The 72,089-nt window shown below is 39.1% G+C and overlaps 1 protein-coding gene, 1 non-coding gene and 1 pseudogene across 3 annotated transcripts; 1 reads left to right on the top strand and 2 right to left on the bottom strand.

The window, feature by feature from the left end:
• Positions 1-3,043: 3,043 nt before the first annotated feature.
• On the bottom strand, positions 3,044-5,076 carry LOC149002624 (uncharacterized; annotated as a pseudogene). The gene is made up of 4 exons (XR_016170421.1): positions 4,603-5,076; positions 4,009-4,510; positions 3,667-3,868; positions 3,044-3,542 (listed from the first exon to the last, which is right to left on the bottom strand). The product of XR_016170421.1 is annotated as an uncharacterized LOC149002624 (transcript).
• A 45,560-nt stretch (positions 5,077-50,636) lies between these two features.
• LOC149002623 (small nucleolar RNA R71) lies at positions 50,637-50,743 on the top strand. The gene has a single exon (XR_016170537.1). It is a non-coding gene; the product is annotated as a small nucleolar RNA R71 (small nucleolar RNA).
• Positions 50,744-53,613: 2,870 nt separating this feature from the next.
• Positions 53,614-56,405, bottom strand: LOC149002622 (uncharacterized). The gene is made up of 5 exons (XM_089137832.1): positions 55,925-56,405; positions 55,331-55,832; positions 54,989-55,190; positions 54,379-54,864; positions 53,614-54,271 (listed from the first exon to the last, which is right to left on the bottom strand). The coding sequence occupies exons 1-5, from the start codon at positions 56,280-56,282 to the stop codon at positions 53,837-53,839; spliced, it is 1,983 nt and encodes a 660-aa protein (XP_088993958.1). The 5' UTR covers positions 56,283-56,405; the 3' UTR covers positions 53,614-53,836.
• Positions 56,406-72,089: the final 15,684 nt, after the last annotated feature.

The following is a 72,089-nucleotide window of genomic DNA, read 5'->3' as shown; positions in this document are numbered from 1 at the left end:
ACTAGCTAGACCAGGAGATTAAAAAAACTAGAGAACAACAGGAAAAATGAAAATTTAGATCTACATCAATGTTAGATCTCTACAGAAAAAATTTGCCATGATAAGGGACAATCTCCAAAGGTAAGGGAAAATCTACTAGGGTAAGTGACAATCTCCAAAGGTAATATAGATCAAGTTTTGTATAGCTCAAACAACAAATCTACAGCAAGGCTGGATCTCCAAATTGGAAGATTGTCAAAGTAAGGGGCAAATCTCCTAGGCTAATAGAGATAAGGTTCTACGCAAGTTAAAAAAGTCAGATTTATAGCAATGTTATATTTCCCAAGTAGAAGATTGCCAAGGTAAGGGGCAAATTTTTAAGGTAAATGAGATCAAGTTTTGCGCAAATCTGAAAAAGGGCAATCCAATAAGAAGAAAACTAATTGGATCAAAATGAAGCAGAAGCACAATACAACAAATGTAGGAAAAATAATAAATTCTGAAAGATTTATGGAAACCCTAGTTCATCTTCTTCATTGACCTAGCGTCCAATTTTTCAAAGTAGAAACTTAAACTACTCTCAAAATAGCAATCTTAAGAAGGCTCTGAATACCATGTTGGAATTTGTAAAAATTTCAGAAAGTGTACTTCATTCATCAACCCCAATTGGGTGTTTAAAAGTTACAATTTGAGTATATCCTACTCTGAGTAGGAAGAGAAAGACAAGTAAAAAAAACTAGTCCCAGACTTATTACGAAATCAATCTAACACCAAATAGGAAACTAATATAGGTAACATAAGAAAACAAAAGATATCATTAAAAGAGGAGTTTTATTCCAATTAGGAAACCTCAATCATACTTCAAACAATTATCAGTCCCTCACATTCATAAAATCAATTTACTCTATACCCTTGCCAATACGGTTACTTTATTAGATCACCCCACCTGTTAAGCTTGAGGGTCTTTAACACAACAAATCCCTTCTACCTTTTATGCATAAAAGATTAATTCAATGCATTGCATGAGACATAGAATCTCCAAAAAATGTCTAACAAACCGTCCAATCTGTTACACGTTAAATGTAATTTATCATTCTTCAACCCTAAGACTAACATATATTCTCCATTGTCACATGTATAAAAACATACCACGAATTCATGGATGTTTGCCAGAGCGTTCAGACATTAAGAACAAAATTGAAGAAAGCGAACAGTAGAGGATTGTATTGCATAAAAGAGAGAAATCAATAAATTAATTCATGGAGGGATTCATCTACACTCTAGCAATAGAATTTTAGGACATCATAGAAGAAGAAGGATAGAGGAACATCACTCTAGGGTTGGTTTGTAGAAGAAATTCAGCAGCAACTCTCCAAAATCTGCCCAAGACTGCAGCTCCTCTCCTAAACATCTCTAGCAGCTCCTTGCTCTACAAAATTCCTCCCTTCTGGCTGGAGTTTGCTTCCCTTTTATAGAATGATTTCTTCGATTGCATGGGATATGATTACTTGACTCTGACACAGTTTGAAACAAAGTTTCTAGATTCTAATCTAACATAATCAAGAAATTTGCTTGTCTAGGTAGCGTATAAATTGCACTGACTTCGAGAGCTCAAATGCACAATACAACTACTGGATTTGAAGATCAAGAAGTCGTGGAAGCTCCTGTCCAAAAATCAGCTCGATCGGACTCTAGACAACCATCTGATTAAGGACTTGATAGAAATTGGATAGAACACACTCAAGAATGGGATTTTTTCCACTTCCTTCTTTGAGTAGGAATTCTTTTTCTCTTTTCCCTTCTTTGATCAAACTTTAATTGAAGGAGTTCAAGTACTAAGGTGATTCACTATAGGCACAAATAATAAATTTGAATAAGGATTAGCCAGGATAAATATAAATTACTAAAATTACTTAGATTCAAAGAGAATGCATTTGATGCTCATTTGCATGCAATATTAAGGTAAAATGATACAAAACGATTGCGAACACATGAAATGTATCAAGTTAATTATTTAAATAGTATGCATAAAATGAACTTATCAACCCCATTTTCCTTCCCCCCCTTGTTTGATTATTTCTTCACCCCTCTATGAGTTGCTTTGTATTTATGATTGTTGAATATATACCAATGCATTCCTCTCCCTGCTCACACATACTTGTGTTTGTTCAGTAGATGTAATTTTCTTCCTTGCCCCCACCATCTCCCCCCCCCCCCGCGCCTACCCGCCCACGAAAATCTTAAAAGGACAGAAAGGAAAAAGGGACACATATCTATACAATTCAAGTAAAGCAAAATTAGTTAATATGAAATGTGGTTTAATAAACATGACACTTCACAGTACTAGAGAATTTGTGTTTTTGTAGTTGGGATGGCAAAAAAAATTACAAAACAAATTGAGTAAAAACCACATTAATGGAATTTGAATCAAGATACCTCTTTAATCTATACATATAGCGTTAAGGATTCTTAACACATCATATAACGATATACTTTGGAGATGCTCAAGGATGGGAAAGAGAGAGCTAACTCTCTAGACCCTAAAATGCGCAAGGCTGAGATCTATGTCCTTCGGAACCCTCCTATGTGGAGGGAACTTGGGGAGGAAACTTGCCACATATTTGGCAGTCTCCAAGTAGTTGGTATATTTGCTTATGAGTACTTCATTTCTGGTTTGCTGATCATCCTCACCATGCCTCAATCCATTGTTTCTAATGTTCAATCCAGGCTTAATCGCACTTAGAGGAACATCTACTGGTGCATAATCATCCCCTAGTATGTTCTCCATGAATGCTTTAGACTGAAAGGTCCAGTTACCAGTCTTCCAATTGAAGCTGTAGAGTGGAAGGAATCGTTGACCGTATTTCGCAATGAACTCCAATGCAGCTAGAATGAACTCGAACTCTTCTTTTGACATGTAGTAAGGGAAACCGAGTCCGGTCCACCAGTGTTTTACACCAGGTGTAACCCTATCAAAGCAAATTCAAAGTAAGATTAGTCACAATAAATTTAAGATGGAGATTTATTTGATGGGGTTGCATGAAAGGTTAATTGATCTTAGCGGCTAAGGATTCACCTTTTGGATAGCAGCACGAAAAGCTAGCGAATGAGTTTGATCGACACCAAGTAGATGGTGACCATAGGGTCCAGCACAAGCACATCCAGCTCGAGCTTGGATTCCAAAGAGATCATTGAGGAGCTTTGCAACAAAAGGCCCATGAAGAGGTTTATCTCTCTTGTTTCCTGACTCGCCCACATGTATAGACCCTTGTTACCTCTTCCATCTTCGCTATGATCGTACGAAGAAGAATTGGTGGTCGAGTAAACCACGAAAGAAAGTATAGCTTGTCTTGGGGCAGTGGTATTCCCTAACACCAATATGTTTTTGTTTGGAAGGAGCCTTTGCAATGCTGCATTGATGTAGACATGCTCCTGGTTTTCAATTACACTCGTATCCCATGAAGTCCTTCACCCAGTAAAGCCAAAGCTGCTCTTATCTTCTGGACGATTGGTGGAGTTCCAGCATCTTCCCTTTCTTCCACATCATTGTAATACAAAGTGTGCTACAGATTGATTCAGATTAATTAATACATAGGTTAGCAAATAAGTCCCTTCATAAAGCAATTAACTTATCATTAAATAATAAATATAGGAATAGTCACTTAGAGTGGTGATGAGGAGGTTTACCTCTTCACTAAAGCTATTGACAAAATCAACAGTTCCACCTCCGCAAGTTGAAGGTGCAGAAGAACTCAACTAGTACAAGGCCTTGTGCATCAATAGGAGGCCAGGTGTACCAGGTCCACCAACAAACTTGTGTGGGCTCATGAATATAGCATCATAGCCTTCTATCTCCCCAGATCTCATGTTAATCTCCGCATAAGGACCACTACACGTATCCAAGTAAATCATTTTTAATAATATGGAGATTAGAGAAAATTATTGGAACAGAATCTTGATTGTTTAGTGAACACATGAATAGCTTTCAGGCACACAATACAATAACTGGATGTAGCTAGCTTGACTAACCTTGCTGCGTAATCAAAGCAAGCAAAAGCTCCATGCTGGTGAAGAAGCTTGGCGATGGCATGTGTATCAGTATATGTTCCAGTAACATTACTACATGCTGAGAATGAACCCAACATAGGACGTTTGGAATCCCTGTAAGACTCAAGTTGGTGACTTAGAGCTCGCACGTCTATCAACCCGTCATCATCCAGACCGATCTCTATCACCTCAGCTAGGCTATTACGCCACGAGAGGAGGTTGGAGTGGTGCTCGTATGGCCCGACAAAGACCACCCATCTCTCCTCTGTCTGTAGGGTTGATAATACCTTATCTCTCATGGTTGAAGGCACTGCAATTCCCATCACCTCTTGCAGGCGCTTGATGGCTACGGTGGTGCCGAGCCACAGTAATATGAGAGCATCATCTGGTCCTGCACCTAAGCAATTCTTGATGTATCTAGTGGCATCTTTGACCATCTTGGTGGTCTTGTACCCCACATAGCTGTCACTAGTATGTGTGTTACCTGTGGCCATGCGCGCAACCAAATGAGTTTAAGCTACTTCATGAATACTATGAATCATCAATACTCTAATTCAAACAAATCAGCTTACTTACCATAAAAAGGAAGAACACTATTGGCGATAAAATCTTCGATGAAGCGAAGACTTCTACCCGAGGCTGTGTGGTCTGCATAGGTGAGAAGGCGTCTCCCAAAAGGAGTGTTGAACTCAACATCATGTCCGATCAACTGTGACCGTAACCACTCAAATTTGGTTTCTGCAGAATCATTCTTGGTGACTTCCATGTCATGCATACCAAAGGACTCCGATCGATGGATACGGGCATCATCAGTGTCCAAAATACTTCTGGTGGACAAACTCCTGCTCATCATAGGATGTTTGTCAAGCTGATGAAGCTCTGGCTTTGGGTGCCAGTAGGTCTTTCCAACCATGGCTTGTTCGAATTCCATGTCTTTTTTCAAAGAAGAGGGTGAATGGAGAAGGTGAAGTACTGTTTACTGTTCAAGAGAGCTAGCTTATTGTAGAGAAAATAGAGGAAAGTAAGGAAGCTAAGGAAGATAAGGAGGCAAACGGTGCTGTGTCTTGGCCTCCTGGGACAGAACTGAAATTGGTTTATATAGCTTGTGGGAAGAGGAGTTAAGAGAAGATATAATCAACTACTAGAAAAGTAAAAATTCATGAAGAATATTAATATTATCTATTGTTTCTCCGAGAACGCGCCTTTGAAAATCAACCCTTCAATTATAAAAAGAAATTAGTTGAGAACTCCTTTTACCACCAACTTCCAGTTCGCTTTCTTTCCTATTTTAAATTTTTTCTTGATAGGTAACTATCGTTGAAAAAACCAATGCAAGGGGTTCAGCATAATCCATGCAATGAATAATTTAATCAATGCAATAGGATGATATTAACCATTTGATCTCACTCTCACCCAGTCTTCCTTCTCGGCTGAAACAACATTTGAAAATATCTATGGGAAAACGAGAGGAAGTGGTCAATATTGGTAAAGTCTGTCACCCTTTCTACTGTTCAAGAAAGTGTAGATGTTCAAGTCTCAGTAATGAACGATGAAGTCGATGGTCATGATTCTGGTTTTCCAAGTGCAGACGAACTGTTTGAAAATATAAATCATAGAGGGGGACTTGAACAGCATTGCAGGCGCTGAAGAAACAAGAGCAGATGTGGCTTGACGAATTGACCAAGACAGAACAACAATGCTAGCTCCATTCTTGACCCGTGTATATCCCTTGCCACGGACGGGAACGCCAGCCAAAGGAGTAAAAGAATCCACGGTAACAAAGATGGACTGGTGATGAAGCTAGCGGTATTGATCTAATCAAATTGACTTTTCACGGTTAATCCACCAAATAGCATTTCCGTCCGTGCAAGGCTGCAAACGGACGGGCTGGGCCAGTTTTTTAATCTCAATCCAGTCTTGAATGTTTTTTGCTAGGCCAATTCCTATACTACGCTGGTTCAGGGCCTAGGATTCTTGTCCTTGACCTTGAGCCATGACGTGCGTGACTGTTCTTGATTGGGATGTGTCTATCCCTTATGACACTATCTTTGATACTTATTGGCCTTGTCCCTATCCCTATCCTAGATTGGCTCTGTCCTATTCCCTAATGAGATTTTCCATGATAAATTCTTTTTTGGGTAAACGTCCATGATAAATTTAAATCATATAGATAATACATAAAATGTATAATCAAATCTATTGTGAAATTTGAATCTAACCTATTGTCCAAATTTGAGCCATCTAATATATAAAAATGTTGGTTTAATATAATGGTTTTATAATGCTAAATGACTAAGAAACAAAATTTGATGTTGCTGTTTAGAATTTTATATTTTTATTAGTGTAATTTTAATATATGCCTAATCAATGTATGAGACTTTTTAAAGAAAATCTTTTCTAAGGGGCACAAAAGGAATTTTTTATATAATATATATACTATATATATGGGTATAAATGGATAACCAAAATCTGCTCCGAATTTGCATCGACATCCTTTTAGCAATATCCGAATTCATCCAATTACTAATAGGATGTTGATATGGTATACTCATTTCTTACCGATTTTATCCGATTAAGTTACTTATTTGGATTTATTTTTCTAATTTTTATAATTTTTTACTTGAGATATGTGACTATTTTTCTAGATTTTCAACTAAAAATAACTACCAAAGTTGCTTAATTCTTAAATTTCAAATCTAGCTTGACAAACAAAATGGTAAAGATGTGAACAGGTAGTCGAAAACTTGTATTCAATCTATATTCATGCCCATTTAGAAGAATCTACTTAAGAAAATAATTATGCGATTCTCATTCGAATTCGACTAAATCAATTCGAAAACTAATCAATCATAATTTAATAGGATGCGGATATAGTATTACCACTATCTGCTTTGAAGCCGATCCTCTGACACCCCTAACTATATAACAAATTACTAGTGGCACTTCGTGATTTATTTTTCTTTCTTATTTTTATTATATATATAAAAGAAAAGAAAAGGATTAAAGACTAATATTTTAGGGTTATGCACGCCCCCATTTACTAAGGCCACGTGGGGGCCTATGATACCTAAACCCTACTGGAAAACATGATAGTTACTTCTTCTTTCCTTATCTTAGAAATAATGGAGACTTATATCATTATGCAATAGTAGAAACATTTATACTAAAAGAAAGGGCAAGTACAAACTTCAATAAATTAATTCATGTAAGGATCCATTTACATTCTAGTATTAGAAGTTTAGAACATCATGAGAGAAGAAGTAAAGAGAACATCACTCTAGAGGAAGAAAGACTCTAGATCAGGTAACAAGTCCTCTGATACTCCTCTAATACTCCTCTAATACTTGTTTGATACTCCTCTTGCCTCAAAACGTCTTTAGTAGGTCCTCTTATGTGAAATTCATCTCCTATGGCCCGATTTCACTCCCCTTTTATAGAGTGATTTCTTAAATTACATGGTGTTAATGCAACTAGGGGGGGAGGTGAAAAGGTTGAAACTAGTGGATTTGTCTAATTTTTCAGTTTAAGTGCAAATTGAAAATTAATTGTGAAATTAAACTAAAAGTCAGCAATTGCAATAAACCTCAACACACGGATTTTATAGTGGTCCGACTTTAAAAGTCTACATCCATTTCTCTCTTGGCCTCAAGAGAGTATTCTACTAGTGATTCTCTTTTAATACAATGGGTAGAGATTAAACCCTTATAATCTATATTCAATTAGGTTAAGAACACCCTTTACAATCTTTGTTCTAGATAGGGCAAGAGCACAATTTACAATATTTGTTTATCCTAGGGCAAGATCACCCATAACCAATTCTAATCAACCTGCACTAGAATTAAACAAACAAAATACAAGAGATGAAAGGATATTACCTAACAAGGGGAATGACACTTTACCCCTTGTGTGAGTCTGATGCAATAAGAATGAATGCTCAAATGAAAATGGATGCACCACCAACAAGACACCAAAAGCTTTCAATCACCTCAAGCTTGGCTCCAATTAGTTTGTTTAGACACTTAGGTATATTTTTCAAGGTTGAGTGAAGATGGAAGGCAATGACAGCGTAATCTTTGATAATTTTGGGAGCTTAAGAATGATTCGGGAGCAATAACAAGCAAGGTAGGAGCTCTCAAATGGGGTTGGCTGGGCTTATAAAGATGACATTGAATTGCTTGGCCCAACCTCCCAACGGATTGAAATTTCTATGAATTTCAGTCTAGATGGATTGTCGTCTGATTCAGACGAAGCTTCTTCTCAGAAAGTAGCTGTTAAAATATAGCCATTAGACATATTTTAACCAGACAGAATGTCTGTCTAGGCTACTATGACTAGACGGATCGCCATCTAGGCTACTTTGACCAGATGGATCATTGTCTGGTCCAGTCAAAAATTCAGTCTGGTGCATTGAGATCAGACGGTTGTTCGTCTATAGCAAGGTGTCCAATGGTTGCACATGAAGGGCTTTTAGGGTGGATTTTTAGGGTTTCCTAGCCAAATCTATGTCCTCATGCACTTTCCTAACATGTCCTAGGTCAATCTAATGACATGATATATGTGGTTATGATGCAATTGAGTGTAATTACATATGAGTGTGTGTGAAGCTTTCTTCAGTCCTAAATTTTTTAAGTCTTCTTACTTGAGCTTGACTTAATATTCTTGAATCTTCTTGTGCTTTAATCTTCATGCTCATCTTGATTTAGACTACTTGTCCAACTCGGCTTGGTCTTGACTTATGCTTGAGCATCCGGTGAGTTGAATTATGTCCACTTGCTTTCATATTAAACTGGACCAATAGAGCTATAGAAATTAGTACTTCATGTTTGTTATCATCAAAACTAATGGAAGTTGATGTGGCAATTCTAACATGGCATTTCCCAACAATCTCTCCCTTTTTGATGATGACAAACACAAGAGTAGGTTGTGGCATAGGAAGGATGTTGAGGTAACTTATCATATGATGCATGAGGTCCTCAAGTGATCCTAGCGAATGTCCAGTGCATCAAAATGATGATTAAAGTGCTGTTGAAGATTGGAGATGTAGTTATCGAAGTCCTCGAACAAGGCTGGTTGTGGTGCGGCCGCTGGAGGAATGACCGATTGCTGCTGCCTTGCATGTGCTCCTTAAGCTTCCATATCCTGTGGTGCTGCAACTGCTTGACAACATGCTGCTGTAGCTACTCGACGACGAGAAGGAGGGGCCCCAATTTTATGAAGAGAAGGGGGTGGAGGAAGAGACACTTCATTTCTGAAGTTGACTCCAAACTACCTAAAGATTCGGGTAAGGAGGCTCCATAGGGTAAGATCATGTTGCCAATGGAAGAAATCTAAACCTTGTAGGAGAGGAGGATATATGCAAGACACAAAGGATGATGAAAAATGACACAGTAGGTTATATAGACCCGGAGATGCGTAAGGCCAGATCTATGTCCCTTCCTTGGTAGAATATTCAGCTGGGTGATGTGGCTGATGGCTTTGGCTTGGTCTTGAAACATGGTTTGTTGAATGTCTTTGTGGTTTTGGTGGCAATTGCCCGGTTTCACAAGATGACTATAAATTTTATCCATATTTAGATCTTGGGGTGGGGCTCCAGTATAGGTCCAAAATCTGAGGGCACCCTCTGTGAGGATCCCAAATATTGTGTGTAGGACTGGAATTGTGACAAATATTCTTCCCTTTGACATAGGAGGTAATGGTTAGGTCTTCTCCCTCCCCTTGGTGTCTAAGGTTATCATAGAAATGGCTAACAAGCCGGAGGTAGGTAGGGTCATTAGCTTTAAGGATAGGACCCCAACCATATCTCTAAAGAGAGACTAAATAGGGAATTGTGCAAGGACAACATGATCAATGGTCTTCCCTTGCTCAATATGCCTCTTTATAGTTCGGGGATGTAGTTGCTCAACTTGGTCATCCCTAAACCACTTATCTCTCCTTGGGGGTGAATCATCAAAGGACTCAACAACAGGAGGAGGAGATGAAGAAGCATGCGAGCTTCCACTTTTAATAGATGGATTTTTGTGCCAAGAACTCATTTTGACCTGTTAAACACAAATTTATGATTCAATCATCAACTCAGTCTTTAAATTGGAAAATGAAGAAATTTGAGTTTTGACTGCCTAGTAAAGAAAGCCCCAATTGGAGGAAGTGGTTAATCATCAATCCAAATCAGAAAGGCATTAGATGGACTTATTGTTTAGGTAGTTTGACCACTGGAAGTTGGGGAAAGAAATTGAAGTACAATCTATGTCAATTCCTTAGGCTCTTTACCCATATTGAGAATAGGAAATGCAGCTGTGGGGTTCAAAATCCAAGCAACTAATTCCTAAATATTTGACAATTGCAAATTAAATTGATCAACCAAAAATTTAAATTAAGAGAAGTTTATCAAATTTAAATACAATATTTTTAGACTTATGGGATACTTTGGTTTGTTTTAAATTTTCATTTATATCTTTCACAAAACAACATGAAACATCAAATGTCACTTGATATCCTATGCTTCACAATTCACTTGCACTAAGCAAGTTATAGGATAATTTATCAACTAAATACACATTTGGGATAAAGGTACCTCCAATTGACTTGACTAATGCCTACAATCTTTCTTTGCTATTATCTCCATATGTGACGTATCCTCCTTCATATGATAAGCTTTATGAAGAGCTTTGGATTAGACGTCATTTGCTTAGAACAACCGGTATCAATGTACCATTCACTTCTTTAGATATTCATCAAGCAAACCTACATAATAAAAGAAAGGGATAATTACTGTTGCCCCCCTGTACTTTGATTTTATTACTAATAAAACCCTGTTCTTTACAAAATTACTGTTGCCCCCCTTCCTTATAACGGTGTTAAGTAGCCGTTAAGTTTGAATATGTAATGTCCACTTTGTCCTTCATTAAAATTAAGAAATCAAAAGACAATACTACCCCATTTATAAAAACCAGATTAAATATCAATTTTACCCTAACTTCATTTATTTTGAATTTAAAAAATATTGGTTTTCCACCTTCACTAAACATAGTTATTTTGAATTAAAGAAATTGACAAAATTCAAATTCGATTTGGTTTCCCACCTTCTCCTCTAACATACGTAGGGAAGGAAACCACAAATTTTTTTTTTTTTTTGGGGACTGGTGCTTTTTTAATATTGGAAACGAAACGTAACACCTCCCCATGGGAGTTTAGACTTTTAACCGCTTTACTAACCCACCATTGACGAAACCACAAAATCTTGCCAGAGAAGGAATTAACGAAGTAGGTGATATTCATTTTCCAAATTTGAGTTGAATTCTATCTTCCCTCCTCTTCGGTTTCTATTTTAATTTTATTCAATTATTATTTCTTTATTTTGGTGATTTTTTTAGAGGAAAACAGATTATGATTATTTTTTTCTCTACAATTAATTAAGGGTATTACTGTAACTTGACAAAAGGGTAAATAAGTAAAGAGATAAGTAAAAGGGTATTTTGGGATTTCTAAAAAATATGGAGATGCCACATCATCAGTAAACTAACGGAACTTAACAGTAAGGGGGCATTAGTAATTATAGACAAAGTTAAAGGTTGGATTAGTAATTTTGCAAAATACAGGGGATACATTAGTAATAAAATCAAAGTACAGGGGGGCAATAGTAATTATCCCTAAAAGAAAAGATATGCATTAGTCCTCATGTCTACATGGGTCCACTTTGGTTAGATTTTATAGGTTCCGTATTAAACCACATGGGTTGATATCCCTTGTGTCTTTGGATTCTTGGGTCACAAATACCAAAAGGTTCTTGAACTTGGGGTTTTGGTACTTTTGCCATTGGGAGTTTTTATTTTTTCAGTTATTCCCTTGGTTCTTGTTTTGATAGAAGTTTTGACTTCTTCTAGGTCTTTGTTGACTCAGGATTTGTGGCCTAAAAGATGGTTGAGGCATATACTCAAAAGCAGCATAATAGGGATATGGTCAAGTATAATTGAACATCATTTAGTCTTGATTTGGCAAAAATTGGTGAGTGGGTTGGTTTTTGGCATTGTAGTAATTTTAGGGTCTTTGCCACCTACTGTCATAATGGTTTTGGTATCCTCCATTACTACTTTGATAGCCTTGCTTAATGATTTGGTTTTCTTGCTCCTTGGTTATTGCTTAGATCATTGTTTTGATTCTCATTTTGCCATTTCTTTCGATAATGGTTATTCTCTTTTCCATTTTTCCCTTTATTAGCTTGAGGGTAAATCTTGTTCCCACTTTGAGTATGCTCTTGAGTGTTTGTGGATTTTGGTGAAAGATTCTTGCTAGATGACTCATTTTCAAATCTAACTTCCTTGCCTTTTCTAGGGTAGTAGTTCCACCATTGAAACCAAATCCTTCTTTATCTTGAGAACTCTTTTGGGGGGGGGGGGGGTTCTTAGTAGGTATTCTAGGTTCTTTTGCTCATTGGTGAATGTGACAAAGGAGTTATTGCGATCAAAATTTTCTTTTCTTATCTTCTTAATGTATTCATGTAAATCATATATGGTATTGTTAAGTGAAAACATTTCTTTCAAAACCTTATTCTTCTTTTCAAGCTTCTTACTTACATGATATAAGGTTTGAAAGCCACTAATAAGATCTTCCTCATCAATTTTATCTATTTCATTTTCATCATCAATGGAATCAAAACTATCATATGTAGAGTTTATCTCAGGTATGATCTGCATCTAATTTAGCCATCAAGGCTAAGTTGATCTTCTCTTCATCAGATTCCTCATTCTCTTCCTCATCGTCATCTGTGTTGTAGGAGACTTTGGCTTTGTAAGCTTTCTTCTTGCCTTGGTTTGGGCACTTGGATTTGAAGAGACCTGGTTTCTTACATTCAAAACAAATAACATCTTGATTGTTAGTAGACAAGGTTCTTTCTTTTATAGGATTTTTACATTTTGATTCCTTAGATCTTTGTCTCTTGTTAGGGTACTGTCCTTTTATATGTTTGAGGAATTTCATGAACTTTCTTGTGATGAGTACTATAACACCATAGGGTCGCTTTCTTCTTTTTCTCTCTCATCATCCATCTTGGTAGAACTCTTAAGAGCAATTGACTTATTCTTGTGTTCTTTTCAATAAATTTTTTCATATTGCTTGTCCTCCTCAAGTTCCGCCTCATGTGCAAGTAGAGATCCCCTAAGCTCATTGAGTGTGATATTCTCCAAGTTTCCTACTTCTTGTATGGCGGTCTTCTTAGGTCTTTATGAGGGTGGAAGAGCTCTTATCATCCTCATTTGCAAAGTCCTTACCAAGGCTATACAGCTTATTAACAATATTAGTGAATAAAGAAATGATATTTTCATCATTTAACATTTTAAAAATTTCATATTAAAGCATGTAGACATCCAAATTCATACTTTTGATTTGGTTGGTTATTTCAAATGTAACAACCAACTAATCATAAATTTCTTTTGCATTTTGCAAGTACTACATATATTATAGACCTCTTACTTAGAGCACTTGTAAAAACATTTTGGCTTTGTGGTTTGGTTGGGCTGTGGCCTTATCGGTTGCGTCCCATGCATTCAATCTTGGGTTTGGGTATCTTATGACCGTCTTTATCTATCTTTGTAATTTCATTTGGTCCACAAGTAATGATAATCCAAATATCAATATCAGAGGCACACACAGAGTCTTCAAACATAGTTTTCCAATATGCAAACCCTTCTCCATCATAGTATGGCCGGCTAGAGGTGTTAAATCCTTTGGGTCATGAGGGAAGTTGGTAGGATGATGATGCCATAGTCTTTTACTCTTTTAGAGATTGATTTCAAATTCAATTTGAGCTCTTACTTTGATACCTATTGTTAATGCAACCTAGAGGGGGGGGGGGTGAATAGGTTGCAACTAATGGATTTGTTTAATTTTTCAGCTTAATTGCAAATTAAAAATTAATTGTGAAATTGAACTTAAAGTGAGTGATTGCAATCAACCATAATACACATATTTTATAGTGGTTCGACTTTACAAGTCTATGTCTACTCTTCTCTTAACCTCAAAAGAGTATTTCACTAGTGATTCTCTTTCAATACAATGAGTAGAATCAAACCCTTACAATTTATGTTCAATCAGGGTAAGAGCACCATTTAAAATCTTTGTTCTAGATAGAGCAAGAACACTCTTTAGAATCTTTGTTTATCCTTGGGCAAGAGCACCCCTAATCAATTCTAATCAACCTATACTAGAATTGAACAAACACAATACAAGAGATGAAATGATATTACCTAACAAGGGGTGTGACACTTTACCCCTTGTGTGATTGGGATGCAATGAGAATGAATACTCAAATGAAAATAGATGCACCACCGACGGAACACCAAAACCTTCAATCACCTCAAGCTTGGCTCCAATTAGCTTGCTTAGACACCTTGGTATATTCTTTATGGTTGAGTGAGGATAGAAGGCAATGATAGCACAATCCTTGACAATTTTGAGAGCTTGAAAATGATTAGGGAGCAATAATAGGCAAGATAGGAGCTCTCAAATGGGGTTGGTTGGGTTTTTAAAGATGGCATTGAATTGCTTGGCTCAACCTCCCAATGGATAGAAATTTCTATGAAATTTCAGTCTAGATGGATCGCTGTCTAACCCAGATGGAGCTTTGTCTCAGAAAGTAGAAATCAAAATATAGCCGTTAGGCATATTTTAACTAGACGGAATTTTCATCTAGGATACTCTGACCAGATGGATCGTTGTCTGGTCTAAATGGAAATTCCGGACATCCGTCTGGTGCCAGACAGTCGTCTGTCTACAGCAAGGTGTCCAATGATTACACATGAAGGGTTTCTAGGGGTTTTTTATGGATTCCTAGCCAACCCTACATCCTCATACACTTTACTAACATGTCCTAGGTCAATTTAATGATATGATATATGTGGTTTTGATGCAATTGAGTGCAATTACATATGAGGGTGCATGAAGGTATCCTAAGTCCTGAATTTTATAAGTCTTCTTGCTTGAGCTTGACTTGATATTATTGAATCTTCTTGTACTAAAAACTTCATGCTCATCTTGATTTAGACTCCTTGTCCAACTTGGCTTGGTCTTGACTTGGGCTGCAACATCTGGTGAGTTGGATCTGGTGAGTTAAATTAAGTCCACTTGCTTTCATATTAAACTGGACAAACATAACTCGATATAGACATTAATACTTCATGTTTATAGACATTAGTACTTCATGTTTGTTGTCATCAAAACTAATGGAGGCTGATGTGCAATGCTGACATGGCATTTCCCAACATATGGGATGTGATTCTTTAACTCAATTTGACATAGTTTGGGACATACTTTGAGTTCCTAATTTAATCAAACCAAGAAATTTGCTTGTCTAGGTGACATATAAATCACAGACTTTGAGAGCTCAAAAGTGTGATCCCACCGTTAGATTTGAAGATCAAGAAGTCACGAACCTTCTGTTAAAAAATCAGTTTGATTGGATGCCGAATGATTATTTGACGAAGGACTTGATCAAAACTTGACAATGCATTTGATGTTCATTTGCATGTGATATTAGGTAAAATGAAACAAAACGATCGTGAACACATGAAAATGTATACAATTAATTATTCAAAGTAGTATGCATAAAATGAACTTATCAAATTACTCCCCAACTTATGAGCTTGCTAGTCCTTGAGCAAATATCAGGATCAGACAAACCCTCATCTTAACTCAAAATTTCCATCTCAGTTAGGTTTAACCATAATTCAAAGAGGGTATGAAATAGGTTAAATAAGAGATAAGTACACATATCACGAAACCTCAGACTTTGACCCCCTGTGTGTGTGTGTGTGTGTGTGTAATCCTTGACCATCAAACATATTCACATTGAGACCCCAAACTCTATCAACAATTGAAATGCCCCAATCTCCATGTAAGGAGAAATTCGTCATTGATCAAGGATCGACGTTACTTAGGTAGTGAACCAAAATACACTAAGAGGGTTATCCACAGACAATGTGAATAACAAAATCCACCAAAAATACAAATGATCGCAGCAGAAAATATTCAAATATAAATCAAAATGCTTCCATGAATTGTGCCATAATTTTAATAAAATCCAAGTAAAGGTCTAAATGCCATGATTTACAACTAATAGGAAATTTCAATATTTATCTATCCTAAGAGATGTAGTAGACATGATCTTGATCTTCATCCTCCGAATATCCACCATCCCTTTGATCAAGTCCATCATCTGTAGAAGTAAGGGTTAAGTTTCGGGAAGAAACTTAGTAAGTACAACCTAACACATATCATCAGTTTCCTTTCTTTTTATACTTGATATTTTATTAAATAGAATCTTATACAAATAAAATTAACTAACATGTATAAACGAGAAAATAAAGTCATGACATGCCCAATGATATGGATGAGACTCAATGATGCTAAGAAGATATAAATAAACCACACCCTCATTGGTCTAGGGTCGATAGGATGGCCATGCCGTTACATCGCCTGCGCATTACACAGCCCAACATCCATCTACCCTAACCCATATGTGTTTCCAAACTCAATGTATGTTCCATACTGTTACATGGCCTGCGCGCGTTAAACAACCCTAACATACATTCTCATTCAAAAACACAATTACCATCTCACATGCATACATGGTCTAAGGTCGATCGGATGTCCCATGCCGTTACATGGCCTGCGCGTTACACAGCCCAACATCCATCTACCCTAACCAAATGTTTTGGAATCAATGTATGTTCCATGCGGTTATATGGCCTGCGCGCATTACACAACCTTAACATACACTCTCATCCAAAACATCTACTAACTCAACATCACACATAATGCTAATATGATCATGACATGTCTTGATGAATCATATGCAAACAATGCAAGATCATATGAAAAAGATGAATTTTGGATATAGTCCATGTTCAAATCGATGCATAATGCAATGATAACCCAATAAAACACAAATATAATGACACGTTTATGTTATAGAAAAGATTAATAAATTCAAGGAAGAGATTATTTATTGGTAGATCATAATAATTTCATAAGACATAATCTAAAAGAATACATACTTATATACTCAAAGACAAGGTACTAATAAATCAGGATAGACAAAATCTAAAACGTATTCATATTCGAAATCAAATTATTAAATAAAAAGAATAAATCATATACTAATAAACTATGTAAATCGAACATCATCTAAAACGTATTCATAATCAAAATAAGTTATAAATTCAAGAAGAAAATCAATCACTAAGAAGTCATGTAAAACTATAAATTTGATTATAGAAAAAGAAAACAATAACATGTTGAAAGTATGAAGATTGTACTTACAGTGGAGAAATCACAAAAAAAATAATCACCCTTAGATAGAGGGGCTTTCAACGCTCTAAATTATCTTCTTCTTTTCTCTGCACCCTTGTCTTTCTTCTCTATTCTTGCTTAACCAATATAGGCTCTCAATTCTCTTGTTTAATATACTCACCATTAACTCCACGTTCTCATCATCTTTCTTCTCTCCCCACAATATTCCTCAATATTCCCTCAATATTCTCTCCTCCTAAATCCTCCTAAACTCCACGTTTTTTTCACCATCAATTTCTCTCTCCTCTCAATATTCCCTTCTCCTAACTCCACGTTCCATCAACCACCTCGTCCTAAATTCCCACGTTTTCCTTATATTCCCATACTTAGTTTCTCTCAATATTTAATTCCCTCAATATTGGATTCCTCTTTTTATTTGATTGCATATTTTTCTCTCTCATGCAATATTTGATTTGTCTTTTATTCCCTATTTATGCAATGTTTTTGACTTCCACGCATGAAATCCCCCAGATTCCAAATTAGATCCGGGTGGGGTTAAAACAATATCAAAATGTGTAATATAATTTATGTAGATATGAGGTATTAAACACTGGACCTCTTTGTTCAAGGTGATTGTTAACCGTTTAGCTAACCTCAACTTAGGATTGAATTTAGCAAATATTTCTAGTAACTATGTCAATCCCATACTAGTTCGGCCTTTAACAGTAATTATTTGAATATCTATACAAAATGCCAAGACTACCCCTATGCTTTAGTTGTGGGTGTTACAACAATTCTCTATTCCAAGATCAATTCTCATATGTCCACCTATAATCCCTCTCTTCATTAATGAAAAGAAACCACTTGTCTAAGGTCAAGACGACTTGTGAAGATGAAAAGAATATCAAAGAAGACTAATATAATACATGCATGGAGATGACCACATTAAAGCACAATTTTTCTTTCTCTCTTTTTTTTTTTTTTTTTGGGGCATAACACCTACCCCAAGAAGAGGCCCAAGGCATATCCTACACCTATAGTTTGGCTCTCAAATAATTGTCTATTCAAGTGTTTACATGTAAGATCTACTCACAATGCTTTTAATCCTCACCATGTTTATAACAATCCAGGTTACCTTCGGTCAATTCAAGAGATCACACAATTTGGGAGAGTCGCCAATGAGATACTAACAACTACATCATGTAAATCTCCATAAATTAATATATGAAGTGAAATATGGTAGGGTTGGAACTAAATAGAAGAGAATATATTTTTCAAAATTTTAGCTCAAGAAGAACACCTCCTATCATATCCCTAGACAAGTACTACTTTTGTGAATTTTGCTTCAAGAGGGGATTGAGGTGGATTCTAATATATTGACTTAACAAGAAAGATTGCATGTCTCATTCAGATATCCCTAAGTGCACATGGCTCAATTACAAGGTTTTATGCTCAAAGGGTGGTTACATAATCAAGGTTAAGTGATTCACATACTCACTTGAAGGTTAGCAAAGTTCATACTATTCAAAGCATTATAGGAAAACACAATACTAACATGAAACATTGAACAATACTTGAAGTTTGAGTGTCATCATTTCCCTCTATTTTACTCTACTAACTAGACAAGTAAGTTCTAATCACAAAAATATTTTGAAAATATTTTGGAAAATTTTGCTTTTGAAAATTTTCTGGTTTTGAAAAATTCTGGAAAAATTTCAGCATAATGAGTATAATTCCTATGCAATATCCACCCCCAACTTTAATATGTGAAATCGTCCCCAGTGAGATGGAAAACAAAAGAATTGAAGTGCATACACTCGCACAACCAAGCAGTAAGATATCGAGTGGGGTTGAGGAGACTTCCCTAATTTATAGCTCTGAGAGTGACGTAGCCTAAATTCACTCCTCTTTATCCCCTAAAGAAAATTAAGGATAAAAGAAAAATTAGAAAAAAACAACTTAAAGAAAGGCCCCAAAAAAAAAATAATGAAAGAACAAAATGCAAAGGATAAAAGATAGAAATTTGGACTGCCACCCAAGCAGCACTCGAGTTACAGCTTGAAGTCAAACTACACCGAACTTTTAGGTCAAATATAGGAGTGACTTCTGGGGGGTCAAAGCCACTTTCCAAGTAATGCTTACGGTGCCACCCATGGTCTTTAATAAAAAGTTTGGGTTTAGACCCTCCCTTCATTAATTCAGATAGGTGAGGTGCTAGCTGCCTAGTAAATGGTTTTACCGAATTCAACTTATACACCTTAGTTTGCACTTATTCTAATCAATACTCATCACAAGCAGCAGCGAGTGCTAACTCTCGAGGGTTATCGTTCATCAATCTTGGTGTAGGGACTGAATCATCCCATCAATGGCATCTACTCAAACTATCCATATATTTGTTAGGGTGGTATATAGCCATAAAAATGTTAAATGTGACATTTTCATCTCCTACCCTTAGTGACAATTTCCCCTCTTGCACATCAATCAAAGCTTTCCTCGTGGTTAAAAATGGTCGTCTCAAAATAATGGGAACTTCAAAGTGTGAAATCCTCAAGATTTCTTACCCTTTTAACCCGTGGTTTCAAGACTGTGAACCCGGAACTCGAGTAGGCAACAACTGTGGGCCATTCGAGTTGAGGCCAAAGGTTTGGAAATAGATCCCATGGTAGTGGATAACCCTATTGATGACTCGGCCACTAGTGTTTGAGAGTAGAGAGAAAGTCATTCATGAAGGCATATAAGAAGAGATTTTGGCACATCCGAAAACCAATGAAGGAAGATCAAAATTCCAAGGTAAATATACCCATACGTAGGCCCTTGAAAGACCTTTCAAACAAACCAAAAATCACAAGAATTGGACCTTGGTTGAGGGGGCAACCAAGGGCCAATGTACCGGGCTGGGTCGACCGCCCCTTGCCGTGTTTGGGGTAATTTTGGAAAACGAGTTTTAAAACCCTATTTTATGCCTTTGCTCATCATAAAACATATTCTTATTGCTAGAGTGGGACTAAGGGCTTGGGAGAAGAGAAATCCAAGAAGATTTGGGGACTCTTTCCACGCGGTATCACATAGAAGCATGATTCATTGCGGTAACACTTAGAAAGGTGAGTGTTCCTTAAAACTCTCTTCTTTAACCTAGTTTTAGTGATTTTTATCATCATTGAATCCTAGGTTTTGGTAGTTGGGATTATTGGATTGCAATGAATGCTTCCCATTACTTCTCTTTATGTCTCCCAATGTTTTTGAGAGATGTTTATATAAATCATTGCATTCAAAACTTATTTGAACCTCTCAAAGACGCCCGCAGGCATTCGCGAGAGCCAGATTGGGGTTTTTCTTTGAGGCCTAATTATGATGATTGGTTGGCACTTTGAGGACCATATTACTAATAATTTTATGACCCCAAAGTCTCACTTCGATCTGATTTCGAATCAAATCCGAATTTGAAATTTTGCTCAAAACCAGTTGGTGGCAGGTTCACTAGCCATTCAACTGCCCTGTAAGCCTATGCAACTGGCCATTCAACCGACCATATTTGGGATGTGTGTTTTGGACCTCTTTTGAACCTCAATTGATTCCCAATTGTTACTCATTGATTTTCTCATGCAACTAGGGTTATTTTGGGTGTAATTACACTCTCTTTGGTGAACTTTGTGGGACGTTGGAGAGCTTTACTAACTTGAACATGTGAGAAATATACTTAACCTTATTTTGTATGATTGATGGTGTTATTTAACTTTCATCATTGATATCTTGTATTACTTTGATATCTTGTATTTTGTGATAAATTGTGTGTGGTTTTGCGCGAATGGAAGGTAAAATAAACTATGTTTGTTCTATTTTCAAATCTTGTGAATGATGATATGAGAATGATGAGAATGTGTGGAATTTATTTGAGACTTAGTTCTCTTTTACTTATATACCAACTAGGGTTGTGGGTTTTCCCATTACCCTAGTGACCTTATATATATGCACTTAGACCTAAGTACATGAATGTTAGGTGTCTAGAAGTGTTTAACTAGATAATCCCATGAGTACTACTACCATTACGGTAGGGGTATTGAAGTCGGTTAACTTGTGATGTCAGTGGCTAGGTCCTGTGAGCATCAAGCATGCCCACTGCCGTCATGATGGTATGGTTGCATATAATAGACATGGGCTCATGGGCGTTTATGACCGGTAGCTAACCCACGAGAGGACATGAGATCTTCCTGTTCATTATATGTGGATGACCATAGGGTTGAGAATGGAATCTAATAGATGCCTCCCATTGAGAATATAATTTCTAGGTGGATAAGGATATCATACCAACATATGCCTGAAGTTGAGGAATGATATCTGGACCATATGTAATACGAGACTGTATGACTATGCATTCGACCTAGAGTAGTCCTTGATGCATGTCAATTCTCATGCCAAATGGTGATGTGAGAGAGCGGTGACTTATATCCCCAGCCATGGATTGATGTGACTTGATCCAACAACTCCGGAAAACCCAATAGATGTCTCTTGTTGAGGGAGAGTGAATGAGACCGCCCAGAGGAGACTGGTGTCTAACTTAATGCATGTCTGCCATAGAGACTTACAATGATTGAGTTAGGAGTATCATCATTGTTCACATTATTATTGTTAACCTTATATGTGTAATGTGTGCAATTGTCAATGAATGCTTGTTGTGTTGTTGAGTTGACCTCATTGAGTTCTGTTGATTTCATTCCTTTAATATGTATATTCTATTAGATCTTACTATAGGTTATGAGGACTCCAATCAAATGGAGGATCCCTTGAGGCTATGTTTTACATTTTTACCCTTATAACTTTCGAGAAGGGCGATGGCATCTTCTACCAAGACACTTAGATTATTTCCATTGCATACCATTCTTCCCTCTAAACTCTGATGTTCAGTTTTGATCATGTTTTGATCATGTTTTAACTTTAGTTAATGGATAATTGTAATCTCATTGATAATTTAAATTTTATAACATTAGTATTTGAACTTGATTTATTCTTGTCCTTGGATTACACTATATCATATGATTGTATGGGTTTGTCACTGAACCGTGTTCCTATAGTGTATCACCCCTAGGGGTATTCGGGTATGATAGGATCTGGCTGGGTGGGGTGTGACACAAAGTCCTCTTACATCTCAAGAACCTCAAAATCAGTGGGAAAACTAAATTTGTCAATGTTTACTAGCACATCATCTAAAATGGGTACTTGATGGATTGGTCTGCCAGTAATAGGGATATCATAATTGGTTTAACCTCCCTAGTCCCTGATTTTTCTATAATGAACAAGGCACTTAATTAATTGAGGCTACTAAATCACATAAAGCCTTATTAAATGAGAGATCACCAATTTGACAAGGTATTGTAAAACTCCCTTTGATTTTTCACTTTCTATGTAAGCTTATGTTGAATGATTGCTGAACACTCCTTGTTCAACTTGATCGTTTCATATTATTAAAGTCTCTTCTTCTTCACAATGATTTCCTTTAAGAATTTCGCATAGCTTGGCATTTGGGAGATTGCATTTGCAAAAGGAATGTTAATTTTATGTTTCTTAAAGACGTCTAGAAATTTGAGGACATGCTAGTCCCATTTCTTTTTAACATGCCTATTTCTCTGACTGCCTCTTTTCTCCTCCTCCACTGTAGCATTAGGATTATATATTTCAGCATACTTCTCAATGTGATAACTTGTGCTCTCTCTACTAGGTTCAGTTCAATGTTGATTGGCAGTCCTCCATACGGGCATTTAGAAATCTATTTGGAGAGTTGGCCTGTTTACTTATCTAAATTATGTATCGATACCGCCTAATTTTGGAAGTGTACATCTACACTCCTTATAAACTTAGTAGAAGTCTTTGCAATATATATTGTAACAATCCCCGTATTTCTAACCCAAGATCCGTATTGCAAGTCCGAGTACCCGAAGGTCCAGTCTGAATAAGTTGTGGAGTATCCAGATTGAAATCCATGATCCATACCCTGAGTCCATGGATTTGGACTATGCCGATGAAGAGCCTGTCTTACTGGGAAAGTGAATCACCAGTCGGAGTCAATATGTATTTGAAGATGTCCGGAATTGAGGTAAGAACTCCCCCACATGTTGTATAGGGTTAGGTTTGAGTTGGGGATCATCCCCTTGAGCAAAGCACCCAAGTAGTGAAAAGTACTAGTGGGTGGTTGCTTAGGCGGTTGATTGACCAATCAACCGCCCTAAGTGACCGCCCATGTCTGCTTGTGGGGGTTTAAAGCCTATTTTGTCCCAGTCTACTATATATAGAAAATCCTAACATTTTTACTCATTATTCTATTTGGGATTGCTACTGTGGATGGTTAGGAGGCAAAGAACACGTGTTGGAAGGTGAGAGAAGCGGGATTTGCGAAGAAAATCCAATCCTTCGTCGGTTTTGCAAATTAAGTGGAGGTAAGTGATTCCATACTCTCTATTTTCTTTCCTCATCTCTTTGAAAGGTGTGGATCAATCCCCCTTGGGTTGCTGGTGAGTTAATTGTATTGGTTCTATTCCCCATCAGTGATCTTGATTAGATCATGTCCGAAAACAAATCCTTGCATCCGAATAAAGGATAGATCTGATTGAAGGAGCTGATATGAATATTGAATTAGTAGAATTTTAGGGTTTTGTTCCGTGCTTGTGTTGTAGGCTCCTTAAGGACAAAATTTGGATATTGATCATCCCAAAATTTGATTAAAATTGGGAGATCAAAAGTCAGAATTTCGAACTTAGAAGTAGTCTGGAACAGGGGTGGTCACTTGTCCAACCAACCGCCCCAAGCGACCGGCTAGGTCACAGTAGCTCTGTGAAGTTGGTTGTTGCTCTGATTTGACTCATGTACTTAATGTAACTTTGCAATTTATGTTTAGGTGATCTCTAAGGTTTACTCGAATTGTTGTTGGTGAGGTCTAATTGCAATATCTTTAGTTTTTACATATATACAGGTAAGGACACACTCTTATATGTATGCAATATGATATGCTCTATGATGAACTGTTTGATTTCTTACATGTGTCATTGCTCTTATAACTTGTTGTAGTAGTATGATTCAATGTTTAGTAGTCGAATGTATACTGTGACTAATGTTTATATGTATTTTCATTAGTTTGTGATATAGAATGAATAATTATGTTATAATGGTTGGTGATGTGATGTAATTGTGATAGAAGGGTATCCACATTGGGTATCCATTGCTTGGGATATTAGAGGGATCTGGTATGGGACATTGCCTACTGATGCCCCCAACATTATTATGATTGTTGGATGACATACCGAGGGAGTCTAGATTGCATGGCTAGGTACCCATACATGCTACTACCCTTTCGGTAAGGGAATTGAAGTCGAATGACCTGTGATAATAGTGATGTGACTCAGTTTAATCCTACAGCGGTAACCAGTCCGTGTGGAGATTTAGTGATCCACTATTGATCATGCATTGGTAGGGTTGCATACGTTAGGGTTTGGGCTCATGGACATCCAAGGAGCGGCCGGGAGTTGTGAGGGGTCATGAGAGCATCCACCCCAACAATATGTAGATGACCATAGGGCTAGGGAATGGAGTCCAACAGCAGTAGCCAATCTGTGAGGGTTCTTATTCCTAGGTAGAGAAGGATATTAAACCAAGTTGGTTGGTGCCATAGGGGAAGTATTTGGACTACATGTAGTATGTTGCTATATGACCTTGCATTGGATTGGAAACCCCGACATGTGCCAGTACTCATGACAATGGTCATGATGAGAGAGTGCGGACCTAAACTCCAGCCATGTTTAATTGACAAAGATTGAACCCCTTGCCCGGGATCCCAATAGAAGTAACCAATCTATGAGGATCAGTGTAACTAGACCTACCTAGAGGAGGGCTGGTGTTATATCTTAAAGCATGTCTGCCATGTAGAGACTTGCATAGTTAGACTCATAGTTGCATCCATGTATTTGCATATCATTCTTTATATATGTGATTACCTTGTTACACTATCGATATGTATGTGAGATGTGTTTTCCTTATTGAGTTCGTCAAAACTCATTCCTTTTCTTTGTATGCTACTTTATACTTTACAAATGTGTATATTGGATCAAGAGAAGTTCTGTATGACTAGAGCAACTCCTGTGAAGAGGATGTGGTGGCATCAGTGGGTGATGGAGATGTATAATGAAACCTCTTGTGGATGCATGGATGGTGCGCTTATAGCACTCATTGATGGCAGAAGGAGATAGATTGCTCAGCATTTTGAGAAGTCTTTGGAGCAAAGCTAGATAGCTCCCCACATTACTAAAACTAAGGAAAATACTTTAGCCCAAGAGCGAGCTAAAACAATTAAATTGAACTAATTTATTTTTTTTGCTTCCGCTGAACTCGATCAATTTTGGACATGATTACTTTATTTCTTTTCTTTGATTCATTCCTTGGAGTATTTGGACTCTTGTAATACCTTTCATTTGATTTTTTGAAATTATTCTTGTTTTTTTATTATTATTGCTTGTATTTATTATTATTGATGATAAAACCGTGGATCCTTGACGGATTGCACCCACGGGTTGTCGGGAGGGACCGATACTGGCAAGTGGGGTGTGACAAATATCATCTTCTTTTATGAACGATAATTAGGGGGTGGGGCTTTTGGTATTGTCTTTGTTGCCCTCAATCTTTTCATGCAAAATTTGGGTGGTTCCTCCAACCTGAATTGTAAATATTGTTGTAGGGGTTACATTGAGGATTCTTACCAAAATTATATGAACAAAATTAGCATTTTCATGAAAAATTATTAGAATGTATATTAGAATCATGGCTAGCACTACTCATATTATAAAAACTCCCTAAGTTTTAAGAGATAATCAAATTTTCCACTCTTCTCCCAATGGCATTGAGCTTAGCTTCAATTGTAGTCATGGCGTCAACCTCATGTACCTATGAAACTCTACCCCTTGGTAATCTGTTAGATGGCCATTGGTAGAAGTTAGCTACCATCTGATCCATCAATTCATGGACCTCATTTAATTCAGTGTTATGGATTGATCCTCCTACACATCTAGGATGGATTTGAACTGTGCATCCAATTCATTGTAAAAGGTCGGAATGATCATTCATTGGGGAAGACCTTGGTGTGGGCTCTCTGCAAGTATTCTTTGAAATGCTCCCATGCCTCATGTAAAGATTGTCCTTCTCCCTACACAAAAGTAATAATGCCATTACGCAATTTAGTAGATTTACACAGGAGGAAAGAATTTATTTAAAAACTTTTGAACTAAAGACTCCCAAGTCCTAATTGAATCTAGAAATATGATTGTAGATATGTCTTCGCTTTGTCACGTATAGAGAAAGGGAAAAGTCTCAGATGGATGGCACCTTCACTGACTCCATTATACCTGACAATGTCACATAGTTCTAAAAAACCCTCCAAATGTGCGTTAGGTCTTCACTAGCCGGCCCATGAAATTGTGTCCAAATTCTAAAGTATCTCATAAAAGTAGGTTTCAGTTCAAAATTGTTTGCTTCGATCGCAGGCCTTCTAATACTTGACATTGGGGCTCTAATAGAGGGTTTGTGTAGTCTCTCAAAGTCCTCCTAGGTGTTGCTGGTGCTAGGTTTTGTAGTCAATATTTTGCCAGTCTGTGAAGTCATTGTTCAAGGTATTTTGATGTCCCATCACTTCTTCTAACATAGATGTTTGAAGAATAACTTCAAGAGCTTTGAGTCATGCACTACCTATGTAACAACCTCCATATTTCTACCCGAGATCCGTATTTCAGGTCCGAGAACCCGAAGGTCTAGTAGGGTGAACTTGTGGAGTGTCCAGATTGAAGCCCATGATCCATACCATGGACCCATGGATCTGGATCCTTTATTTGAAGAGCCTGCCTTGGTTGGATTTTGGAATTCTGGAAGTCAAGTGCTATTCGGAGATGTCCGGAATGAAGGTAAGATCTCCCCCATTTCTTCTTTAGGGCTAGGTTGGCCTTGGGTATCAACCCCCTAGCAAAAGCACCCTTGTATGGCAAATTACATGGGGGCGGTTGCTAGTGGCGGTCGATCAAACCAAGTGACCGCCTAGAGCGACCGCCCGGTTTGTTTTTGGGGATTTTGCCCTATTTTGCCCCCTGACTTCTATAAAAGGCAACCTTCGTCTAACTAACGAATACTTTATTCGTGGTTGCTTATTTGGGAGGTTAGACGACTGCGGGGAAGATCCGAAAGAGACTCGGAGTGCTGGCAGTGACTTGGAAGATCAGTCCTTTCCTTCTTTGACTCTCTGGCGTGAGGTATTGAATTAATCCTTTGTTCTTTACTCTCTTTGTCCATTAAATTAGTATTAACACATCCCCTCATCTTTGTGATTACCCCCTTGGATATTTTTAACTCTCTTTTTAATCTACTTGAGATGAATTAACCGTAAACGAAACCCTGTTTTCATGAGAAGGTTAATCCAGTCAAGGGGAGAGTTATGGGTAATCTATTGATGGTAATGGTTAGTTTTCCCTCACCCTTTTGGCTTAGGGAGTATTAGATTCGAGACTTAGGTCAAGATTACTCAAAATCCGGATTGAAAATGAGTAATCAGAGGCCTGAGTTTCGGATTGAAATTCACTGTTTTTGGGGCAGTCACTAGTGGCGGTCGCTCAACCTAAGCGACCGGCCCAAGCGACCGGCTGGTAAACAGAGACCAAATGGTTTTTGGTTCTGATTCAAATTGATTCATTTAACTTATATGTTACTATAACCCTGTATATAGGTAACCACTGTTTGAAAGAAAAGTCATATAATTGTTATCGGATTTCATTTTACAGACAATCTTATTATATGCAGGTAAGGACAATTCATCATATCTCTTAAATAGACTGATAATATGTTAACCTAATGTATATTTGAAATCATATTTCTTTATATATGCTGCTGTTTATACGTTTTATATAGAAATCATATTACTTTACTGCTGTTTGTCTTAATTATATACATATTGTGTTGATAATGGATGTTATGTATTGATGGTAGTTGGTATATGGTTCTCATGGATGAGGTATCTATTTTGGGATATCTTAGCTAGGGATATCAGAAGGCTGTGGAATGGGACACATGCCTGCTGATGTCTCCAGCACTGTCTTTACTATTTGATGGCATTGTTTAGGTAGAGTCTAGATTTGCATGTTTAGGTACCCCACATGATACTACCCTTTCGGTAGGGGGATTGAAATCGAGTGACCCGTGATGGCAGTGAGGTGACATTGTGGTCCACTATTGGTCATAAAAATGGTAGGGTTGCATATGTTAGGGTAGGGCTCATGGATGTCCAAGGATCGGACCGGGTGTCATGAGGAATCATGAGAGCATCCACCCCAATAATATGTGGATGACCATAGGGTTAAGGAGTGGAGTCCAACAGCGGTAGCCAGTCCGTGAGGATTCTCTCTCCTAGGTTGCGAAGGATACTAAACCGAGTTGGTTGGTGCCATAGGGGATGTATCTGGACTTCATGTAGACATGTAACCAGTATGACCTTGCATTGGATTAGAAACCCCGACATGCGCCAGTACTCATTACCAATGGTTGTGGTAAGAGAGTGTTGACTTAACCCCCAGCCATGGAATTGAGAGCCAGGTGTGGACTTTTCCCTTTTTCCCAGGATCCCTACAGAGGTAGCCAGTCGTTGCCGGATCAGAGTGATGAGACTTACCCAGAGGAGGGCTGGTGTATAACTTAAAGCATGTCAACTATTAGAGACCTGCATAGTTAGAAATCATAGTATCATTCATGTTTTGCATTCATTCATATTATTTATGTATCTTGGCATTGTTGGATGATTGATGGGATTGTGATTGTTTCTTACTGAGTTCTCTAGAACTCACGTCTTTATTCTGTATTGTTTATTAGCCTGCACATAAGAAGGAACTTCACAGGAAGATGGACTGGTTTCCTATGAAGGAACCATCCCGTATGAAGAAGATATGGCACCGTCAGTGGGAGATGGAAATAGCATGTGCGGGAACTCCTGTAGCTGCATGGAGTGCGCTTATCGCACCTATTGATGATCAAAGGCGGAGGGTGGTCAGAAAGTTTGCTCGGCGAATAGAGTTGAATTGGAGAACACCTTACCTTGAGATCCATGAAAAACATTTTTAGATTTAGAAAAGGAAACTGGGAAGAAATTGATATAACATTTTTGTTTACTTCCGCTGAAACCTTTTTCCATTTTATTCATTATTTCTTTCCTTTATTTATTGACATTGGAGTATTTTGGACTCCTGTAATTCATTTAATTCAGTTATTGAATAGTCTTTGCTCTTGATTATCTTTATTTGTCTTAAATATTGTTGATAGACTAAAACCTTGGATCTTGTGACGGATCGCACCCACGGGTTGTCGGGCGGGTAACCGAGACCGGCAAGTGGGGTGTGACAACCTAGACTTGAGAAATAAGAGAAAACTATGAGAAATGAATCAAAGAGAACCAAATTAGAACTAAGAAAAATAGAAAAAATTACGTTCAATAATTAAAATGATCCAAACTATAAATAAAATGAAAAAGAATAAAAAATTCAGAACTGAAATTAAAGAAAAAAGTACAACTAAAAACAAAAAATTTCACTAGATTAACAAAGTATAATTTAAGTTAATAGTAATTATAACCCTCGTAAATCGCCAACACATGTGCTAAAAACTTGTTGGTCCTACTCGCAAGTTTACGAGGTTGCTCAAGTAATATAGAAGTAAGAGGGATGTCATTCTCAGGAGGATCAAAAAAGAGTCAAAATATGTATTAACTTAAAAAGAACCTTCAATTATCTACCCGATCAAAACTGAGAATAAATATGATTAGCTATTGATTCTACTAAGAAAACACAAAGGAATTAACAAAAATGCTAACAAAAACACAGACCAAATAAATGAAGGAAACTACTAGAGTTCCAATTTTGCCAAACATTTCATAATTATAAATCCCTCCCCTTCATACAATCAATTTAGTCTCCACTCTTGCTGATAGGATTACTAAATTAGATCACCCTACCTCTGACACTTGAGGATTCCTAACACACAACTCCCTTCTACTTTTTGTGCATAGAAGATCAATTTAGTGCATTGCATGTGATATGGAGAGATTATGATCAAACCGGGTTCATACCTGGTCCGACCCTCGACTCCGGTCGAGACGGAGAGATCCGACTCGCTCCCGAGCGAACTGGATCCGGAAGATGGCTTGCTGAAGAAGAAAGCTTATTCGGCTGCAAGCGTGCCCTAATCCTACTTATGGATTACGGTAATCACCCTAATGATGGCAGACTCGAATTGACTGCTGCGGATAATCATTATCGAAGGGATAATCATCGCATAACCTAAAGGTTATCTCAGGAGTCCTCTACTAGCCCAAACTAGTAGAAGTCTATTGCTCAACGGATCTAACTGATAAGATCCAACGACTACCCGAAGAAGGCTCAAGTGCATCCAACGAAGGAGATTCGAAGGTATAGTCTATATAAACCTCACTACCATACAAGGTGAGGGGATCAAAAAAAGAATACTATCTGAGACTCAGGTTCAGATACATACTGATAGACCTAAACTATCAGCGATCTGCTATCTAGATCACCCTTCCCAGTTCTTCATTCCTTAAGCTCTGCGCTTCTAGCAGAGCCGTTTGTGATTAAGTTCATCAACTGACTTAGCCTTCGGAGGTGGACTCCCGACCCCAACGGTCGGGCCACATCTGACGCTTTCGTTTTGCAGGACATCATGAGGAGATCTAAGGGCTGAGCAGATTTTGGATGCATCAATTGGCACCGTCTGTGGGAAACAACTTGAAAAGCCATGGTGACTAGATCAGCAGCCGCAGCAGCCGCTGCACAACGCAATTCCGGTGTTCAGATCCCCGGGAGTGAATAATCCAGATATTCCCAGAAAGCCAAAATCCTATCGAGGTAGATGGTGGCCAGGGAGGACGTAATCCTCCTCCTGATACAATCCAAGATCAATTGGATCAGGTAAAGATTCAACTCTTGGAGGTGAGCCAAGCACTCCGCATGCTTACCAGATGAGTGGTTTTACCACAAGAGCCTGATCAGCGCGATTCAGGGAGACGTGCATTGCCACGTGACCAGAGATTGGCTGAAGACCGGAATATCGATCAGAATTTCCGTGAAGGAGACCGAGGACTTAGGAGGATCGAGAAAAGTATTGCCGATTCCACAAGGACTATGGTCATTATACTAATGACTGTCGTCATCTGAAGGCAGATATTGAGAGATTGATATCTCAGGGACATCTGTCCAGTTTCGTTAGCAGAAGAAGGGAGGAGCCACGTGAGCCACGTGCGACTGCTCCTAAAAGGGATCGTTCGGTTAGTTCAGAACGATCAAGGGAGGCCTCGAAGTCTAAGAAAGGCAAGGAGGTGATTGAAGCTACTCGGTCACCGATCCTTACCATCTTCGGGGGACCAGAGCCCGAATCACTCCGGAGTCTGAAAACAAAATCCAAATTTGCTGGAACCGGAGAGACGCAGAAGCGGAAGAAGCTGAATGGTGAAGATTCTATCACCTTTAGCGAGGAAGACGAAAGAGATGTTTGTTTACCTCATGATGATGCTATAGTCATCAAGGTAGAGATTGCACGACGGGAAGTGCATAGAGTTTTGATTGATACAGGGTCTGCAGCTGACCTAATTTCCTACGAAGTGTATCAAAAATTAAAGGTGGATCAGGACTTGATGAAACCTTCATCCACACATCTATATGGTTTTGCGGGGTCATCTGCAGTGGCGGAAGGATCGGTCCAGTTGGATTTATCCATTGGAAGTTTTCCTAAGGAAACAACTGTCCGAATCAATTTTTTGGTGGTTCGGGAATTGCCAACTTATAATATGATCCTCGGCGACCATCTTTATCCAAGATAGGTGCTATTGTTTCGACAAAGCACTCGAAGATAAAATTCCCGACTGATATGGGAATTGGTCAAGTCTCCTCCGACCCGGAAGATCTCTCAGAGTGTTATGTTGCCTATTTAAAAGACAAGGAGGGCCCGAGGAAGGTAACTGCCCTCCCCATAGAAGTTCGAGATGATCGGGAAGAGACAGAGATGCAAAGACCCGAACCAATGGAGAAGCTTGGAACAAATCCAGCAGCTGTGTACCGAGGATGAGAAAAAGATTACTTATATCGGGTCTGAACAGCTGGAAGAATTTAAAGATGAGTTGAAATTTTTTCTTCAACAGAATAAAGATGTATTTGCATGGTCTGCTGAGGACATGCCCTGAATCGATCGGGCCATTGCAGAGCACAAACTCTGGATAGACTAGACCCTAAGGCGAAACCAGTGATACAGAAAAGAAGAAATTTCTCCATTGAAAAGTATGAAGCCATTCGAAGCAAAGTTGAAAAACTTAAGAATTCTGGTTTCATAGAACCAATTGAGTGCCCAACTTGGTTGGCCAACGTGGTAATGGTAAAAAAGGCGAATGGGAAGTGGAGGATGTGTACAGACTACACAGATCTTAACAAAGCTTGCCTAAAAGATTGCTACCCGTTGCCTCGGATTGACCTCTTGATAGATGCGACTGCAGGATATGAAACTTTAAGTTTCATGGATGCCTACTCAGGGTATAATCAGATCCTTATGAATAAGGAGGATGAGAAGTATACGGCTTTCATAACTGATCGTGAGAGCTATTATTACAAGGTCATGCCTTTTGGCCTGAAGAATGCAGGAGCAACATATCAAAGGGCCGTCAACAAGATTTTCAAAGAGCTGATAGGAAAGAATGTTGAAGCTTATGTTGACGACATGCTAGTGAAAAGCTTTACAAAAGCAAATCATATTGCAGATTTGACTCGAGGTATTCTCAGATCTTGCGGAAACATCAAATGAAGCTAAACCCCGGAAAAATGTGCCTTTGGAGTCTCCTCGGGAAAATTTTTGGGCTTCATGGTATCACAGAGGGGAATTGAGGCTAATCCCTGCCAAAATACAAGCTCGATTGATATGGAGGCTCCCAAAACCGTTCGGGATGTACAAGTGTTTAACAGGAGAGTTGTTGCTTTAAATCGATTCATCTCCAAGTCCGGAGAAAAATGTTTGCCTTTCTTCAAGGCACTTAAAGACCTGAAGGGCGTAAGGAAGCAAAGTGGACTGAAGAGTGCCGAAAGCTTTCGAGGAATTAAAAGAAGCACTTGGACAACCACCGATCCTGTCCGGACAGAGAAGGGGGAAATATTACAGCTATATCTAGCGACGTCCCTTTCTCGGTCGGTGCGCAAGACTTGTTCGGGAAAAGATAAAAAACAAGGGCCGATTTACTGTGTAAGCCACGTGTTGCTAGATGCGGAGACAAGATATTCACAGATTGAGAAGCAGTGCTCGGCTCTCATGATGGCCGCCAGGAAGCTAAGGCCATATTTTCGTGCTCATCCAATTGAGGTATTTACAACTTTTCCTCTTAGTAAAGTTCTTAACAAACCTGATTTGTCCGGAAGGATGGTGTCTCGGTCGGTTGAACTCAGCGAGTTCCAAGTGAGCTTTAAGCCCTGAATTGCAATCAAGGCTCGGGCATTAGCTGACTTTGTAGTAGAAACTACTGCACCAGTGGAACCCACCATTGAGGATCCCATTATACCAACCACTTGGGAGCTATATGTGGATGGTTCGAGTAATAAAGATGGAGCAGGAGCTGGAATTCTATTAAAAAGTCCAGCAGGATTTATTATTCGATATGCTTTGAGATTCGCATTTGACGCAAGTAATAACGAAGCAGAATATGAGGCTCTGATAGCAGGACTTCGGTTGTCAAAAGCATTATCTATTGCAGATGTTACTGTTTATAGTGACTCTCAACTTATAGTCAACCAAGTCCAGGGGGAGTATGGTATTAAAGAACCACGTTTGCAGAAATATCAAGAGATAGAAATTTCTTATATTGAAGTAGAACGTTGCTGGATGGATCCAATAATCGAGTATCTAAGGGATGACAAATTACCTGACGATCCAGTAGAGGCAAGGTTGATCAAGATTCGATCAGCTAGATTTGTCATTCGGAATGGGAGACTATACAAAAGATCTTATCTTGGACCCCTTATGAGATGTATAGGCCCCGAAGGAGCAAAATCAGCTTTGGTTGAGGTTCATGAAGGAATTTGTGGAGCTCACATGGGTGGACGAGCCCCGGCTCACAAAATTTCGAGACTTGGGTTATATTGGCCTAAGGTCCAAGAGGCTGCTATGGACGTTCGTCGATGTGGTAACTGTCAAATTCATGCTACGAGATCGAAGCGCCCGGCGGAAACTATGACTTCAATTCTAAATCCCATTCCCTTTGCAATGTGGGGAATTGATATCATGGGCAAATTCACCAAGGCATCAAAGCGGACGGGAATATCTCGATAGTAGCAATTGATTACTTCACAAAATGGGTAGAAGCCGACACGGCGGCAATTAATGAGAAAAAAGTGGAGAAATTTGTGCTTGAATCAATCATATATCGCTTTGGGATTCCAAAGATTATTGTCACCGACCATGGTACTCGGTTCGACCGTCCACAATTTGAGCAATTCTGTGGAACATATATGATCGAGCATCGTATGTCCTCAGTGGCATACCCCCAAAGCAATGGACAGTAGAGGTTACTAACCGAACGCTACTGGAAGGAATAAAGAGAAGACTCGAAGCCGACAAAGCTTCTTGGGTCGAAGAACTTCATAATGTACTGTGGGCTTATAGAACTACGGTTCGAACACCCACATGAGAAACTCCATTCAGGTTGGCATATGGATCCGAAGCATTGACACCAGTGGAGATAATGGAGGGGACATTACGGGATCGTGAGTTCAAGGAAAAAGCAAATGAACAAGGGCTGCTTGATAGTCTTGATTTGTTGAACGAAGTTCGGGCAAAGGCAATAGCACGAACTCAACATTATCAAAGAAGGATAGCGTCTCATTATAATACTCGAGTGAAGAATCGTCGGTACTTAGCCGGAGATTTGGTGTTGAGAAACACCCTAGCTTCCGACCCGCGTCACCAAAGAAAATTAGACCCTTCCGGGAAGGACCTTATATGGTTGTGAAACCGGTCGGTTCAGAGCTTACAGGCTGAAGAACATCAACACCCAGAAAGAGTTGGATCGTTCGTGGAATGCTAGGCATCTCAAAAAGTTTTATCCTTGAGGATGATTTCAATTTTGTTCGCGATGTAATCATTTTCAACTCAATCAATGCAATTTTTGGCTTTCAACAAACTATCTTTTGATTGGGGGGCATCATACACCACATTCAAGAACAAGATCCAACTATAAGGCATCGGATGAAAATTCGTGTGGGTCCTTCAACACTTATGGAAATTTTTGGACTTTCTTAAGTCGAGGCATCGGATGAAAATCCGAGTGAGTTCCTTTTGCAAGGCGTCGGTTTAAAACCCGAGTAAGTTCCTTCAAGACTTATTGAATTTTTGAATTATCCTTAAGTAAAGGCATCGGTTTAAAACCCGAGTGAGTTCCTTCTCAGACTTATTGTATTTCTCCGGAAATCCTTAAGTAAAGGCATCGGTTTAAAACCCGAGTGAGTTCCTTCTCAGACTTATTGTATTTCTCCGGAAATCCTTAAGTAAAGGCATTGTTTCAAACAACTAAGACCTAATGCAACAGCGATTCAAGTGGCTAGCAAAGTTCAAGATAAAATTAATTTCTTATTTCTTCAAAAGATCCAAAGAGGCCAGTATCAAAACAATTAAAAGAGCTGGATACAATCTTCGGTCAAAAAAGAAAGTCATCATAGGTGACTGTTGAGAAGTTATACAAGATCAACGCGACTTTGCTAGAACAAACATATGAGTCAACCATTGGTGGGGATTCAAGGAAAAGAAGAGAAGAAATGAGGATTACAAAAATATTTCGGTATGCATAAAATCCTCCGCAATTTCATACTCTTTGTCCAGGAGAAGCATGGTCCTCGACCAAACTCGCATTCAGGACAAGCTCGTCATAATTGACTTCTTCCAGGGGGAGAATAAACAGGAGAATCTTCCAGATATTGCATAATATCTGGATCGGAAGGTGGAGGATCAATCTTATCCTTGGTCCAGTCGGGAGGAGGAATACCCGTGTCAAGTAAATACTTCAGGATGGCAAACAAGACAGTAGGGAGTCGTATCAAAATGAGGATCCTTCCTTAATATTGATTCCCATACTTCGTTCTCACCATCCCGGTACGCCGCAAGTTATAAGCATTCAGCATATCAACAAAAGGCTTATTGTGTAAATACTTGAAGACGCAGCTCTGCGAACATCAGTTGGAAGGGATTCGGGCAAAGGAACGACAACTTGCCTTTCGTGTAACGTTTCAGATCCTTTGGCTCTCGACTTTCCAACTGTTCGCTCCAATCGCCGGATCTTCTCCCCGGCATCATCCAAGTCCGACCGAAGACGACCAATCATCGAATTTTTTCTCCCCGCCACCTCCCAAGCTAGATTCCGAAGGCGAGCAATCTCAACATCTTTAGCTTCGGAGATTTCCCGAAGCCTAGAAACTTCATTGCTCAATCTCATCGAGCCTAGTAATCGCTTCCACTTGGTTGTGGAAGTTACCAAAGCAAGACTCCCGCAAACAACTTCCGAGTTAACGAGGAGTAGAAAAGTAATTTTTCATAATCGAGGATAATGAAGAAAGACTTACATCACCAAAGTGACTTCGTAAAGACTTCATCCGGAAGTTTGGAAAGAACTGCGCTCTCGAAGTCATTCGAGCAGCAGACACCATTCCAACGCTCTGTCAAACTCGTTTGACACTAATTCAAGCGAAGGATGAGAAGGATGAGCTACACCAAGAGAAGGATGAGCTGCATCACTTGTCACCCAACAGCGCTTCCTAGTGGCAAAATCCTCCAACTCGGAAGGAGAGGAGGAGGATGCCAAACAAGCACTGGAGTTGGAAATAGGAGCAGCACCTGCTGGGACCACACCTTCATCAGATGCCAACATAGTTGCCTCGGATGCCCGAAGAGTCTCTTTCGGGGTGCACCAACAGCCTCACCAAAGGGCGTCGGCAGCACCATCGGCAACGGAGTGATCAAGATCTTCCCGGGAAAGACGAGCGATCACTTCGGGCAAAGGAGGCGCAGGGACGACATCAATAGAAACTGTGGGAATCTGACTTGAAGATTCACCGGCAGCAGTCACCTTACGCTTGGAGGATTCACTAGCTGAAACCACCGCACTGGCCCCAACCACCACCGGCGGAACGATCTTCTTGCAAGATTTTGCTCTAATAAAGTTCGGGTTGATCTTGGGAGCCACTATGCAAACAAACAAGCCGTATCAGTACAGAAATAAACGACAACAACAAGAGGGAAAACCCTAGTTTTTTATTACTTCCAACAAACCCAAATAACTAAACCCCAAGTATAACTACTGTGCAGTTTACTCAGGGGGGAAGTGGGGAAAGAGATGAGTAATCAAGAAACTCACTTGTTCAGAAGTTGATAGAGCTATTGTTGGAATACGAGGAATACGGAAGCAGGCCGAAGGACGAAAGGTCACTTTAACACTTTAGCAAATCTAACTTGCAGAAGACAGGATAGATGGAGAGTACCCACGAAGGCTTTAAATAGCCTCAGATATTAAGACGACGGTTGAAGGCTAAGGACAACCGATGACCTAGATTGAAATGACGCTTCGAAATCCGCAGAAAGCAAGATCAACGGTCGGAGGGATGCCACATGGAAACATGTGGAAGCGAGCACCTGATGCAAAGATACCTCCAATCGTCGCACCGCCATTAAAATAATGGATGTATTTCTGATTCATTGGAAACAGTGAATGGTATACAAAGGTAAGAAAATGTTTGAACTTCGCAGAAGGGAAACGTGCGGACTTTGCAATAAATGAAGTAGTGGAGAAGATTAATGTATCTTCCCGAAACGCATCTTCACAATATTTCTACAAGATTATTATTCGGTGAGGAATGTAAAGTTAAGTGATGAGTTTTATCATTAATACTTTGATATTCAAGGCAAGATTTCGGCAGGAGACGGGGAAATATAAAGGCCAACATGAGAAAGAAATGTCTATTCATTAAATAGAGGGTAAATCTGTACAAAAAGATAACTCCCTAAGCCTTTTCTTCATTGTTGCCCGAGGGACCCCGGGTCGGGAGGACTTTTCTCAGATCATGAGAAGAGCCTTCCTCAAGAATGGCATCGGCTGAGTCCTCTACAGCAGCAACTTGAGACTTGGCTTGTGATTTCTCCTCTGGAAGTGCCGGCTCGTCAGCCAGGTATGCCTCATATTGAAGGTCAGCTGGAAAAGGATCATCTTCTTCCCGAGCCCCGGTCCGGGAGATCCATACCAACTTTCCCGAAGACCTCTTTGTGGCACACCTCACGAAAAGGAGCAAAGTGTCGAAGGCAGTGGATTGATCCGAGGATTCGCTCCCAAACGTCGTTTCCGCCCCAAGCGATAAGCTTGAAGGTTGTAGATACCTAGCAGCTCGGAGAAAGGTACGCTGTTCGTGTATTTCCGAACACACTCCTTCCGAAGCTCTGGCTTTATATGCTCGGGCTTGCTAGGGATCGCCAACTTCAGATGTTCTTCGAGCTCCCTACTTTTGAATTCAAGCCTGTCACCAAACAACGTGGCAGCTACTTTTTGCTTCCTGGCCTCGCACTCGGCAGCAGCGGCACGAATCTTCGACGCTTCGAGGGCCTCCTTAAGGGAGATCACTTCTTCCTCATGCTTTTCTGCAGCTCCAGCTCCACGGCAGCAGTTACCTGGTCTATTTCGGAATTGGCCTTCGCCAAATTCTCTTCACAGTTTTGCAAAGCAAGGAGCCGGTGCGACCAACCCGGCTCAATGCTTCCATGTGTTGATAAAAGCTCAACACAGCATTCCTGGGAAGGCGGAAAATATCAGAAGAAGTCATAAGGAATTATGAAAAAATAACTAAGCAAGAAGACCGGTACCTTGTAGATTGACTAACAAGGGAGGTGTCATCCAGGGCTTCAAATTCCTAGCGATCAGAAGGAGCAAGACTGAGGGAGCTCCATTCTGCAGTTTTCTCGGGATCCCGAGTCATCCTGTCGGTCAGCTTCAGGGTCCATTGGGGGGTGAAGACCTTCTCACCATCCGTTGAAGCTTTGGATTTTTTATTGGAGGGAGCATCAATTGTGTCATGCCTCCTCTTGGTTCGGGCGGAGGAAGAGACATTAGACCTCTCCACCATCGGTTTCTTCCCTTTACCCGAAGCATCAGCCACGGGCCTGATATTCCTGATACCCCTATAAGAGGGGTCGGGAGAGGGAATAGAAGCCTCTTGATCTACGGTCAAGGCTCGGGCGATCGTTGCTCGGTTGTCACAACGGCCCTAGCGGCCTTCACCCGCAGCTTTCTGTGGTTCATTCTTGGAGGCACCGCAAAGAAGAAGGACAAGAGTCGAATTAAAAACATATCACTTCATTCAAATTAAAGGATGGTGGTTAGAAGCTCACAATGAGCCAAGCCCCAAGATCAAGGATGGAGTTATACTCCACTTCAAGTCCATGTATCTCTTGATACCACGGAATGGATTTGATCTTCCCGATGGCCGCCTCGTCTTCTCTCGGATAAGGGAAGGCCTCGGTTATTCTCGGAAGAAGAAGTACACCTCCTCCAGGTGGTTGGGAAGTTAAGATCTGATGGAGGCGCTCGACAGAAAAAGTATCGTTCGCGCCATCTTTTGTGGTTAGAAGGGCAAGTTCCTTTGACAAGGATGCTGCCCCTCCAATCAAGTTCAGCCTTATTGTGTTTGGACAGATAAACCCATCCGGGAGGATGGGAGATAGAAAGAACATGAAAATGTACAAAGAGAGAAAGAGATGACGTAATGCCAAGTTCAAAACACAAACCCAAGAAGCCGACAATAAGACGCCAGCTATTGGGGAGGAGCATTCTGGGACAAATGTTCCAATGATTCAGAACTGCGGAGAACAAAGGATTAAAAAAGGGAAAGCGAACCCCGCTTTCCAAAGGCATCTATATACAGAGAAAATTCACCCGAAAGGGATGAATCAACCCTCTCATCGTGGTGGGGAGCCCTAACCTGATATGAGGAAGGAAAATCAAAATCTTGGACAGCTGAAAGAAGGGTTTCCTCATCGTAAATGGAGGGAACAGAGCCAGGTCAACCATCGGACCCGAAGTTTGAGGCTGCCTAGAAGACTCGACAATCTTGGAAGATCCAGACTCGAGAAGGACAGGAGAAGTTTTGGTTTTTCTTTCAAAAACTTTTTGAGAAACTTCAGCGAACTCGCGCCAGAGGACAGTTAGGGTTTTGTTATCACTATCCGACTCGTTCGGGAGCAAGAGAAGCAAAAGCCTCATCGCTATTACCAACACCGGGTACCGGGAGAAGCCCTATCGTCCGCCATTACTTGTTTCAAAGAACTACAAAAAGAAAAAGACCAAGAAACTTACCGATTTAGTGAGGCGGAAGCTTGAGAGCAGGAAGGCGCGAAGGCACAACAAAGGTTCAAATTCCAGACAGGAAGAATGAAACCTACGAAGACAACGAACCGCTTTTAAAACTCCCGCACGAATGTTCTGGAATCTGAACGATCGAGATTGATTCAAAATCAGCGATCAAGATTGAAATACGTTTTGAAAGTTTGAACTCACGAATCCGAAATAGGCGTTCGGAAACCTTCACTTGGATGACGTGAGCCACGACAGATCAACTACAAGGAGATATGTGGCCTTACACTCACAACGCTCGAGGAAAAGTGACCACCGCATTAAATGTGATATGACATTTAATGAAGCACGCAGAGATTATCACCTGACGACGAACCCAGTTAAAAACCAAGCCCTCGGGATCGACCGAACGCTTGGTCTCGGGGGCTCGTGATATGGAGAGATTATGATCAGACCGGGTTCATACCTGGTCCGACCCTCGAACCCGGTCGAGACGGAGAGATCCGACTCGCTCCTGAGCGAACCGGATCCGGAAGATGGCTTGCTGAAGAAGAAAGCTTATTCGGCCGCAAGCGTGCCCTAATCCTACTTATGGATTAGGGTAATCACCCTAATGATGGCAGACTCGAATTGACGGCTGCGGATAATCATTATCGAAGGGATAATCATCGCATAACCTAAAGGTTATCTCAGGAGTCCTCTACTAGCCCAAACTAGTAGAAGTCTATTGCTCAACGGATCTAACTGATAAGATCCAACGACTACCCAAAGAAGGCTCAAGTGCATCCAACGAAGGAGATTCGAAGGTACACTCTATATAAACCTCACTACCATACAAGGTGAGGGGATCAAAAAAAAGAATACTATCTCGAGACTCGAGTTCAGATACATACCGATAGACCTAAACTATCGCCGATCCGCTATCTAGATCACCCTTCCCAGCTTCTTCATTCCTTAAGCTCCGGGCTTCTAGCAGAGCCATTTGTGATTAAGTTCATCAACTGACTTAGCCTTCGGAGGTGGACTCCCGACCCCGCAGGTCGGGCCACATCCGACCCTTTCGCTTTTGCGAGGACATCACGAGGGAGATCTAAGAGCCGAGCAAATTTGGCCCCCCCCAAAAAAAAAAAAAAAAACCAAAAAAAAAAAAAAAAACCCCCCCCCTCTTTTTATTTAAAAAAAAAAAAACAAACCACCAACACCACCCCCCCCCCCCCACCCCCCCAAAAAAAAAAAAACACAACCAAAAAAAAAACTACAAATACCCCCCCCCCCCCCCCCCCCCCCCCCCCCCCCCCCCCTCCCCCCACAAAAAAAAAAAAAAAAAAAAAAAAAAAAAAAAACACGAAAAAAAACAAAAAAAAAAAAAAAAAGAAATTGATAAATTAATTCATGTCAGGATACACCTACACTCTAGCAATAGAAGATTAGAACAACATAAGAGAAGAAGAAGAAGAAGTTTAGGGAAACATCATTTTAGAGGAAGAAATCTATCCTGGGCAGCTTCTTTAGAGGAAGCTTCTCTGATAGTCCTCTAAAACTCCTCTTATACTTATCTAATACTCCTCAGATGCTCCTCTAAACATCTCCATCAGCTTCTCCTATATAAAATTCATCTTTATGGCTGGAGTTTGCTCCCCTTTATAGAGTGATTTCCTAGATTACATGGGATACGATTCCTTGACTCAATTTGACATAGTTTGAGACAAACTTTGAGTTCTTAATCTGACTCAACCAAGAAATTCACTTTTCACGGTGGCATGTAAATGGCAATGACATCAAGAGTTCAAATGCACATCCCACTTTTGGATTTGAATATTAAGAACAAACCTCTTGTCCAAAAATCAGCTCGATTCAAAGTTAGATGACCATATGAAGGGTTTGATCGAAACTGGACATAACACACTTAAAAATAAGATTTTTCCCTCTTCATTCTATGAATAGGATTTTTTTTCATTCCTCTTATTCCTTATTTGGTCAACCTTCAACCAAATCCTAGTTGTTGAAGGAGTCCAAGTACTGAGATAATTCATTACAAGCACAGATAATAAATTTGAATCAAGATTTGCCAGATAAATATAAATTACTAGAATTACTTAAATTCTGGGAGACTGCATCTGATGCTCAATTGCAAGGGATATTAGGGTAAAATGATACAAACTAATTGCGAATACATGAAAAGGTATCCAGTTAATTATTCAAAATAGTATGGTTAAAATAAACTTATCACAAACTTTGCTTTGATATCACTTGTTGGAGACAAATGCACAACAATGAAAAAGAACACAAACAAAACACACACAAGGAATTTAATGTGGTTCGGTAAGATTGCCTACATCCACCAGAGAGAAAAAGAATTTTCACTATTTTAAAAAAACCTCACCACTTCACACCTCACAAAGTGCTATCCTTTGCTTGCCTTGTTACTAGGTTATCCCACAAAGACTGTCACATCCACCCAGCTGGTACCCTATCTCGCATACCCGAGTGTGTGACCCACAGTCCACAAGATCCAGTATCGAGAAAATCAACCTCCCACATTCACAATAATATAATCAAGAAAAAGATTAAATCAAGGTTAACAATATTATTTAAATGAATCAAAGCAAAGTAACGAGATAATCATCAGAGTGCGAAAATGATACTAATAGATATATATAATCAAAATGTAGAGTGAGGCGGAATCTCACTCCACGAGTACAGCGGAATGTAGATCAAAAGTCAAAAGAAGATTACAACTAGTTTTAAAGATAAGAAAGAAAGATATAATCAAACTAAACTAGAGTCTATTCTACTTTATAAAGAACGTCTTCATAAACATAGACTTCATCAATCACGCTTAGACGCTCCCACTCCATGGTAGGGCTAATAATGGTACGAAGTATGATCACTCGAGGGATCATCAACGTAATCTTCATAGTTGCCAACACCTTGCGTGTTGTATGCTTCTTCGGTTTGCGCTACCTCATATTGGCCTTCATAGTCATCAATGCCTGTAGAGTAATCTAACAAAAGATATTGTACAAAAGGAGTGAGTTTCAAAAGAAACCCAGTAAGGCAAGTTATTCCATAATAGCATAAATAACATGATAGCATAAACAAAGCATAATGTGATATGATATGAGACAGACAATGCATGTATGAGTCTAACTCTATGTATGCTGGTGTCTATAGGCAGATATGCTTTAAGTCATAGCACCATACTTCTTTGGGTAGGTCTCAATTCACTCATCCTCGGTTGGCAAAGGGTCCTTCATCCATCTTGGACAATCCATGGCTGGGGATTAAGTCACCTCTCTCTCACATCACCATTTGGTCTAATTACTGGTGCATGTCAGGGTAAAACCTAGCCAAATGCAAATCATCTACTTAGTTATATCAACTTATATCCAGATACGTCCATTCCTCCCCTCTCGGGATCCTTTCCGGTATCCTTCACACTAGAGTCAACATATCCGACTCTCTCAAATACGTACTCATCAACCCTATAGGTCATCCACATAGAGTAAACGGGAAGCTCTCATGTCCTCTCATGGGTTGGTTACCGGTCTTGAGTGCCCATGAGCCCGTCTATCCATATGCAACCCTACCAATAAATGACCCCCACAATGTGATTCATGTCTTCTCACGGGTTGGTTACCGGTCTTGAACACCCATGAATCCCCATTGCTACCACAGGTCGTTCGGTCTCAATCCCCTTCCGAATCGGGTCTGATATAACAGGGAATATCCTAGCCAACACTGCTAGACAAGTCCTAGGTATGACAACCAATAATCCAGGAAAGTGTCAAAAGGCAACATTGGATATCCCATACTATTCCCACTTATGTACAAGGACAGAAATGTCAAAAGGACATTCCCCAATCCCAAATCATACCTAAACCATCACAATCATGACTCAGTCATATCATCCACGACAGATATCTTATCAAATGAAAGAGTATAATAAGACAAGATCAAATGAACGTACAATATACATGAGTAAGTATTCATACATGATCAAGTACAAAAAGTAAATAAGGAAATAAGATCCTACTATACTTACAGCATTCATATCATAATAGAAACTATCATAACAGTAACAAATCTAAGTAGTTCCCAAATTAGAAACTAAATCTATGCAATCTATGTTAATATGGTAACAACTTTCCTTCCCTTAAATAGATTCGAATATATTCCGGACGGACAAGAGGATGAATCCAAAGTTAGCAAACAAACCCTAGAATAACATCATACAGTCATTAGGAAGTAGTCCTAAAAGAATGAGCATCAATCGAATCGAAACGGACGAAGAAATCCAATTCTAATACTGCGGGTTGATTGGCTGGGTTGACTGGTTCAGTCGATCCAGGCAATCTGCCCAAAGAGAAATCCGAGTCCAAAAACAGTATTTTGATCCGAAACCTATTCTATACAATCCAGAATGCTACGAAACTTGGAGAGAATGTTTAACACAGTAGTCTAAGACTAAAAAGCATATTTTAGACATCAAACAACGATTAAAACCATTACTTACTAATTTGAAATCATACTCTCTATTTTGGTGAAATCATGGTTTTCATTGAAAACATGCTATGAATGAAAGAGATGAACTAGAGATGATGAGATCTCATTCTGGTACATGAATACAGTAAATCAGAGGTATGAATAATCATGGAGAGGCATCTATAATGCTAGTAGAAATCAAAATAAGAATATGATCATAGATGCATGTAGAAACATAAGAATCATGGTAAGAATTGATTATGATGATCATAGGCATGAGAATGAATGGAGATTGTAGAAGATACAATTGCAGAGAGGCAACATCTTCTTCATAATCTCAGATTAGAGAAGAGAAAGATCATGGAAAGAATGAATCAATAACATAGAAGTAAGATTACTAACCTTTGATTAAAGAACAAGAGAGAGAACTTGCAAGTTTGCAAGGTTTGGTCTTCTTCAACACTTTTGGAGGCTTGGAGATGAGTTCCCTTCGTTCTCTAAGTGTTTTGGAGGCTAGGGATACTAAAATCACGAAGTCATGAGTTATATATAGCAAAATAACCTAAACAGCAAATTCTGCTCGAGTTCAACATCCTTGGGTCGATTGGCTGGGTAGACTGGCCCAGTCGACCCAAGCTAACAGCAAAGCCTGAATCAGGGATTTGAGGGCCTTTCACTACTCAGAAACAAACGAAACTTTAAACACATATACTATAACTTACCTAGCATGGAAAAATGGCTTCAAATCATATCCAACCAAGCTCTATGGTCATCAACCAATCTTCTCTTCATCAAGACGTAGTCTCTTTTCTATATCCAACACTGTCTTCAAATATGGGGCATCATCTCCATAGGTTCGGAGTCGAACACTATGTCTTCTACTGATATGGCCCATAGTTTACTTTCACTTCTACTTCGGATCTTCGGACCTACAGACAATAGAGTATCCGGGTTAAGGTTAGGGCCGAGTATCACAAAGACTGTTTATAAGGAAACCTAAAACTCTAAATCCCCATAGATTATAAATTTATCCTTGTACAAGTAATTGACCCAAAACCTTGATCCAATTACAGATACAACAAAACTATAATTATATGGACCCACATAATGACCCTAAAACCAAACAGGACGTGCAAATGTGGCCATCTGATGTGGATTGAAAAGGAAGTTTCCAAGAGAAGGAAAGGAAAAGCGAACAAGAAGAAAACATTGAGATCTACAACCCATTGTGCCTGACATTTCACTTTTTGATTCCTCTCTTCATCTACAATGAGATATAAGGCTTGGATATAACCCTTTTCTTTTTTGATGAAAGATAAATTCATCAATTCATTAAGCGCTGCAGGAACTCTTGTGAATGGCCTCTACCATTTCCTGAACAACTAGTACTCTTGTGAATTTTGCCTCTAGTGGGCATCATGTGGACTTTAATATGTTGACTGAACAAGCAAGATTGCATGTCTTATTTGGGTGTCCCAAAGTGCGCATGACTCAACTGCAAGGTGTTGAACTCATCTATATTTAGCAAAGTTCACACTATTCAAAGAATTTTAAGAGAACACAACCAAAACATGAAACACTAAACAAGAGTAGAGATTCAAATGTCATCACTTCTATTTTATTTTACAAACTAGACAAGTAAGCTCCAACCACAAAAGATTTTCAAAAGATCTACAAAATTCTGGTTTTGAAAAAATTTCTCAAAAATTTTAGTTTAGTGATTGTAATCCCAAAAGTATATTCCCAAATACCCACCAGCAACTTTAATATGAGTATTGCCCTCAATGCGACCAAAAAAAAAAAAAAGGAATTAAAGTGCATACAATGGGATAAGCAAAAAAAATAGCATATCAATTAGGTTTAAGATACTACACTAATGAATACCTCTAGGAGTGGTGAAAACCAGATTTGCTTTCTTCTCTTCATTCTCTAAAATAAATTCTACAAAAAATAAGAAAAAATTACAAACAAACAAAAGCTTAAAAAAAGGGGAAAAAATGCAATAAGGGAAAAAAGGCAAAAGATAAAAAAAATAGAAATTTGGGTTGCATCCCAAACAACGCTTGCTTTATAGTTTGCAACCAAACTACCCCCAACTTTTAGGTCAAAAGGGGGTTGAACCCACCTCCCATGTAATTCTTAAGGTGCTACGCATGTCCTCAATAGAAGGTTTGGATTTGGACCCTTCTTTTCATTAATTCAGCTAGGCGAGGTGTAAATTGCCTAACAAAAGCCTAACTAAATTTAGCTCATGCAATATTGTTTGTCATTCTTCTAATTCATACTCAATTGCCTAATAAAAGCCTAACTAAATTTAGCTCATGCAATATTGTTTGTCATTCTTCTAATTCGTACTCATCAAATAACATCTTAAGTTGTCAGGGCCTATCAATGCTTTGGGTTGGGATTTAGTAACATCCACTCTAAAATAGCCCATATTCAGATTAGGGTGTGGTATAGTCTTAAAGACATTAAATGTGGCAGCATCTCCTACCCTAAGAGTCAATTTCCCCTGTTGTTCGTCAATTAAAGCTCTTTTCATGGCTAAAAATGGTCATCCCAAAGTAATGGGAACCTCAAAGTCATCTTCCATCTCAATTACCACAAAATCAAAAGGAAAAATAAATTTGTCAACTTTTATGTGCAAATCCTCTAAAATTCGCCATAGGTACTTGATGGAATGCTCTACCAATTGGAGGGATATTGTAGTTAGTTTGACTTTCCTAGTTTTCAATTTTTCATAGGCATTAAATTAATAGAGGCTCCTAAATCATATAAAGTTTTATTAAATGAAAGATCACCAATCTGAAAGGTATAGTAAAACTCCCTAGATCTTTCATTTTCTGTGTAAGCTTATGTTGAAGGATCGACGACCACTCTTTGTTTCATAACCACTTTTCTTTGCATTGATCTCCTTCAAGAAGCTCGGCATCTGCGAGATTGCAATTACAAGAGGAATGTTAATTTTAAGTTTCTTAAAGAGGAAATATACGTCCTTTATATATATATATATATATATATTAATTATAAACAAGCTTATCAGGAAAAGGAATAGAAGAAATATTAGATGCGAGTATAAGCATCTAAATAAATAGGTTTGGAGTTATCCAGTTTCTTTGGCTGCTTCTTTTCTACTTCCTCCATTGTTACATTATGAGTATTTATTTATTTACCACTTCTCAAGCATGTGCTCTTTCCACTAGGTTTGGTTCAATGTTGTTCGGCAAACCTCTATACTAGTGTTCAAAATTTTGTTTGGAGAGTTGGCCTACTTACTTCTCTAAATTATGTATAAATACCACTTGATTTTGGATGCCCACATCCACACTCTTCATAAACCCCAATAGAAGTCTTTGCCAATCATCTCTTCCAAACAATTATTAGGGGTGGGGCCTTTGGTTATTGTCTTTGCTGCCCTTGCTTTTTTCATGCAAAATTTGGTGGTTCCTCCACCATGGATTGTAAGTATTGCTGTAGGGGTTACATTGTGTGATGCCCCACATCACATTATACTATTACTTTAGTGTTTTATTAGTAATGTTTGAACCCCCGATCCATAACCTGGTTGATATACATTTTCAACTATCAGTCTCTTATAGGGCGAAGACAAACTAAGCCAATGCTAAGAAAAGAATCAGCACAATTGCGGTTCCCGCATGTACTGAAATAGCCAAGGATCATTTAGAATATATACAAGAGAGAGGGCAGGCTTTAACTGAGTCAGGATCAAGAAATGCGCCCAGAACAAGAACAAATAAGTGATAATGACTAACCTATGTATGTTGTAAGTGGATGGTCCCACTTAGTAAATAGGTAACATTCACATGTTAATATAAAATCTATCTTATTATTCTACTTACGCAATCTATGGAAGTGCATGATATATTGCTTTGTGAATAAACAACAATGCATGGGATCGAATGACAGTTGAAGAACTTGATTGGAATATTTGAATTAAAATGTTAATGTTCTTGAACTGTTAAACTAGGATTTTGAAATGATGCTTATGCTTGTTAAATTTATAATTTTCATGTTTTCTTATATAAATGATGGGATTGTATGGATAATTATGTGAATTGTGTCAACCCTTATTAAAATAAGGCTAAGGGATAATTGAAATAAAAGAGTTACACTGAAGTAGACAAGGTGTAATAATGCAAGGCTGAAACTGAATATAAAAAGAGAAAAGAAAATGGAGGAAATAATAAGAATAAAGAAAGAAATAAAATGTTGATGGCTTTTGTAAGTCCTACTACCTAGTGAATTCAAATGGGAAGGCATGAAGCGAGACTACAAAGTGAAAATATAGACCAGATCAATGATGGCCTCCTGTGGAGAACACCTGGCCTTTTGCTAAGAGACCTAAAAGAGAATTCTTAATGAGAACCTCTAAGATTGAGACTTACATTGATGCCACTTGTGTGGTTTAGATTGAGGGTATCCTCTTTACAGGTAGTGCTTAGGTCTGGATTAATAAAGAAAAAAATAGAAGGAGAATGAAAAGAAAACTGAAGGAAAACAGAAATGCATAATGTCATAAGACTTTGATGTGATAATGGATGCATGATGATTTTCCTGGTTTGCTTATATGGTTGACTATATCACTTACTAGGCTCGCATAGGTCATTATTGTAAATGTTGACAGGTCCCTTATATATGACAAGGGCAAGGGTATTGCTACCCAACAACATGTTTAAAGTAGAAGATGATAACTTCTTTTTGCAACTAATGTTTTGCTAAACTGAATTGTGGTGTATATATTTATTTTGAGGTTGTATGTATCTAACTAGGTACTTGTTGAAAACTCCAATGTAATTAAAACTTGACTGTGGACTGTATACAGATGTACATGAGTCAATTTGTCAAACATGTTATGTTATCTGTCTTCGTCCTTGGAGATGTTTAGTTTGGCATTGTTTTTAGTGGCTTTTAACAGGTTGATACTATGAGGAATTGTCACATGCCCCTATTGGGTGACTGTAATGTGGGCCCCACCAAGCCTATGAAACTGGGGTCATGATACATTGAGGATTCCTACCAAACTATTAGAGAAAAAAATTAGCATTTTCTAAAAACTATTAGAATATATAAATATATATCAGAATTATGGATAGAACTAATCATATCATAAGAAACTCCTTGAGTTTTAGAGACAATCAGATTTTTCACTCTTCTCCGAATGACATCAAGCTTAGCTTCAATTGCTGTCATGGCATCAATTTCATGTACCCCTGCAACTCCACCCCTTGATTGTTTGTCAGATGGGCATTGGTAGGAGTAAGTTTCCATCTCATCCACCAATTCATAGACCTCATTTAATACTTTGTTATGGATTGAACCTTCAGTTGCATCTAGGATGGACTTGAATTGCTCTTTCAAACCATTGCAGAAACTTTGTATGGTCATCCATTGGGGAAGACAATGCTGTGGGCATCTCCACAAGTATTCTTTGAAGTGCTCCCTTGCATCATTTAAAGACTCTACTTCTTCTTGCTCAAAAGTAATAATGTCATTACACAATTTAGCAAATTTAACAAAAGGAAATACTTTGTCTTAAAATTTTTGAACTAAAGAGTCCCGAGTCCTAATTGAATCTCCGGGTAGGGACTGTAGCCATGTGTTTGCTTTGTCAAGCAAAGAGAAAGGAAAAAGTCTTAGACGGATGACATCTTTGCTAACTGCATTGTACTTGACAGTATCACAAATTTCTAGAAATGCTTTTAGATGTGCAGTTGGGTCTTCACTGGCCAATCCATAAAATTGGGCTGCAATTTGAAACATCTAAATAAAAGGAGATTTTAGTTCAAAATTGTTCGCTTCAATAGCAAACCTTCTAATGCTTAACTTTGGGATCTAATAGGTGGTTAAGTATAATCTCGCAAGGTTCTTCTAGGTGCTGCTGGTGCTAGGTTCAATCCATTAAGTTATTGTTTAGCTCATCTTGTTGATTATGATATGGTATCACTTCCACTAAATTTTCTCCTTCAAAACTACTTCAAGCACAAATTCTGGCCGCTGATTTTTTCCCCTCTTCGAAAAGTTCTCTCTATCCATGGATAAAAATTTGTTGTTGGGTTACCAAAGCTTTGAGTCATTCACTAGCTAGACCAGGAGATTAAAAAAACTAGAGAACAACAGGAAAAATGAAAATTTAGATCTACATCAATGTTAGATCTCTAAAGAAAAAATTTGCCATGATAAGGGACAATCTCCAAAGGTAAGGGAAAATCTACTAGGGTAAGTGACAATCTCCAAAGGTAATATAGATCAAGTTTTGTATAGCTCAAACAGCAAATCTACAGCAAGGCTGGATCTCCAAATTGGAAGATTGTCAAAGTAAGGGGCAAATCTCCTAGGCTAATAGAGATAAGGTTCTACGCAAGTTAAAAAAAGTCAGATTTATGGCAATGTTATATTTCCCAAGTAGAAGATTGCCAAGGTAAGGGGCAAATTTTTAAGGTAAATGAGATCAAGTTTTGCGCAAATCTGAAAAAGGGCAATCCAATAAGAAGAAAACTAATTGGATCAAAATGAAGCAGAAGCACAATACAACAAATGTAGGAAAAATAATAAATTCTGAAAGATTTATGGAAACCCTAGTTCATCTTCTTCATTGACCTAGCGTCCAATTTTTCAAAGTAGAAACTTAAACTACTCTCAAAATAGCAATCTTAAGAAGGCTCTGAATACCATGTTGGAATTTGTAAAAATTTCAGAAAGTGTACTTCATTCATCAACCCCAATTGGGTGTTTAAAAGTTACAATTTGAGTATATCCTACTCTGAGTAGGAAGAGAAAGACAAGTAAAAAAAACTAGTCCCAGACTTATTACGAAATCAATCTAACACCAAATAGGAAACTAATATAGGTAACATAAGAAAACAAAAGATATCATTAAAAGAGGAGTTTTATTCCAATTAGGAAACCTCAATCATACTTCAAACAATTATCAGTCCCTCACATTCATAAAATCAATTTACTCTATACCCTTGCCAATACGGTTACTTTATTAGATCACCCCACCTGTTAAGCTTGAGGGTCTTTAACACAACAAATCCCTTCTACCTTTTATGCATAAAAGATTAATTCAATGCATTGCATGAGACATAGAATCTCCAAAAAATGTCTAACAAACCGTCCAATCTGTTACACGTTAAATGTAATTTATCATTCTTCAACCCTAAGACTAACATATATTCTCCATTGTCACATGTATAAAAACATACCACGAATTCATGGATGTTTGCCAGGCGTTCAGACATTAAGAACAAAATTGAAGAAAGCGAACAGTAGAGGATTGTATTGCATAAAAGAGAGAAATCAATAAATTAATTCATGGAGGGATTCATCTACACTCTAGCAATAGAATTTTAGGACATCATAGAAGAAGAAGGATAGAGGAACATCACTCTAGGGTTGGTTTGTAGAAGAAATTCAGCAGCAACTCTCCAAAATCTGCCCAAGACTGCAGCTCCTCTCCTGAACATCTCTAGCAGCTCCTTGCTCTACAAAATTCCTCCCTTCTGGCTGGAGTTTGCTTCCCTTTTATAGAATGATTTCTTCGATTGCATGGGATATGATTACTTGACTCTGACACAGTTTGAAACAAAGTTTCTAGATTCTAATCTAACATAATCAAGAAATTTGCTTGTCTAGGTAGCGTATAAATTGCACTGACTTCGAGAGCTCAAATGCACAATACAACTACTGGATTTGAAGATCAAGAAGTCGTGAAGCTCCTGTCCAAAAATCAGCTCGATCGGACTCTAGACAACCATCTGATTAAGGACTTGATAGAAATTGGATAGAACACACTCAAGAATGGGATTTTTTCCACTTCCTTCTTTGAGTAGGAATTCTTTTTCTCTTTTCCCTTCTTTGATCAAACTTTAATTGAAGGAGTTCAAGTACTAAGATGATTCACTATAGGCACAAATAATAAATTTGAATAAGGATTAGCCAGGATAAATATAAATTACTAAAATTACTTAGATTCAAAGAGAATGCATTTGATGCTCATTTGCATGCAATATTAAGGTAAAATGATACAAAACGATTGCGAACACATGAAATGTATCAAGTTAATTATTTAAATAGTATGCATAAAATGAACTTATCAACCCCATTTTCCTTCCCCCCCCCCCCCCCCTTGTTTGATTATTTCTTCACCCCTCTATGAGTTGCTTTGTATTTATGATTGTTGAATATATACCAATGCATTCCTCTCCTTGCTCACACATACTTGTGTTTGTTCAGTAGATGTCATTTTCTTCCTTGCCCCCACCATCTCCCCCCCCCCCGCGCCTACCCGCCCACGAAAATCTTAAAAGGACAGAAAGGAAAAAGGGACACATATCTATACAATTCAAGTAAAGCAAAATTAGTTAATATGAAATGTGGTTTAATAAACATGACACTTCACAGTACTAGAGAATTTGTGTTTTTGTAGTTGGGATGGCAAAAAAAATTACAAAACAAATTGAGTAAAAACCACATTAATGGAATTTGAATCAAGATACCTCTTTAATCTATACATATAGCGTTAAGGATTCTTAACACATCATATAACGATATACTTTGGAGATGCTCAAGGATGGGAAAGAGAGAGCTAACTCTCTAGACCCTAAAATGCGCAAGGCTGACATCTATGTCCTTCGGAACCCTCCTATGTGGAGGGAACTTGGGGAGGAAACTTGCCACATATTTGGCAGTCTCCAAGTAGTTGGTATATTTGCTTATGAGTACTTCATTTCTGGTTTGCTGATCATCCTCACCATGCCTCAATCCATTGTTTCTAATGTTCAATCCAGGCTTAACTGCACTTAGAGGAACATCTACTGGTGCATAATCATCCCCTAGTATGTTCTCCATGAATGCTTTAGACTGAAAGGTCCAGTTACCAGTCTTCCAATTGAAGCTGTAGAGTGGAAGGAATCGTTGACCGTATTTCGCAATGAACTCCAATGCAGCTAGAATGAACTCGAACTCTTCTTTTGACATGTAGTAAGGGAAACTGAGTCTGGTCCACCCAGGTTTTACACCAGTGTAACCCTATCAAAGCAAATTCAAAGTAAGATTAGTCACAATAAATTTAAGATGGAGATTTATTTGATGGGGTTGCATGAAAGGTTAATTGATCTTAGCGGCTAAGGATTCACCTTTTGGATAGCAGCACGAAAAGCTAGCGAATGAGTCTCATCGACACCAAGTAGATGGTGACCATAGGGTCCAGCACAAGCACATCCAGCTCGAGCTTGGATTCCAAAGAGATCATTGAGGAGCTTTGCAACAAAAGGCCCATGAAGAGGTTTATCTCTCTTGTTTCCTGACTCTGCCCACATGTATAGACCCTTGTTACCTCTTCCATCTTCGCTATGATCGTACGAAGAAGAATTGGTGGTCGAGTAAACCACGAAAGAAAGTATAGCTTGTCTTGGGGCAGTGGTATTCCCTAACACCAATATGTTTTTGTTTGGAAGGAGCCTTTGCAATGCTGCATTGATGTAGACATGCTCCTGGTTTTCAATTACACTGTATCCCATGAAGTCCTTCACCCAGAAAGCCAAAGCTGCTCTTATCTTCTGGACGATTGGTGGAGTTCCAGCATCTTCCCTTTCTTCCACATCATTGTAATACAAAGTGTGCTACAGATTGATTCAGATTAATTAATACATAGGTTAGCAAATAAGTCCCTTCATAAAGCAATTAACTTATCATTAAATAATAAATATAGGAATAGTCACTTAGAGTGGTGATGAGGAGGTTTACCTCTTCACTAAAGCTATTGACAAAATCAACAGTTCCACCTCCGCAAGTTGAAGGTGCAGAAGAACTCAACTTGTACAAGGCCTTGTGCATCAATAGGAGGCCAGGTGTACCAGGTCCACCAACAAACTTGTGTGGGCTCATGAATATAGCATCATAGCCTTCTATCTCCCCAGATCTCATGTTAATCTCCGCATAAGGACCACTACACGTATCCAAGTAAATCATTTTTAATAATATGGAGATTAGAGAAAATTATTGGAACAGAATCTTGATTGTTTAGTGAACACATGAATAGCTTTCAGGCACACAATACAATAGCTGGATGTAGCTAGCTTGACTAACCTTGCTGCGTAATCAAAGCAAGCAAAAGCTCCATGCTGGTGAAGAAGCTTGGCGATGGCATGTGTATCAGTATATGTTCCAGTAACATTACTACATGCTGAGAATGAACCCAACATAGGACGTTTGGAATCCCTGTAAGACTCAAGTTGGTGACTTAGAGCTCGCACGTCTATCAACCCGTCATCATCCAGACCGATCTCTATCACCTCAGCTAGGCTATTACGCCACGAGAGGAGGTTGGAGTGGTGCTCGTATGGCCCGACAAAGACCACCCATCTCTCCTCTGTCTGTAGGGTTGATAATACCTTATCTCTCATGGTTGAAGGCACTGCAATTCCCATCACCTCTTGCAGGCGCTTGATGGCTGCAGTGGTGCCAGAGCCACAGAATATGAGAGCATCATCTGGTCCTGCACCTAAGCAATTCTTGATGTATCTAGTGGCATCTTTGACCATCTTGGTGGTCTTGTACCCCACATAGCTGTCACTAGTATGTGTGTTACCTGTGGCCATGCGCGCAACCGAATGAGTTTAAGCTACTTCATGAATACTATGAATCATCAAAACTGTAATTCAAACAAATCAGCTTACTTACCATAAAAAGGAAGAACACTATTGGCGATAAAATCTTCGATGAAGCGAAGACTTCTACCCGAGGCTGTGTGGTCTGCATAGGTGAGAAGGCGTCTCCCAAAAGGAGTGTTGAACTCAACATCATGTCCGATCAACTGCGACCGTAACCACTCAAATTTGGTTTCTGCAGAATCATTCTTGGTGACTTCCATGTCATGCATACCAAAGGACTCCAATCGATGGATACGGGCATCATCAGATTCCAAAATACTACTTCTGGTGGACAAACTCCTGCTCATCATAGGATGTTTGTCAAGTTCATGAAGCTCTGGCTTTGGGTGCCAGTAGGTCTTTCCAACCATGGCTTGTTCGAATTCCATGTTTTTTCACAAGAAGATGGTGAATGAAGAAGAAGGTGAAGTACCGTTTACTGTTAAAGAGGAGAGCTAGCTTATCGTAGAAAAAATAGAGGAAACTAAGGAAGTTAAGGAGGCAAACGGTGCTGTGTCTTGGCCTCCTGGGACAGAACTGAAATTGGTTTATATAGCTTGTGGGAAGAGGAGTTAAGAGAAGAAATAATCAACTACTAGAAAAGTAAAAATTCATGAAGAATATTAATATTATCTATTGTTTCTCCGAGAACGCGCCTTTGAAAATCAACCCTTCAATTATAAAAAGAAATTAGTTGAGAACTCCTTTTACCACCAACTTCCAGTTTGCTTTCTTTCCTATTTTAAATTTTTTCTTGATAGGTAACTATCGTTGAAAAAACCAATGCAAGGGGTTCAGCATAATCCATGCAATGAATAATTTAATCAATGCAATAGGATGATATTAACCATTTGATCTCACTCTCACCCAGTCTTCCTTCTCGGCTGAAACAACATTTGAAAATATCTATGGGAAAACGAGAGGAAGTGGTCAATATTGGTAAAGTCTGTCACCCTTTCTACTGTTCAAGAAAGTGTAGATGTTCAAGTCTCAGTAATGAACGATGAAGTCGATGGTCATGATTCTGGTTTTCCAAGTGCAGACGAACTGTTTGAAAATATAAATCATAGAGGGGGAGTTGAACAGCATTGCAGGCGCTGAAGAAACAAGAGCAGATGTGGCTTGACGAATTGACCAAGACAGAACAACAATGCTAGCTCCATTCTTGACCCGTGTATATCCCTTGCCACGGACGGGAACGCCAGCCAAAGGAGTAAAAGAATCCACGGTAACAAAGATGGACTGGTGATGAAGCTAGCGCTATTGATCAAGTCAAATTGCCTTTTCACGGTTAATCCACCAAATAGCATTTCCGTCCGTGCAAGGCTGCGAACGGACGAGGCTGCAAACGGACGGGCTGGGCCAGTTTTTCAATTTCAATCCAGTATGGAATGTTCTTTGCTAGGCCAATTCCTGTCCTACGCTGGTTCAGGGCCTAGGATTCTTGTCCTTGACCTTGAGCCATGACGTGCGTGACTGTTCTTGATTGGGATATGTCTATCCCTTATGACACTATCTTTGATCCTTATTGGCCTTGTCCCTATCCCTATACTAGATTGGCTCTGTCCCTATCCCTAATGAGATTGTCCATGATAATTTTTTTATTTTTTTGGGTAAACGTCCATGATAAATTTAAATCATATAGATAATCCATAAAATGTATAATCAAATCTATTGTGAAATTTGAATCTAACCTATTGTCCAAATTTGAACCATCTAATATATAAAAATGTTGGTTTAATATAAAGGTTTTATAATGCTAAATGACTAAATAAAAAAATTTGATGTTGCTGTTTAGAATTTTATATTTTTATTAGTGTAATTTTAATATATGCCTAATCAATGTATAAGACTTTTTAAAGAAAATCTTTTCTAAGGGGCACAAATGGAGTTTTCTATATAATATATGGGTGTAAATGGATAACCAAATCCGCTCCGAATTCGCATCCGCATCCTTTTAGCAATATCCAAATTCGTCCAATTACTAATAGGATGTTGATATGGTATGCTCATTTCTTACCGATTTTATCAAATTAAGTTACTTATTTGGATTTATTTTTCTTATTTTTATAATTTTTTACTTTAGATATGTGACTATTTTTCTAGATTTTCAACTAAAAATAACTACCAAAGTTGCTTAATTCTTAAATTTCAAATCTAGCCTGACAAACAAAATGGTAAAGATGTGAACAGGTAGTCAAAAACTTGTATTCAATATGTATTCATGCCCATTTAGAAGAATCTACTTAAGAAAATAATTATGTGATTATCATTCGAATTCAACTAAATGAGTTCGAAAACCGATAGGATATATCCGAATATGTACCGGGCTGGGTCAACCGCCCCTTGCCGCGTTTGGGGCAATTTCGGAAAACGAGTTTAAAACCCTATTTTATGCCTTCACTCATCATAAAACGTATTTCTTATTGCTAGAGTGGGACTAAGGGCTTGGGAGAAGAGAAATCGAAGAAGATTTGGGGATTCTTTCCACATGGTATCGCATCGAAGCTTGATTCATTGCGGTAACACTTAGAAAGGTGAGTGTTCCTTAAAACTCTCTTCTTTAACTTAGTTTAATTGATTTTTATCATCGTTGAATCCTAGGTTTGGTAGTTGGGATTATTGGATTGCAATGAATGCTTCCCATTACTTGTCTTTATGTCTCCCAATGTTTTTGATAGACGTTTATGTAAATCATTGCATTCAAAACTTATTCGAACCTCCCAATTTTGGGGTTTTTATTTGAGGCCTAATTGTGATGATTGGTTGGCACTTTGAGGACCATATTACTAGTAATTTGATGACCCCAAAGTCTCGCTTCGATTTGATTTCAAATCAGAGCCGAATCTGAAATTTTGCTCAAAACCAGTTGGTGGCAGGTTCACTAGCCATTCAACTGGCCCTGTAAGCCTATGCAATTGGCCATTCAACCGACCATATTTGGGGTGTGTGTTTTGGACCTCTTTTGAACCTCAATTGATTCCCAATTGTTAGTCACTGATTTTCTCATGCAACTAGGGTTATTTTGGGTCTAATTACACTCTCTTTGGTGAACTTTGTGGGACTTTGGAGAGCTTTACTAACTTGAACATGTGAGAAATATACTTAACCATATTTTGTATGATTGATGGTGTTATTTAACTTTCATCATTGATATCTTGTATTACTTTGATATCTTGTATTTTGTGATAAATTGTGTGTGGCTTTGCACGAATGGAAGGTAAAATAAATTATGTTTGTTCTACTTTCAAAGCTTGTGAATGATGATATGAGAATGTGTGGAATTGATTTCAGACTTAGTTCTCTTATACTTATATACCAACTAGGGTTGTGGGTTTTCCCATTACCCTAGTGACCTTATATATATGCACTTAGACCTAAGTACATGAATGCTAGGTGTCTAGAAGTGTTTAACAAAATAACCCCATGAGTACTACTACCCTTACGGTAGGGGTATTGAAGTCAGTTAACTTGTGATGTTAGTGGCTGGGTCCTTTGAGCATCAAGCATGCCCACTGCCATCATGATGGTATGGTTGCATATAATAGATATGGGCTCATGGGCGTTTATGACCGGTAGCTAACCTGCGAGACGACATGAGAGCTTCTTGTTCATTATATGTGGATGACCATAGGGTTGAGAAATGGAATCCAACAGATGCGTCCCATTGAGAATATTATTTCTAGGTGGATAAGGATATCAGACCAACATATGCCTCAAGTTGAGGAATGATATCCGGACCATATGTAGTATGAGACCGTATGACTATGCATTCGGCCTAGAGTAGTCCTTAAGACGCGTCAGTTCTCATGCCAAACGGTGATGTGAGAGAGTGGTGATTTATATCCCAGCCATGGATTGATGTGACTTGATCCAATAACCGCGAAAAACCCAATAGATGTCTCTTGTTGAGGGAGAGTGAATGAGACCACCTAGAGGAGACTTGTGTCTAACTTAATGCATGTCCGCCATAGAGACTTACAATGATAGAGTTAGGAGTATCATCATTGTTCACGTTATTATTGTAAACCTTAATGTATAGTGTGCGCAATTGTGGATGAATGCTTGCTGTGTTGTTGAGTTGACCTCATTGAGTTCTGTTGATGTCATTCATTTTATATGTATGTTCTGTTAGATCTTACTATAGGTTATGAGGACTCCAATCAAATGGAGGATCCCTCATGGCTATGTTTTACATTTTTACCTTTATAACTTTCGAGAAGGGCGATGGCATCTTCTACTAAGACACTTAGATTATTTCCACTGCATACCATTCTTCCCTCTAAACTCTGATGTTCAGTTTTGATCATGTTTTAACTTTAGTTAATGGATAATTGTAATCTCATTGATAATTTAGATTTATAACATTAGTATTTGAACTTGATTTATTCTTGTCCTTGGATTACGCTATATCATATGATTGTATGGGTTTGTCACTGAACCGTGTTCCTATAGTGTATCACCCCTAGGGGTATTCGGGTATGACAAGATTTGGCTGGGTGGGGGCGGGGGGTGACACAAAGTCCTCTTACATCTCAAGAACCTCAAAATTAGTGGGAAAACTAAATTTGTCAAAGTTTACTAGCACATCCTCTAAAATGGGTACTTGATTGATTGGTCTGCCAGTAATAGGGATATTATAGTTGGTTTAACCTCCCTAGTCCCCGATTTTTCATATAATGAATAAGGCATTAAATTAATTGAGGCTACTAAATCACATAAAGCCTTATTAAATGAGAGATCACCAATTTGACAAGGTATTGTAAAACTCCCTTTGATTTTTCACTTTCTATGGAAGCTTATGTTGAATGATTGCTGAACACTCCTTGTTCAACTTGATCGTTTCATATTATTAAAGTCTCTTCTTCTTCACAATGATTTCCTTTAATAATTTTGCATTGTTTGGCATTTGGGAGATTGCATTTGCAAAAGGAATGTTAATTTTAAGTTTCTTATAGACATCTAGAAATTTGAGGACATGCTAGTCCCATTTCTTTGTAACATGCCTATTTCTCTGACTGCTTCTTTTCGCCTCCTCCACTGTAGCATTAGGATTATATATTTCAGCATACTTCTCAATGTGATGGCTTGTGCACTCTCTACTGGGTTCAGTTCAATGTTGATTGGCAGTCCTCCATACAGGCATTTAGAAATCTATTTGGAGAGTTGGCCTGTTTACTTCTCTAAATTATGTATCGATGCCGCCTAATTTTGGAAGCGTACATTTACACTCCTTATAAACTTAGTAGAAGTCTTTGCAATCTATATTGTAACAATCCCCATATTTCTAACCCAGGATCCGTATTGCAGGTCCGAGTACCCGAAGGTCCAATCGGAATAAGTTGTGGAGTATCCGGATTGAAGTCCACGATCCATACCCTAAGTCCATGGATTTGGATTATGCTGATGAAGAACCTGTCTTACTGGGAAAGTGGATCACCAGTCGGAGTCAATATGTATTTGAAGATGTCCAGAATTGAGGTAAGAACTCCCCCACATGTTGTATAGGGTTAGGTTTGAGTTGGGGATCAACACCTTGAGCAAAGCACCCAAGTACTGAAAAGTACTAGTGGGCGGTTTCTTAGGCAGTTGATTGACCAATCAACCGCCCTAAGCGACCACCCATGTCTGCTTGTGGGGGTTTAAAGCCTATTTTGCCCCAGTCTACTATGTATAGCAAATCCTGACCTTTTTACTCATTCTTCTATTTGGGATTGTTGATGTGGATGGTTAGGAGGCAGAGAACACGTGTTAGAAGGTGAGAGAAGCGTGATTTGTGAAGAAAATCCAATCCGTCGTCGGTTTTGCGAATTAAGTAGAGGTAAGTGATCCCACACTCTCTATTTTCTTTCCTCATCTCTTTGAAAGGTGTGGATCCATCCCCTTTGGGTTGGTGGTGAGTTAATTGTACTGGTTCTATTCCCCATCAGTGATCTTGATTAGATGATGTCCGAAAACAAATCCTTGCATCCGAATAAAGGATAGATCTAATTGAAGGAGTTGATATGAATATTGAATTAGTAGAATTTTAGTGTTTTGTTTCGTGCTTGTGTTGTAGGCTCCTTAAGGACAAAATTCGGATTTAGATCATCCCAAAATTGGATTAAAATTGGGAGATCAAAAGTCAAAATTTCGAACTTAGAAGTAGTCTGGAACAGGGGCGGTCGCTTGTCCAACCAACCACCCCAAGCGACCGGCTAGGTCACAGTAGCTCTGTGAAGTTGGTTGTTTCTCTGATTTGATTGCTGTACTTAATGTAACTTTGCAATATATGTTTAGGTGATCTTTGAGGTTTACTGGAATTGTTGTTGGTGAGGTCTAATTGCAATATCTTTAGTTTTTACATGTATACAGGTAAGGACACACTCTTATATATATGCGATATGATATGCTCTATGATGAACTATTTGATTTCTTACATGTGTCATTGCTCTTATAACTTGCTGTAGTAGTATGATTCAATGTTTAGTAGTCGAATATATAATGTTTATATGTATTTTCATCAGTTTGTGATATAGAATGAATAATTATGTTATAATGGTTTGTGATGTGATGTAATTGTGATAGAAGGGTATCCACATTGGGTATCCATTACATGGGGTATCAGAGAGCTCTGGTATGGGACATTGCTTACTGATGACCCCAACATTATTATAATTGTTGGATGACATATCGAGGGAGTCTAGATTGCATGGCTAGGTATCCATACATGCTACTACCTTTTCGGTAAGTGAATTGAAGTTGGATGACCTGTGATAATAGTGACGTGACTCTGTTTCATCCTACAACGATAACCAATCCGTGTGAAGATTTAGGATCCACTATTGATCATGCATTGGTAGGGTTGCATACGTTAGGGTTTGGGCTCATGGACATCCAAAGGGTGGCTGGGAGTCGTGAGGGGTCATGAGAGCATCCACCCCAACAATGTGTCGATGACCATAGGGTTAGGGAATGGAGGCCAACAGCAGTAGCCAGTCTATGAGGGTTCTTATTGTCACACCCCACCCGCCGGTCTCGATTACAGCCCGAGAACCCATGGGAGTGATCCGTCACAGGATCCACGATTTTTGTCCATCAATAATATTAAATGCAACTAAAGATAATCGTGAGCAAGAATAATTTCCATATTTAACAAAAGGATTACAGGAGTCCAAATACTCCAATAAAATAATCAAGAAGAAATAAATAATCAAAAAAGAATATGAGTTCAACGGAAGCAAACAAAAGAATTAAATGATTTTCTTTCCAGTTTCTTTCTCTAAAGCTAGATAATGTTTCTCATGTATTTCAAGAAAATGGGTTCTTCAGTTCTTCTCCATACGATGGGCAAACTGCCTGGCAACCTATCTCCTCCGCCCATCAATGGGTGCTATAAGCGCATTCCATGCACTCGCAGGAGCTCCCGCACAGGCTATCTCCATTTCCCATTGCCAGTGCCACATCTTCTTCATACGAGAAGGCTCCTTCATGGGAAACCAGTCCATCTTCCGGCATATATCCTCTATCTGTTGTCACATCCTCCCAGCCGGTACCCTAACTGGCATACCCGAGAGTGTGATCCACAGCCCTAAAGATCAAGTTTAGGAACGATCATATCCATTTCGCACAATAACATAATCAAAAGTAAGAACAAATCATAATGTTCAAGTAATTTATAATAAAAGTCAAGAAAGGATCTCAGAAGGACCACTATAGAATATCAGAGTGTGGAATAACAAGATACCAAATCAAAGACAACTGTAGAGTATAGCGGAAATATACCCTACAAACACATGCGGAAGGTAGATCGAAATCTAAGTAAAGCTCTAAGCTAATACAAGTAAAGTAAAAGATAAGTCTAGAAGAAACGAAAGAAATCTAATCCACATCTTCAGTCAGCTCTTCTTGCTCTTCAGTCTTCATCTTCTTCACCTTGTGCTTCCTCATACGTACCGTCAAAGAAATCCGAACCTGTAGAGAAGTCTAACAACAGATTGTATAAAAAGGAATGAGTTTCGAAAGAAACTCAGTAAGGCAAGTTAATCCATAACAACATAAATAACATGGAAGCAAACCATAACAAGATGCAATGCAATATGAAACAAGTAATGTATGTATGCATCTAAACTCTATGTATGCTGGTCTCTATGGCAGACATGCTTTAAGTCATAGCACCGTACTTCTTTGGGTAAGTCACGCATACGGCTCCTGTTGGTAGTGGGTCCGGGCATCCCTCTCGGACAAACCATGGTAGGGGGTTAAGTCAACACACTCTCTCACAACCATTTGGCATAAGTACTGGCGCATGTCAGGGAAAAGCCTAGCCCAATGCAAGTCATCTAGTCAGTTACATCAAGTCAGGTCCAGATACTTCCATTCCTCCCCTCTCGGGATCCTTTCCGGTATCCTTTCCACTAGAGTCACGGATATTACTCACTGGACTCATCAACCCTATTGGTTATCCACATATGGTAAACAGGAAGCTCTCATGTCCTCTCACGGATATAACTCACCGGTCTCGAGCACCCATGAGCCCAAGTCTAGCCATATGCAACCTCCAATAAATGGCCCCCACAATGTGATTCCCGTCCTCTCACAGATATAACTCACCGGTCTTGAGCGCCCGTGAATCCCCATTGCTGCCACGGGTCGTTCGGTCTCAATACCCTTCCGAATCGGGTCTAATATAACGGGGACATCCTAGCCCAACACTGCTAGACAGCCCTAGTATGACATCCGTTGATTCGGGAAAGCGTCGATGGGCATCTTCGGAGAACATCCCATACTATTCCCTCCGATGTCCAAGGACAGAAGCGTCAAAAGGACACTTCCCAATCCCAAACCAAACTTAATCAAACACATTCTCAGATCAGTCATGACATACACAACCAGTAGTTCATCATATAAAAGAGAATGTAAAAGCAAAATCAGATTAAGCAGTAATAAGTAATTCATATAACATAAATAATGAAAAAGATGATATAAACAAGTGCTACTGTTCTCACAGTAGGAGATCATAATTAAAGTACAACAACAGTAGGTAATCTCATAGTTTCACAAAGTAGAAACCAGAGAACAAGTAATCTATGTAGTTAAGGAAATAACTGTCCTTACCTTGATTATCGCCAAAGATAATCCAAAGATCAAAGAGAGAGACACCAAACATGGCAAATAAACCCCTAACAAGCATAGATACAACATTTGGAAAGATACCTAAAAGATCAAAGAGCAAACGAATCAAACTGAGAGAAAATTAAAGCTACTGTCTTCATTGGTCGATTGATTGGTCTACTGACCCAGTCGACCAATCAGTCGACCAATCGAGTCAGTATGGGATAGTGAAAACTATTTTGGCCATAACTTCTTCATTTGAAGTCGGATTGATCCGAAATTCGAAGGGGAACTTCCTAGGATGTATTAGAATCATATAGGAAGATAAAATCATCAAGTCATGGTAAAAATATGGGTTCTTGATTTGACCCAAGAAACTAGGGTTTCAACCTTTATGGCTCTCATGAAAAGGTTATGATCACGGAAAGAGAGGGAATGATTGTTATCAAGAAAATAACAAGAAATCATAGAAATTCTGGTTTAGGTTAATAGAAACATTGCCCATGAGGTTGATGACCAAATACAACCTAACCCTAATGAAGACATGGGGGAGATCTTAGTCCGAAAATCAAACTCAAAAGGTCTATAACAAAGGGGTTAGGGTTTCATCATACATAACCAATGGCTCTCATGGAAAGGCTAGGGGTAATCAAGATTCACCCTAGGGAAAGAGAAACAAAGAATGCACAATCTTAAAAGGTGTTGGGAAGTTTCCAATCAGATAAAAGAACATTAGGGTCTCAGATATGGTTACCTCTCATAAGAGTTACCCATAATTAACTTTCACAAAAACAACCCAAGATAGATAAAGGAACATCTCATTAGTATTTCAAAATCAAGAATGGAATTAGGAAGGGTCTACCAATGAGAGAAAATAAGGTTCTCAATTAAAGTGAAAGGAAACAAATTCTAATCATACGATTAGGGATTTACTGACAAGGATCCGTGTATCCCACGAAAAGATTAGGGAGAATAAAGATTCACCCTAGGGCAAAGAATTTACAATCAAGAAAGGTTTTGGGGAGGGTCCAATGAATTAACAGAAATAAAAGGGTTCCCAAATTGGTTAACTCATGAGGGTTACCCAAGAATTTCCCCTCAAAATCTCTCCCTTTTGGCTAGGGTTGAGATCATGACGATGATCATAGATCTCAAAGGATGGAATGAGATCATGGAATAGATGGTTGCAAGATTGCAGCATCTTCTTCCTGATCTCAATCAAGAACAAGAACGAAGAAAGAATAATTTAGAAATCCTAATTAGGTTAAACATGGATCATGAAGAAAATATAGTATGATCAAGGATAAAGAATTAAAGATTGATAGGTTACAATTCTAGTAAGGGAAACACATTGATTGGAGGTTAACAAGATCAAACTAAGGGTTCTTGGTTTGATCCAAGAAGTTAGGGTTTCACCTTTTTTGGCTCCCATGAAAAGGTTGAGAGCACCGGATGAAGGGAAGTAAATTGTTAGGTCAATTACAACAAGAAGAATTAAAGAACATTGAATTTAGATCAACCTCCACATTACCCATGAGGTTTCCCTCACATGGGGGGTTTACCAAAAGGTTCTCCGGATGATCACACAAGGTTAGGGTTTCAAGATTAGGGTTTCAAGAATTCGACTGGCTGGGGTTGAGATCATGATGATGATCATAGATCTCAAGGAACAAGATGAGATCATGGAGTGGATGGTTGCAAGAGTGCATCATCTTCTTCCAAATCTCAACCAAGAACAGATTAAAGAAAGAAAATCAGAGATGGAGAAGAAAGAGTGAGTATACACATACCTTTGCTGCAGGAGGATGAAGAAAGGAATGCAAGGGAATTGATTAGATTAGGGTTCTAACTCGTTCCAGAGGCTTAGGAGGCATAGGAGGCGAAGTAATCCCGAGATTTGGACTTAAATAGAGGAGAAAGGACCAAATTGGTAAATTCAGAACCAATTGGTCAATTGGATTGGTCTACTGGTCCAGTCGACCAATGAGTCGACCAATCAGGACAGCAAGGTTCAAACAGGGATTCCGAGGGCTATACAGGGTCAAATTGAGTGAGGTTTTCTTCTACAAGTCAATCAAGAAGTCTAGTTTCCAGAAATACTTTCAGATCAAGAATTGGAGTTCATTAGGTCCACCAACTAAGCTCATATTCTTCGATGCACAAGAAGGATTTTCCAGACATAGTTCAGCAACTTCGGACAAGCATTTGGAAGGTTATATGGGGTCAAATTGAGTGGGGTTTTCTCCTACAAGTCCATAAAGAAGTCTATCTTCAGGAAATATATTCATATTAGCACAGGAGTTCATTAGGTATTTCAACTAATTCACCCCTCTTCGGTGCGCAAATTCAAAACTAACACTGACAATGCTCTCAAGTGAGGGGCATCATCGTCAATGTCCATGGGCTTGGGTTCCGACACCAAATCATCAACCAAAAGGGTCTACAAGCAACAAGATAATATCAAATCAAGGTCCAACTTTAAGGTGTAACATTTAAACTAACCCTTCCTTACCAAAAACAGATAGGGTGTCCTGGCTAGGTTTGGGCTGGATTTCACATCTGTACAGGCTCATATAACAAAGACAAATAAAGGAATGAGTTCTGGTGAACTTAGTAAGAACAACAATAATTCTCATCCATATGTCAAACATCAACAGTAATGAATAAATGATATGCATGAAGTGCAAAGTATAAATGCTACTAGATCTAACTGTGCAAGTCTCTAACAGTTGACATGCTTTAAGATATACACTAGCTCTCCTATGGGTAGGTCTAGTCACTCTGATCTAGCAAGGACTGGCTACCTTTGTAGGGATCCTGGGTAAAATGGTAAGTCCACACTTGGCTCTCAAACAATGGTTGGGGTTAAGTCAACACTCTCTCACCACGACCATTGGCATGATTACTGGCGCATGTCGGGGTTTCTAATCCAATGCAAGTCATAATGGTAACATACTGCATGAAGTCCAGATACATCCCCTATGGCACCAACCAACTCGGTTCAGTATCCTTCACAACCTAGGAATGAGAATCCTCACAGACTGGTTACTTCTATTAAACTCCATTCCATAACCCTATGGTCATCCACATATTGTTGGGGCAGAATGCTCTCAAGACTCCTCACGACACCAGGTCCGCTCCTTGGACGTTCATGAGCCCAACCCTAACATATGCAACCCTACCATTGTATGACCAACAGTGGACCATTGAGTCTCCGCACAGACTGGTTACCGCTATAGGACAAAACAGAATCACATCCCTGTCGTCACAGGTCATCCGACTTCAATTCCCCTATCGAAAGGGTAGTAATATGTGGAGTACCTAGTTATGCAACTCCAGACTCTACCTAGATATGTCATCCAGTAGTTATGATAATGCTGGAGACATCAGCGAGCATGTGTCCCAGACCACAGCCCTCTGATATCTCAAACTAAGATATTCCAAAGGAATACCCTTTCCATCAGAACCACAATACATCAATCATCATCATACCACATTCATAATTGATAGAGTATATGCAAAGACAATACAAACAGCAAGCATACACTAAGATCAACAAACTATTCATGGTTACAACAATATATAAAGTGAAAGAACAGTAATGAAAGACACTGGACTAGCATGTTCAAGTCATTTTATAAAGATGAGGTTGTGTGTCCTTACTTTTAAATAAGTAGAATTCCTCTAGATTGCAAACCAGAAACAATTATAAGACTTTTATTGGAAACAGAGGACACCTATAAATAGGGTTACAATAATATGTAAGTCGAATGAATTAAACCGGACAAAATCCAAAAGTCACTTGGTCACTGGAAACCAGCCGGTTGCTTGTGCCGGTCGCTTAGACTAAGTGACCGCCACTTATGACCGCCCAAAAAACAATGAGTTTCAATTCGAACTCAGGGCTTCTGATCATTCGTTTTTAATCCAATTTTTGGATGATCATAGTCTGAATTTCAAATCTAACACTCCCACAACCAAGGGTAATACGAAACCTAACAATTAACACCAAATTGGTTATCCAGAATCCTCCCCTTGATTAGATCAGTCCTTTTCACGAAAGCAGGGCTTCATTTTCGAACCTGATCTCATCAAGATCATTAAAAAGATAGGTACTGTAATAGAAAGATCATAAACAACCAATGAGGAAAACAAATCTACTTTAATCAAAGCCAAAAGCAGAGTATGAGTGAGCAGGGGATCACTTACCTCAACCAGATCAGCTATAAAAGACAATAGAAGCTTATAGGACACTAACAACACTTCAGATCACCTTCCAACACGTCTCCACAGCCGCCTAACCACCAAAAAATAGCAATCCCGAATATAATATTCGTAAAATAGACGAGGGTTGCTATTTATAGAAGTCTAGGGTCAAAGTAGGACAAAACCCCACAACTAGGACCAGGCGGTCACTTGGTCCAATCAACCGCCACTAGCTACCGCCCCCTAGTATATTGCAATAAAAGGGTGCTTTGCTCGGGGGTTGAAGTCCATGTACAACCTAACCCTAAAGAACACATGGGGGAGGTCTTACCTTCATTCCAGACATCTCCAGACATCACTTGCCTTCCAGAAGTCCAACTACCAAGCAAGGCAGACTCTTCAACAAGAGAATCCAGATCCATGGATTCAGGGTATGGATCATGGACTTCTATCTGGACACTCCACAAATTTACCCAGCTAGACCTTCGGGTTCGCGGACCTACAATATGGATCCCAGGTTAGAAATACGGGGGTTGTTACATCCCTCCCCACTTAAAAGAAATTTCATCCCCGAAATTACAACGTACCTTTAAGTCCGAAAAGATGAGGGTACTTGATCCACATCTCATCTTCTTTTTCCCAAGATGCTTCCTCAAATGAATGATTCTTCCATCTAATCTTCACCAAAGGTATAGACCGATTCCTCAATTGCTTATCCTTCCGGTCCAAAATCTCAGCCGGTTCTTCATCATACGTCAGGAATCCAATCGGGTATAGCAGCTGTCGGAATTAGGTGGTAAATCAGTGTGGATGGAAATGGGCATGAGTGGGCGAGTGGGGAAGGAGCTTGCCAAACTAAGCAAGGGATGCCCCAGCTCCCAACTCATCTGGAGAATGAATTGGGCCCCTGTGTTGATGATCTACTAGTTGATTCAAGATCTGGGTGATTCACCTCATTTAACTAGTGCCGAAATCAGTCGGGAATCCGAAATGACGGCACAACACCTCCACGCCCTTGACATTCTTGAGGGCGCTCTCTAACTTCTCCACCTTCTCTCTAAGTGCACGAGTCTCAGCCCCCCCTAGTTGCACTATTCCACCTACCTAATCCCGGTTCACTAGGGGGTGATCCAGCCATCGTGTGCCCGGGCATCCCGCTTTTCTATGTTCTATATTTTTTTCTTCGAATCCGCACTCAAACCTTCTGGTTTATGCTGGAGCAACTGCTTTGCGCTTGCTAAGCATTGCCTTAGCATAGATACATGGAAAACATCATGCATGCCAGCAAAAGACGGAGGCAGAGCCAACCGATAAGCTACTGGTCCAACCATCTCGATAATGTCAAAGGGACCAATATACCTAGGGCTGAGCTTTCCTTTGATATTGAAACGCATGACTCCCTTCATCAGCAAACTTTCAAAAATGCACGCTCACCAACTTGAAACTCAAGATCTAATCTTCTTTCATCTGCATAAGACTTCTGTCGAGACTGGGTAGTTTTGATCCTTTCTCTAATCATATCCACCATAGTACCGATGGTTTCAATTAGATCAGGGCCAAGAACACGCCTTTCCCCAACTTCATCCCAATATAGAGGAGTTCTGCAAGTCATTCCATACAAAGCTTTAAACGGGGCCATTCCAATCGATGACTGATAATTGTTATTGTAAGCAAATTCCACCAAGGCTAGGTGGTCATCCCAGTTACCACTCATATCAATGACGCACGCTCACAACATATCTTCCAAAATTTGCATGGTCCTTTCCGATTGTCCATCGGTCTGAGGATGTTGAGTAGTACTCAAATTCAGCTGAGTACCCAAGGCTTTCTGTAGACTATTCAAGAAACACGAGGTGAACCTCCGATCTCTATCTGACACGATGCTAACAGGAACACCGTGCAATCTCACCACATTATCAACATAGAGTCGGGCCAACTTATCCATAGTATAGGTGATCTTCATCGGAAAGAACTGAGCCGATTTGGTTAGTCGGTCCACTACCACCCACACTGAGTCATTCCCTTTGTTGGTTCGGGGTAGACCTGTGAAAAAATCCATAGCAATATCTTCCCACTTCCAACTAGGCACGGGAAGAGGATGCAGAAGGCTAGATGAAGGCTGTCGAACAACTTTCATACGTTGACAAGTCTCACACTTAGCAATGAAGTCTACCACATCATTCTTCTTGTCGGACCACCAAAAATACCCTTTCATATCCTGGTACATCTTCACACTTCCGGGATGGATAGTAAAGATGGACTGATGAGCATTAGTCAAGATATCTTTTCTGAGGTCTTCTACAGTAGGAACACACAATTAATATCTCTAAAAACAAGAGCACCATCAAAGGCTAGGGAGAAATCTTCCACTTCCTTAGTCTTCGAAGTGATCAGGTCAATCTTCTTCTTCAATTCTGAATTAGTCGACTGCAGAGCAACAATTCGGTCTCTCAAACTTGGTTGAACTGGACACACTGCCAAAATAACACCGGAACCTTCTGACAAAACCTCAAGTCCAAATCTGAGAATAGAGAACAATAATGGCTTACTGAGAGATGCCAGATCTACACTTTCTCGATTGCTCTTCCTACTCAAAGCATCAGCAACCACATTAGCTTTTCTTGGAAGATATTGAATATCACCATCATAATCTTTCACCAGTTCTAGCCATCTTCCCTGTCTCATGTTGAACTCCTTTTGAGTAAAAAAATACCTGAGACTTTAGTGGTCAGTGAAAATAGATATCTTTTCACCATACAGATAGTGATGCCAGATCTACAGAGCAAAAATCACAGCTGCCAACTCCAAGTCATGAGTAGGATAGTTATGCTCGTAGTTCTCTAACTGCCTAGAAGCATAAGCTACAAGCTTCTCATGCTGCATTAGAACACAACCCA

Source organism: Hakea prostrata, chromosome 10, assembly GCF_041222555.1.
Source record: "Hakea prostrata isolate BN-2017 chromosome 10, UWA_Hpros_2, whole genome shotgun sequence".
NCBI lineage: Eukaryota > Viridiplantae > Streptophyta > Magnoliopsida > Proteales > Proteaceae > Hakea > Hakea prostrata.
Note: the sequence above shows the minus strand (reverse complement) of the source record. Positions and strands in the feature narration are given on the sequence as shown.

Bases quoted from the DNA above. Each gene is read 5' to 3' on its own strand.
- LOC149002622 (XM_089137832.1), bottom strand. From the start codon at position 56,282: ATGGAATTCGAACAAGCCATGGTTGGAAAGACCTACTGGCACCCAAAG. The intron at 55,833-55,924 runs GTAAGTAAGCTG...GCATGGCCACAG, and splicing joins TAGTGTTCTTCCTTTTTATG to GTAACACACATACTAGTGAC. The intron at 54,272-54,378 runs GTGAATCCTTAG...TTGCTTTGATAG, and splicing joins TTCGTGCTGCTATCCAAAAG to GGTTACACTGGTGTAAAACC.